This window comes from Sarcophilus harrisii, chromosome 1, assembly GCF_902635505.1.
Source record: "Sarcophilus harrisii chromosome 1, mSarHar1.11, whole genome shotgun sequence".
Classification (NCBI taxonomy): Eukaryota; Metazoa; Chordata; class Mammalia; order Dasyuromorphia; family Dasyuridae; genus Sarcophilus; species Sarcophilus harrisii.
Window position 1 is genome coordinate 67,078,415 of NC_045426.1, and position 72,089 is coordinate 67,150,503.

The window sequence follows — 72,089 nt, forward strand, 5'->3', positions numbered from 1 at the left end:
CTCATAGAACACAGCATTTTCTCTGATAAGGGCACATCATACTGGGTGGTCCTGTTCCAGGACCTGCCATGCCATGCAATAGATGCTCAAGTTCTTAAGAGAGACCTTGAAAATGTCCTTACATTGCTTTTGCTAACCACCTTGTGAGAACTTGCTTTGTGTGAGCTAATAAAATATTTTTTTAAATGTAAATGCACATTTGTCCTCAAACAATGTGGCCAACCCAGTGGAGTTGCACTCTGCAGTAGAGTTGGATTGCTTTGTAGTTTAGTTTGAGAAAGGATCTCAGCATCTGGTATCTCATCCTGCCAGATAATCTTCAGAATCTTCCTCAGATAATTCAAATGGAAATGATTCAGTTTCCTGCATAATGTTGGTATACTATCTAGATTTCACAGGCATACAATTAAAATAATTCTGAGATACCTTATTTTATCTTGCTTTATCTCTTCAGTTTGGCTAACATGCCAGAAAAGGAAAATGTTAAATGTTGGAGAGAATGCAGGAAAATTGTAACATTGACACTCTGTTGCAGTTGTGAACTGAGCCAACCATTGTAGAGGGCAATTTGGACTATTTCTAAAAGGCGAATTAAAGTTCAGAAATACCACTAATAGATCTAGATCCCACAAAGAACATAGAAAGGTAAAAGGATCTACATGTATAAAAATATTCCAAATTGAGGGTTGTCTATCATTTGGGAATGGCTGAACTAACTAACTGTAGTATATAAATAGAATGGAAGGCTATTGTGCAATCAGAAATGATAGACAAGCAGGTTTTCAGAGGAACCTGGAAAGACTCATACAGTACAAAGTAAAATGAGCAGATCCATGAAGACATTGTATTCATGTCATCAATACTGTATGATGTTAAACTATGAATGACTCAGCTCTTCTCAGCAGCACAATGATCCAAGACAAATATAAATGATTTCAAGGAAAATGTTAACCACACTCAGATAAAGAACTTTTGAACTTTGAATGAAGATTGAAGCATATTCTTTACATTTATTTTATTCTTTATTGCATTTTTTTCTTTTGATCTGCTTTTTCTTTCACAATTGTGATGTGCAAGTAACATGCAGAACCTACATAATGTAACTATTTTAGGAAGAGTGGAGGAGAGGGAGAGAGAGAGAAAAAATTTGCAACTTAAACTCTTGTAAAAATAAATGTAAAAATTTTCTTAAAATGTAATTAAAAATAAAATATTGTATAAAAACTAAAAAAAATAAAAACAAGTTCAATAAAAAGGAATAAAGTACATGAAGAAGAACATATTGGAATATCTGGAAATAAAAGTATCAGAGTGTCAATGATTTCAAATGCTAACTTGGGGCATCTTAGAGATAATTAGTCTAGATTGTTTTTGTGTGTGTGCAATTATGTGGAAGTTCAGGTTTTCTTTTTTAAGTTATTTTGTCACCTGTACGGAGGATAGATTGAAGACTGGAGAGAACCTATTCGAAGGTAGACCAATTGGAAAGTTATTACAATATGTGGATATGATATTGGAAGAGACAGAAACTGAATGACCATAGTAATTTGAGTGGAGAGTGAAAAATGTGTGAAAGGTGGAATCATTAGTATTTGGCAAATGACTGAATCTAAGAGGTAAGCTTAGTGAAAAGTCAGAAATGGTTTGAAGTTGTAAGATTGAGTTATTGAAAGGATAATGGTACCTTCAATAAAAATAGGGAAATTTGGAAATGATTGATAAAGTGCATCATGTGTCTTGCTGAGACTAAAGTGCTTATGGGGAAACCAGGTGAAAATGTTCAGTATACATTAATATGATGATTATAAATTTGAACTCTAGAGAAAAATAATAGCTAGACAAGAAATTTCATTTCCAGAAATACACTATATATGAATATGGTTGAAATCAGTATTTCTGGAAGGAAGAGTCAACTCCATATAATCATGCATCTTACAATAAGTATCTGAAATGGGACATTTCTATGCCAGCTATGTTATATCTTTTCTTCCTTGAAAATTAAACAAAGCAATTTCTTTCTTTATAAACAACCAAAATTATGAAAATAAAAAATAAACATGATATTTAAATAATCTAGCAAAGTCATTGATACTTAAAATATTACTAGTTTTGACAAGTTAATATTTGATTTTTCTTTATTTTTAGAAGTTTACTTCACTATATCTATATCTATAAATATAGATATACACATATAGATGATGAAGTACATAAATATATATACATTTTACAAACATATACACTGACACAATATATACATACTCGAAAACATACGCACATATATGTGTATATATATATATATATATATATATATATATACACATAGCACACATCTGTGTTGCTAATGAAATCATAACTAGAAATTCTTCTTGAAAATAAAAGATTAAAATAAATATTTTTAGAGAAGAATATTTAGAAAAGATAGAGATATCTCAGGTGTTTTATTGTTTTTGTTTTTGTTGTTGATGTTGTTGTTGGTATATTAGTGCTGATTGGGGTGGTGGTCATGGTTTATTTGTTTTTAATTTTGGAATCCATAGCCTCAAGTTTCTAGCTTTCTTTCAGTTTTATTTAATCCTTATTTACAACCAAACATTCTAGTACCCATTGTCTACTAACTGCTTGGATATCTCTTATCTTTTCTGGAAGAATTTAGCCTATCTGACTCCAATCTTTCTCTCTTCTTTCCTTCCTTCCTTTTTACTAGAGAACATCATGGTACACATTCATAATTCGTCAAAAAGGGACACTAAGCTTATTCTTCAATTTACTCATTTGGCAATACCTATTTTTTTTATCCCACTTCAGGCACACACAAAAATGGTTATACCTTTGATCTTATCATCACTCACAAATGGAGAACTTCCATATTCATAAATTCTGAAATTCCTTTATCTGCTTACATTCTATTGCCAATAATCCTTTTTTTCTGCCTTGCTACCTCCACACTGTTGCTTGTAGATACCAAGAGCCCTCAGTTATTGCCCTAGTAATTAACTCTTGAATTACCCCATTTTGATTTCCTTGGTGAGTGAATTTGTCTGTACAATATTCTCTTATTTTGAGACACTGTAGACGTCTTAAACTCAACATATCTAAAATTGAACTATCTTTCCTGCCAAAACTTCCACTCTTCCTAATATTTTGTTATTGTTAAGAGCACCATTTGCCCAATTCCCAGGCTTCCAACTTACTTTCACCCTGTTGCCAAAACTTGTCAATTTTACCTATATCAAATCTTTTCATACTCTCCTTCTCTCCCCTGACACTGTCCCCACTATTATTCAGGCTTTCATAAACTAATTTCTGCATTATTGCCATAGTTTGCTGTTTGATCTGCCTTGCACAAATCTCTCTCCACTTTAATCAAGCCTCCAGTCGTCTGGGGAAATGATATTCCCTAGATGCAGATCTGACCATATTGTTGCCTTATTCATTCAATTCTAGTGACTCCCTTTCATCCCAAGAACCAAATATAAAATCTTTTGTCATTAAAAGCACTTTTTAACAGTGGTCATCGATCTCTCTCTCTCTCTCTCTCTCTCTCTCTCTCTCTCTCTCTGTCTCTTTGTCTCTGTCTCTCTCTCTCTGTCTCTGTCTCTTTTTTCTTTCTCTGTTTCTCTGTCACACACTCACACAGACACCCACACCCACACATACACACAGAGCTTTCCAGTCTTCTTACATGTTATAACCATTTGTGTGTTCATCAATAAATTGACATTAACTTTCTTGATGTTTCTTGAACAAGACAATCCTAAGTACTGAATATGAGAATTTTCACCAGTTGTGTTCCACATCTGAAATGTGATCCTTATCTCTGCCTACTGGAATGCCTTACTTTCTTCAAATCCCAGGTAAAAATCCCATCTTCCACAGAAAACCTTTTCAATTAAAATTTCGATTATACCAAACTGAAAAGTTTTTGTACAAACAAAACTAATGCAGACAAGATTAGAAGGGAAGCAATAAACTGGGAAAATATTTTTACAGTCTAAGGTTCTGATAAAGGCCTCATTTCCAAAATATATAGAGAATTAACTCTAATTTATAAAAAATCAAGCCATTCTCCAATTGAAAAATGGTCAAAGGATATGAACAGACAATTCTCAGATGAAGAAATTGAAACTATTTCTAGTCATATGAAAAAATGCTCCAAGTCATTATTAATCAGAGAAATGCAAATTAAGACAACTCTAAGATACCACTACACACCTGTCAGATTGGCTAAGATGACAGGAAAAAATAATGATGATTGTTGGAGGGGATGTGGGAAAACTGGGACATTGATTCATTGTTAGTGGAGTTGTGAACGAATCCAACCATTTTGGAGAGTAGTTTGGAACTATGCTCAAAAAGTTATCAAACTGTGCATACCCTTTGATCCAGCAGTGTTACTACTGGGATTATATCCCAAAGAGATTAGAAAGAAGGGAAAGGGACCTGTATGTGCACGAATGTTTGTGGCAGCCCTTTTTGTAGTGGCTAGAAACTGGAAACTGAATGGATGTCCATCAGTTGGAGAATGGCTGAATAAATTGTGGTATATGAATATTATGGAATATTACTGTTCTGTAAGAAATGACCAACAGGATGATTTCAGAAAGGCCTGGAAAGACTTACACGAACTGATGCTGAGTGAAATGAGCAGGACCAGGAGATCATTATATACTTCAACAACAATACTAGATGATGACCAGTTCTGATGGATCAGGCCATCCTCAGCAACGAGATCAACCAAATCATTTCTAATGGAGCAGTAATGAACTGAACTAGCTATACCCAGAAAAAGAACTCTGGGAGATGACTAAAAACCATTACATTGAATTCCCAATCCCTATATTTATGCCCACCTGCATTTTTGATTTCCTTCACAAGCTAATTGTACAATAATTCAGAGTCTGATTCTTTTTGTACAGCAAAATAATGTTTTGGTCATGTATACTTATTGTGTATCTAAGTTATATTTTAATATATTTAACATCTACTGGTCATCCTGCCATTTAGGGGAGGGGATGGGGGGGTAAGAGGTGAAAAATTGGAACAAGAGGTTTGGCAATTGTTAATGCTGTAAAGTTACCCATGTATATATCCTGTAAATAAAAGGCTATTAAAAAAAAAAAAAAAGAAAACCTTTTCAATTGTCCTTTAATTCTAGTAATTTTTTCAAATGTATTCTGTATATTCCTTATTTGCAAATAGTTGCTTACATGTTGTCTTCTGTATTAGACTGTGAGTTCCTTGTGAGCAGAGATTGTTTTTTACCTTCTATCCCTCTTTTTTTTTTTTTTAACCCCAGCACTTAATAACATACCTGCTTTATAGTAGGAACTTAATAAATGTGCACTGAGTAACTTATTGTTGGTCTATATCCACTATTGTCTATAGCACTTGAAGTTGCCACTATACTTCTCAGAAGGAGGCATGCTTTCCTTTGAGGTCTTGGAAACATAACTCACAACCTTTTCTTCTTACAAGAAGCTTAGACATTTAGTAAAACCTGGTGAATTCCCTGTATGTTAGCCAAACTTTTCAGGGCTATCTTCAAAAGTATGTATTAGATTGCAGAACATTCTCCCACCATCCTTACTCCTTGATGATGTTAGCACTATGCTTCCTTCTTCCGGATATAATCTGATAAGGGGCAGAGCACAGTGTTACTGTTATTTCCTTGCTCTAGGAAGCTCTGCTCTTCCTAAGACAGCCTAATATCACATTATCTTTTCTATCTGTGATATCAAACTAGTGACTCATTTTGAGTTTATGACCCTTGAAAACTTCAACATTGTTCATCTCTCTACCACCACCACCAAAATTTGTACTAATTTACCATTGTTCCCTCATCTTGGACTTGGAAGACAATTTTTTGACTTTAATTAAAAGACAATATTATTCCAATTATATTTCATTTTAGTAAGTCATCACATCAAGAATTTATTAGTTATTTGCTGTCAAATATTATACTAAACATTTAGTAAATTCAACCCACTGATCTTGATTTAAAAATATCTTTAACCCATTTTCTGTTATCCATTACATTAGTTCTTCCTTCTACCTTTCTCTGGGATTTTTAAAAAAGCAAACTCTCCTATAGAATTCCCTGCCTTCTTCTTCAGTGATTTCATCAAGTTAATGTTCTTTTCTAAACATTTGCTTCACAGCCCATTAAAATTTTCAACTATAGTGATCATAGTGATTAGTGTCACTTAAGCTATTCCCCCCAAAAGTTATGTCTTTGACCCCAATGTCTTTCAAAATCGTTTCACCTCAAAAATCTTTAAATACAAAATTACACTTTCTGACCCAAAAAAGGTCTTATTTTTTCCAACTTTTCCTACTCCCATGTTGTAAATAAAGTTTCTCTCTGTTCTGATCCCAAATTGTAATCTTTGAAAGCTTCTTAATTATCTTTTTGATTTCACTTAAGTTTACCTCAATAAACTATATTTCACTGATGATTATGTAGTATCCAAAATCACTAGTTTTTTGATGTGCTACTTTGTTTTAAATCTAGATAACACCCATTCTCTAATTATTACTGAAGAAAGATAAGAGCCAGTGGTGTTATTCTCTTAAAAGTGGTAATCTTTTAATTTTCTGATCAAGAATTTGGCTGAAAAACTAATGGGATATTTGCTGTACTGGAAGAAATGTCTTATTTTACCTTCATTTTGGGCAGCTAGATGATGCAGTAGGTAAAGTTGCTAGACCTGAAATCAGGAAGACCTGAATTCAAATTTGACTTCAGATACTTTCTATCTATTTAACACTAGACAAGTCATTTAATCCTCCCACTGTATCTTGGGCCATCTCCAATAATCCAGATCTATACCTGGCCATTGGACCCAGATGCCTCTGGAGGGAAAAGTGAGGCAGATGAACTTGCACAGCCCTCCGTCCCTTAAATCCAATTCACTTGCATTTTGTGGCATCACCTCCTTGATGTCATGGTCCTTTTCAAGGATGAAAAACAAACAACAGTTTCTTCATCTATAAAATAAGCTGGAAAGAAAATGTCCAAACATTTCAGTATACTTGCTAAAAGAACTCCAAAATGAGGTTAACAAGAGTTAAACTTGACCAAAAAAAAAAAAAAAAAAAACCTTCCTGTTTTACAGTTTAGGAAAATGGGAACCAGTGAGCTAATTTAACTATATTCGGGATCAAAGAGCAAATAATTTGCAAGGTCAAATTTCCTACATAAGTCTGCAGATTTCAATTTTATTATTGTTTCCAGAATTTGCTATATATAACATAAATTTTTTTAAAAATGTAGGTAACTAATAATTGCATTTAGGAATATTGTATGAATTTTCATATCTAGGGCAAATATAATTCAGATTAAAATAGATGAAGCTCAGCAACTGTGTAAAGTCAATATATTTATAGGCAATTATCTGGCAAAATCTTGTCTATGAATCTGTTACAAAGTCTGTATTATATCTTATTTCTTCATTGGTAGGAAATATCAGTGGTATTGATTTGTTAATATCAAATGAAGAATTTATATGTTATCAAAAGAATAATAAAGTACTTATCCATAAACTATTTTATAGTTGATAGAAATGTAAGGATTCTTGAGATATCAGATAGATGCACAGGAGCAGGCAAATATTCATTAAAAAAAACCAACAACTCATTTCTGCTATGGAAAAGCAAAAAGTGCCAATAAAGTCAGTAATATAGACATGAAACATGTTATCTTAATTTATCTTTGCCTATTTAAATCCTTGTCATCTTTTTGTTGTTTTAGTTGCTACTTCTTCTGCATAGACAGTTTCAAATTGTTAAAGGAATAAATTATTTACATGTATTATCTCATCACTACATTATTAAATTCTCACTCTGGATTTAGAAATTATATTAGTTATTATCCCTGTTATTATAAGTCTTTTTAGCTCCATTAACTATCACTTGCTCCACAAATAATAACTATTTAACACACTTTTGGGTGATTGGGTTAAATGTATCTATGAATTCAATAAAATTTAAAAAGTATTTCCTTAGTGTCTTCCCTGTCAAAGGCATCCTGCTATGCATTCACAGGATTAAAAAAAAAGAAGAAGAAGAAGAAGAAAATTTTTGGCCTCAAGAAGCTTAAATTTTGCTGTGATAGGATACATACTATACACATATATAAAAAATTATACGAGGTAAACTATCAATGAGGTTTCAGAAAAGTGTAGAGTACAGGGTGCATGAACTAATTCTGGAAGGTAGCTTGGTATTCCAAAAATCCAAGGTTAGGAAATAGGACATTTCAGAAGTGAGTGCGAAATTATTTCAAGGGAGGGCATGAAATGCATTAAGAGAGAGTAGGGGTGAAAAGCAAAATGTTTCAAAAAAGAGGTTAGTGACTGAAATAATTTATGAAAAAATAAACTTTAAATATTTTATTTCCATTTCCTTTTTATTCATGATGGTAAGTCAAAAAATGATTAATACTGAGAGGAAAAATATTGACAAGTCCAATAATAGTGTTTAGTAAAATATTCTCCTATAGGATTTTGTGTTACTGTTCTGAATGAATTAATTTATAGGATGTTTATTTCAAAACAAACTTGTTTACCTATACAAATAGAAAAATCTATTTCAACATATTAATTTGGCTAATTAACCAGCAAAATTCTTATCATTATTAATCATCATGACTTTGTAATGCTCTTTTAGTCTCTTAAAAGTTAAATGAAACTTGATGGACAAGTTCTGTTAATCCTAGAAATTTAAAAGAGTGTCAAGTACTGCTCCATTGTGTGTGTGTCACTTCAAAACAATCTAATTAAATTTTGAGACAATAGTCTCCAGGATAGTGGGTGTCCAAAGATGTTTTTTTTTCTTCTGCACTTTTTTTCCCTCCCTTCTACCTTTCTTTCCTCTATATTATACAAAATTAATATATATGTATATGTATATGTATATATAGCTGCTTTTCTCTTGAGAGAGTAATAAAAACAAATGACTAAATGAGGCTAATAAAGACCATATTGGCAATTATTAACTTTTCAAATATGCTATATTTATTTTAATTCAGTTTATTAGTACATGGTCTCTGCATTTTTGATAAGTATAAATGAAAATGTGAATTTATTTTCGGAGGGAAATATAGCAATAACTATATGTGTTTGGTTAAATAATGAACTAATATTGACACCTGCTACAGTCTAATTTATATAGTAACATAAATATGCAATGAAGTCAGTTTGTTTATCAAATGAAAATTAATATTGTCATTATATATTAAAGTAATTATAATATATGCCTGTCATCTTAAATAATACTTTACTTTATTACCAGTTAAACATCTAATTTCTATTAGTTTTATAAAAAATAATTTTAGATTATGTGAATGTACAGTCTTTCTTCTATGACATTTTGTTAAATGCAATAAGTTTAGAATGCTAATTACTTTGATATTCCATAATGTACATTGTACATTGATTTTTTTTTTTCCTGTGTGGCATTACTTCTTCCCAAAACCATAGAACTTAGGGCTTGAAGACAAAAAGGAACTGTCTTTCTAAGGTTATGAGCTACTAAACTTCTAGCTAAGATATGACCCCAGATTTATATTATTTTCACTATATCATAATTTCTTCATGTCTATTTAGCTATGGCTTTTACTTGCTTATTTTTAAGTTAATCATCCTGTAACATCAAGAGCAGGATCAAGACAATAACATATTTATTAACAATATCCAATCAATGTAATTGGTATGTTTTTGCATCTCTCTCCATGTGAGGTAAGAAGATAGTAGAAGAGGAAATTAATAAATAGAGTTTGGGAACAAAAAAATTACCAAATCAATTCCAAGTGTAGGTAGTATGATATTTGCAATTTTGTTTTTGTTTTTTGCACACTGGGCAATGAGAATTTATAGAAATATACTTGAATCTAATAATGAGTGTTTTTAATTTGTAATAATGAAAGAAAGAAAATTATTTTTATTTGATTCTAAATACTTTTTTTTTAATTAGGAGAAAGAAAAAGCATTTCATTTTGAGGCAGCTGGAAGGGTACTGAATCAAATGCTAGGCCTGTAGTCCAGAAGGGGAGTTCAAATATGGCATTTGATATTTATTATTTATGTGTCCTTGAACAACTCACTTAATCTGTTTGTCTCAGTTTCTTCAAGTATAATATTGGAGTTTAATAATAACATCCACTTTACAGAATTGTAAAATTCTAATGAGCTATTATAAAAGAGAATAACATATCTGTCACGTAGCAGGCTCCACATAGATAGATATATTACCCTTTTCTACTCACTTAATTCTTTGAAAAAAATAATCAAAAAGAAAGTCTAAAGTTAAATTCTTGGGGAAATTTTTAATTTTAAAATGTAGAGAATGATATGACATTTCATATATAATAAAGGGCAAATTATATTTTGCTCTTTATTTTCATTGTTTTCCTTTTGCAAATCTACAATTGTTTATTTGTTTTTCTGTTTGAGTAAGACTATTTCATGGACATATTTTCCTTAAGGTGTTTATACTTTGCAAATAATTATATATAACATAAAAGCAATGTAACAAAAATGATTTAAATGTACAATAGCTATTGAACATAATTGGATCTTTCTCCTTTGCAAAGCACTTAAGGTTAAGTGACTTGTCCAGGAACACAGCTAAGAAGTTTCAAATATCTTAGGCCAAATATCAATTCAGGTCCTTCTGACTCCAGGGTTGGTACTCTATCCACTGGGCTATTTAGCTGACCAAAAGTTTTTTATTTTCTTCTAATCTCTGAAACTGTTAGTAGCATTTCAAAGAAAATTTATTGACTGCTCTGTATAAGGCACTGTGCTAGTGACTGGGAATATATAGGGGAAACAAACAAAAAAACAAACAAACAAACAAACAAAAAAACATTCCCTCCCATGTAGGATTTTACTCCTCGTGGTGGAAGTGCCACATAAAGCAAAAGCAAAAAACAAAATGAAACAAAACAAACAAAAACAATAATTAAATAAATACCAAAGCAGGACATTAGCACACCGTTGGGAATTCGTAAAGACCATGCAGAAGTTGGCATTTGTCGTAAACTTTGATGGAATCTGGGAATTCTGAGATGCAAACATGAAAAATAAGTGCTTTCTATAAAAGAAAAACATCATGTACATCAAATAAAATCCTTGGAGGCAAGAGATGTATTGTGATATTTGGGTAGTAGTGAATAGGAAAGAGTAGATGGAACACTAAGTATGTAAGAAAGGGTAAATTGTAAAATGCATAGAAAAATAGGCTCAGATTGTTTACCAAAGAACTTTAGATGCTATTCAGAAAAGTCTATATTAAATTTCAGTATAAATATTGATATACTTGAGATATTTAGTAAGAAAGGGAGTGGCGACAAGGTCATACATTTGTCTTAGGAATATCAGCCTTATCACTACTTAGAGAATGGATAAAAGGAAGACAGAAGGAAGTAAAATGAATTAGGACTCTGTTATGATAGTCTAGATGAGAGATTTTCAAGATAAGAAATAGAGAGATGTCCCTGTGGGCTGATAGAATGAGCTGAATCTAGATGTGATAGAGAAGTTCAGAAGATTTGGTAACTGATTAGATATGTGGAGTGAGAATGAGTACAATAAGAAGATGAGCATAAGAAGTGTCGAAAATCAAACTTCATGATTAACAGAATGATAACACCCTCAAAAGAAATAAGAACATATTTAAGAGGAATTTGGGGGAGAGAGGAAAACATAAGAAATTAAGTATAATTTTTCCAGACTCAAAGCTATTACAATCATCTGTCATTTCTTTGTTTTTTCAAGTTTTGAGCACAATTAAATATTAACTAAGGAAAACTTGAACTAATTATTCCTATGCCTTTTTGAACTTATTTTTATTTTATAATGAGGTATATTGAAAGCTCTATTAAATCATATTTTCAGTAATAAGATGATTCCCTGGGAATGCTAATTATGTTTTTTTCCCCTTTTCAGAACTGTTAAATTTATATTCAAAGAGTTATAATTTAAACATTGTAAAATGTTTTATTATCTTAAAAATATTTTTTTGTTTCAATATTTTCATAATTGTTCTATTTCTTCCAAAAAGTAACTAAAAACACACACACAAAAACCAGTCTTTGGGCTATTCCTTGGTTTAGAAATTAGTCATATTTTTGCTGGTTTTGCTTAGCAATTTAAATTTGCTTTCAAGTAGAGAAGTCTTATTTAATAAGGAAAAACAAAGTAGGGAATAAAAGAATCTAGTTTTTGGATTATCATAAGAAATGTTGAACTTAAGTGGGTATACTCTTTCTCAAAGAGATAGAAGTATTTTATTCTCTCAGTGCTATTACTGTAACAAGTTAAACCATGAAATAAAACAAATCATGTGGAAGATCTATCCTTAGTTCCATTTATCATTAAATGCCCTTACCAAATTAGGATGAAAATCTTTCAAAAATAAAAGAACTACCTACAAAACACTCTTTATTGTATCTTTCATATAAATTAAATTATTTAGTGATTCAATGGTCTTCAGAAAAGGGGAGGATTTATTAATCCATCTTTATTTGCATATAATACCAAGAAAAAAATCATATAATTTTCCCCCTTTTTGCTTTATCAATCAAAAAAAATATGAGAAAAGTCAGGCACACAAAATTGTAATTAAGCTCATCTAAATTTTAGGGATACTTCATTCTATTTTTACCCTTACTTTTTCATTATCCTACAGGTAATTCCTATATCAATGATTCATCATGTCATGAAAGGCAATCCAAGTTCTCAGGTCCTATGAAATTAGATCACAATCTCTGGTGAATCTTAGAAAACTGAAGGAAACAAAAAGACCAACCCCTTTATGTGTGTATCTGTTGATGGACTAAATGTTGGCCATCTGAAAACCAAGTTCACTGAATGGCAATAAGATCATTCTCAGGAGATTAGATACAAGGTAAATTACTTGGGTGGAAAAGGGATCATAGTACCTCTTAAGGACTGAATTGACTATGTGTCTGAGTTGGTAATCCAATACATTTATTCATGAAATGCTGAATGCTATTTTTCTAACATTAAATTAGAAGCTACTTGGAATCCTTTTGGAAGTAGGCAGGGAACAAATATCCAATGAAGAGCAAAAATAAAAAGTAATATAAATGGAGCCTAGGGGAGAATATCTTTTGAAGTTTTCATAATTCCCTTTTATTGAAGTAACACATAACCTTCAAAATCAATGTTGAGAAATTCAGATAGCAATGTTTTTCCAACCTTTATTTGTATTGCCATAATCATGGTTACATACAAAGTCATAGCCCCAGAAGGACACAATGTGAGGCATAAATATTTGAAGGCCTCCTTAACAAATTCTAGTTTCTATTACAATGTTTAACATACGTAATTGACTTTTAAAGTTTGGGGCCACTATATGATGTGCAAATGATCTGTCAGGAAAAGGGACCCTCAGTAAGTCAGTGGAAGAGCTGATTTCACTAGATTTGGGCAAGGACAGAGTTATTTCTATTACTAAGTCCTTCCTGACTAGATGGCATCCCTTCACGTTGAAAAAAAAAGTAACAGCAGTTAGGAAAATTATGACTATGGTCTATCTTAAGTCTTGATTAATTTCAGGACTTGAACTTCCAAATGACCTTCAGTTGTCAGGTGGGTGTAATTTCCACCTCTGTCCCTCATTCATTAATGTTGAGTGGCTAAATCCAATTCTACATTGCTGGGTTTATTCATTAATTTCAGAGGGAGGTTCAGGTGAGCATTCAGCAGAAGCTTTGGTCCTGTTTGTTTTGGTTAATAACACATTTACTTCTCACCTTTCCATGATTTTTGTAAACATAATTTTAAAGGAAAATATATTTCTGATAAAGAAAGCTTCCTAAAGATACCATTACTCTTTTCTGTACTAGTGTAAATAAAATGTTTCTTTAGCTTTTCTTTTTAGACTCTTTAAGATCAGAGAACCAAACAGATCAAGGAGTGAATAGAGAAGAAATGCATAGCACAAGACATAATTTCTCAGACAAACACATTGAAAGCATTGAACCATGTTGCATTGTTCAGTATCCAGTCACAGAAACAGTCAGTGCATTACCTGTAAACTGTGAAATACAGCAATTTAAAAACTTCAGTTCAGGCCCTCAGACAAAAGCAGGAAGTGGTCATTAATAGATGATTTTCCCTCTTCACAAGGAAAGCAAAATTGAGGGGCCAATGTGTAAGGAAATCTCCAATCTTTCATATCTCTCTTTTTTGGCACATTGTAGAGCTTACATATACACAATTACAGTCATACCTATTTTTCTTTTCCAGGAGAGAAACTAGATACTGAAGAAAAATCAAAACAAACAAACAAACAAAAAAAAATAGTAAATAGGATATTTAAACATTCTCAATTCACCAAAGAAAGATGGATCCTCTACCTTTCATCAGTTATTTTGATTAATATTGTGCATATAATTTCCATACAATAATCAAATTTTATTTTTTAATTTAGAGACAAATAAATTTAGTGTATGATTAGGTAATGGTGCTATTGTGATACAGAAAGGATGAAATAAGAACTAATGATTTCAGTCATAGAAGGTAAAGTTCTCAGTGAACTATAGAAATCAATGTGATCAATTCTCCTTTCCCATGTTCATATTACAAACAAATCTTTTTGAAGGAAACATTTCATTTCCTTCCTTCCTTTTCTATGTATAATTGTGTAACAAAAAAAAAAAAAAAAGCAAAAGGCAAAAACTATTTACATTCTTCTGGGAAAAAGTTCCTCAAACTCCCAAACCAACATAAATATAAAGGGCACATATTAAGTTCAAACACATTATACACACAACTGAAATAGTTAATTTTTCAGAGACCATTACAAATTTTAATGTGCATTTTACAGAAATTAACAGACATCTGAAAGTGTCAAATCAGTGGAAGTGAATTCATGTATTACAAAATTCACACAATATTGAATTACAAATTAAAATAGTATGCTTCATTAGAAAACAAAATAAAGATGTTTTTTGGTGGCACAACATATAGATATAGATATATATTATATTAAAAATTGCTTGCATGAGGATCATATTATTCCTACTTTGAAGTTATATCACATGTACTGTAAGCAATTTACAGAACTTATGTCAGCTTTGCATATACAAGTAATTGCAAAATTAGATAAAATACAATGAAACAGAGAACACTCAAAAAATGTATTTATAGAAACTTCCACAAAGTTAACTGGGGATGGGCCTTAGTCAATACTTGCCACCATTGAACAAGAAATTGGAACAAAAAAAGAAAAAGAAAAAAAAAAAGAAATGAAAAAGAGCCCCAACACAAGTAAAGGAAAAAAAAATTAAAAAGTAGAAAAAGTACCACTTCATTCTTGTCCGTGTGTTTTTTTTTTTTCCTTGCTTCAAGTTAATGTTCTATACATTGGCTTGCCATGTTAATATTTTTGTTCCTCCCCCAAAAGGCAGATTTTTTTTTTTTTTGTTTGAGGATATGCTGTAATATTTTATTCATTTATTTGTTTTTGGTCTCTGTTTGTCTCCAGTGGAGAAACGATGTGACCTAGTGGAAATCAAGGATATCCACAGCGAACACTTATATTCTGATGACTTACAGGCCAAACCCTGAGCAGTCAATCATACAGTGCTTCTACTTGTCGAAAGAAAAGGAAAACAAGTCTTGCTGTTACAAAATGTCCTATCACTTCAAGCCAGTTCTTTTGAACTAAAAGCTCAGTGGTCTGCCAAAGAAAATAGCATTAATAAAACGTGGGCAATCTTCTTCTTTTTTTTTTTTTAACTTTTTTCTTTTTTTTTTTTTTGTTTTTATTTTGTTTTATTTTTTTTTTAACTTCCTGAAGAAGGTGCTCCTTGTGTAGAGAATTAGAGTACATTGGGTGCAGAGTGATGATTGGAGTTTAGGGTCAACTTTGCTGTCCGCTCCGAAGATTTTACAGGCGATTTGCTCTTTGCTTTAAGAAGAGAAAGTGATATTGGAAAAAAGTCAGCACTTTAGATTAAAGCAAAGCACCCTTCACAAAGCCACAAACAAGAAGCAGGACAGAAAGTCCATGGCTTGTAGCTATCCTCGCACCTGCGGAAGAAGTTATAAGATATTCGCTCATCTTGCAGATTTCCAATGCTCCTTATTAGGCTGTTTTAAACACATACATATATATACTTAATTAGCTCGCCAGCTCTGGTGCTCATGAATGTCTTGGCATGCACTGCAAATAACAACACATACAAAGTATTTCAGTCCCATGAAGGCTGTCTTGTTTGTTTTCAAACAATGTAATCCCATGTTCAGCACAAAAGGAGGGCTAGATCCAAGAACCTTTCCCCTCACAGTGCTCCTTGAGAAATTAGCCCTGCAGTCACTTGGTGATTACAATAATGGCAACTCCAAAATACATCCCTCTTTTAACTGGTACAGGCATTAAAAGACATAAAGCAAGCTGAGAGCCATGGGCTCTGTATTGCTCTAGAAAGTGTATGCTGGGAACTTTGTAGCTTAATTTGTATGGATATTAGCATTTGCTTATCCTCAAAAAGTTTCTTTCTTTGAATCGAGGGTGGCCCTACTGAACCTATGAAATGACAATTTTATATGAGTCCCTGAGTTTTCCAGTGTTAGAAGGGGACTGTACTTTGTACATGTAGTCATGAATATGAGGATAATCCATTTCAGGCCCATGAATCATGCATTAAACTAGAACCATTAGTAGGATATCAAGAATTAAGGACGTATCAGATATGTCTTTTCTGAAAATCATTTGGATAGGGATTTTTGTTTTTTAAAATCTTATTTTTGATTTCTTTGAAAAAATTAGTTTCTTAGGGTATTTTGCAGATTCACACAGGCCATGTAGTAAAAAGTGCTAACCTAAATGTACACCTTGAGTAGATTATAACTTCAATGAGATCAGGGGCTACTTTTTATTTTTCCTTTGTAGCCAATATCTTCTGTAAGTGCCATTAATGAGCAATTAAGCAAATATCTATTGAAATGAATTGAATGGAAATTTTATTTTTTATCAAATTTTTATCTTGCACTTGATTATTTTCAGTTTCTTTTTGTGTGAAAAAATTAGAAATAGTACAATTAAATTGACCATTTTTATGCTTATGTGATACACATTTCTAATAATAGAAAGACCATCTTGAGTCAAAAAGAATAAATAATAGGATACTATGAAAGTGGTCATTAGAAAAGCTCAGCAAAGCATCTGATTTTGGTCCCATCTTCTTTGAAATGAATGAGAATAATAAAAGGTATAGTTATACTAGAACCATTTCTCTGGATTATTTAAAGAATGTATTTGAACCTGCACAAAAATCATGTCTCCCAAATATAAATACTATATCATTAATAAATGAATTTAATTATTACAAATTAAAGGCATTTTTTGAATAGACATGCTCCTTTTAGAGAAGCCTGACTGAATTGGTCATTGCATTAAGGGTATTGCTATTTTGTTTTGGCTTTTGAATTTAGGTTTAGGGTTTTTGTTTATTTTTTTTCTTTTTCTTTTACTCTTCCTGGTTTAGGAAGGTACTGATGTTAATAAACAAAGCAAGCAGGTCAGGCAATTCATCCTCAAAACGTATCATGGAAATTTTTAAAAGTAGCAGTTTTCCCTCTAATGTCACTATTTTCTTTCCTCTCAGCAATCACTGAGAATACAGATGCTCTGATTCACCATGCTGGATGCAAGGGCCTTTCCATACAACCATTTCCTCATATAAATTCTTCACTGGAAATGGTTCCACAGCAGCAGCTCTCCTCATGGGATACTAAAGTAGCATCATTTCTGACACAACATTTTCTACAATACCATATCCAGTATGTGCAAGTTAAAGCAGAGGCTGAATAAATGAGATCAGTTGTGAACAGATGAAACTATAAAATGCTAGGATGTCAGAATGAAAAAAAGCAAAGGATTATGAATCTATTTTTAAAAAATCTAAATTCCTCTTCAGGCATATAGTGCAGCATAGCTCTCCTAAATGATATATTTTCTTTAAATAATTCTTCCTTGCAAGATATATATATATATATATATATGTATATTACAAAATGTTTTTATCAAATAAATATTTGCAGGCTATGATAGTAAGGACAAGTGATGAAAATAAAGCAATGTATTCTTAATTTTTTTAATATAATAGAATTTAAACTTAATCAATCTGAGATAGGCTTTCTGTATTTTCATGTCAGATTCACTTTGTTGTATGTGCATGTATTTGTTTTGAGCAGATTGTGAATATATGCTTGTATATGTGTGTCTATATGTGTGTATATATATGTACACATATACATACATTTTAATAAGATAATGCAAATATTAAAGATCTGTTTTTATAATAATGATAATGATAGTAAGAGCTATCATTTATAGAGAGCTTATTATATGCCAGATACTGTGGTAAGTGCTTTACAGTTATTATCTCATTTGATCCTCAAAGCAACTCTGGGACATGTATTATCATTATCCCTATTTTAGAGATGTGGAAACTGAGGCAAGTAGGAGTTAAACCACTTGCCTAGGATCACATAGTTAATAAAGGTCTAAAGCTGAATTTGAACTCAAGTCTTCCTGACTCCAGGATCAGGACTCTATCTGCAACATCACTGAGCTGGCCATTGTAACATAGAGGGCTTAAATGTAATCTAGTTTTTTTCCCAAAGCATATATTATGAATACTAACTATTTATCTCTTAATATAGAGGTAACTAGCTGGTTCATTGGAGAGAATGCTGGGCTTAGAGTGAGGAAAGCTCATATTTCTAAGCTCAAATGCAGTCTCAGACATTAATTTAGCTGTGTGACCCTGGGAAAGTCACTTAATACTGTTTGCTTCAGTTTTCCCTTCTATAAAATGAGCTGGAGAAGGAAATGGCAAACTACTCCAGTATTGTAGTCAAGAAAACCCCAAATGGAATAATGAAGAGTTGGATATAACCGCAAAAACATCATAATATAAAGCTATTTTTAAAGAATATTTTATCACTAAACTTTTCCTAATTCATATTCTGTATAAATATTTTTTGTGAACACTATTCTATGCAGTTGCTTCTAGAAGCCACAATTACTGTCATTATCATTGAAGATGAAAATAATTTCCCAAGTGGCTCTGAAACTAGGCTTAACTATTGGTTGTTTATATCATATTTCTTTCTGTTTATAAGAAATTAAAGGAATGTTGTGAAACCTTGTAATTTTTTCTTTGTTTTTACTGGCTAGAGTAATAAGCATGTTAAAATGTATGATGATGAATGACAACAGTTAAGTCTTCAGAGAGAGTCTTCAGAGAACTTTCAGAGGTGAAAATTACCAAAAAACCCAAACATCATTAACAAATAAACAAAAAAATTACACTGTCATATATGGAAAACAAAACAAACAAACAAACAAAAAAAAAAAACATGGCAAGACTAAAAATAAGTTGCAATCATGTTTTGAAAATACTCTTTTTATAGAAAGACCTTAATTTGCCCAGGTTTGAGGAACCTGTGAGAATTCAAAGCAACTTGAATTTTATCTAATAAATATGGCAGTGATGGAAAAGCACAGTTTAGCAGTTTATTTATTGATGAAATAACTTTGGGTTCTTGAATATAAATTTTTCTGAATTAGATTTATCTATAGGGAAATCAGTTATGAGGAAAAAAAGTGTGCAAAATAAAAATAAAAATTATAAAGCTGGATTTCTCATTTTTCCCATTTTTTTTAGCTCCCTTACAGAAAATCTCTCTCTCTCTCTCTCTCTCTCTCTCTCTCTCTCTCTCTCTGTCTCTCTCTCTCTCCTTTTTCCCTCCCTCTCTTGCAGAGAAATATTAGCATGATTCTCTTCATCTCTTCATCTACCTTCTTCAATCTCCAATCTCATAATATGTTCCAGAATTTAAATAAATGTTAGGAAAACACGATGAAATTTCTGCATGTGTGTATTTCACAATACTTTTTTTTTCCAATTCCACTATACAAAATAATATAGTTAATAATCCAAACTCTAAGATAAACTTTTATATTATAAATAAATAGCTCCCAAAGACATGTTTAATTCTGAACATGTCCTCTTGAGGAGAGGACAGCATGGCATTCTTTATTTTACTTGATCTCTCATCAAAAACTCATTTTCTAATCCTACTTTTGCCTTTTGCTCCTGTAAGAACTTGAACAAGTTATTTTGTTTCTGCAGCCTCATTTTCCTTACCTATAAAAGGAAAGGATTACATGTTATTAATTATAAGGTCCATTAAATCTCCAACATTTCTTGAAGATTTTGGCCTTAGAATCAAAGCACATAATAAAGGTCTTAGGATATATGTAGAAGTATTTCATTTTCATCTGCTATTGGCATATATACATGTATCTGTTAAATATACACATAAATGTGTGTGTATGCATATGTATTTGTACATAAACATTACTTTTATATATCATATAAAGAGAGTTCAACAAATCTTTTAAAATATTTCACTATCTTAGCTGATATAGATTGGCATCTATCTTATAACTGGATTGTTTGTTTCCAAACAATTCATTTACATTTCCCTGAATACTTGTCTGGTCTAAACTGCAACTACCATCTGTTCTTCACTCTTCAAAATCCTTTAAAATTTCATTTTCTTGCCTTTCAAATTGAGGGCACAAGGCAGAAAGTTGTACCCCTTAGCATTCTGAAGAAGTGGTATTTATTATTCAGTTAGTTTTCATAAAATATATTATTGCTTTTTTTTTAAAGACTATACTTTTTGGGAAGATTTTCCTTGGTTGAATTCTGTGATTTACTTTTTTAATTTTGTTATTTATTTACTTATTTTTTTTTTTTTTGCCAACAATGGTTAGTGGAAAGAGTACTGGATTTCATGTCAAGAGAGATGTTCTTGCATACCACTATTAATAAATGTAAAGCTTTAGGAAAGTTTGTCATTTAAAATCTTATGGGGGGGGGGAATATAGTCTATGAGCACATCATTAAGAAGATAACTTCCACATTTTGGCAAGACATGATAGAACTTTTTTCGAGGTCTAACCTGGAACTCAAGTTGGACATAGACCTTGGCTGAACTATCAAATGGTAGCACTGACATTTAATAGAATTCAGTAGTCCTTTGGCAGAAGTGTGTATTTCTTATCCAAATAGTGACAAACAAAAGCTACCATTAAAAAATTTAGAAGAATGGACCACAAAGGTCATGTAATTTATTAATAACATCCACTACAAATGAAGAGAGTACCTTTGATTTTCAATCATGATGTTCATGGTTGACAATAATTATTTTAATAACTCTCACATTGATTTTATAATGCTAGTAATTTTCTCACATCCTGTCATTTCAGATTTACAATAATTTGATCAAATAATCAAGGAAATGCCATTAGTTCCATTTACAGATAAAAAAACAGCATGAGAAAGATTCAATGATTTGTCCAAGTCCACAGGTAAGAATCACCTCTAAGAATCTATCTATCTATCTGTATTTGTCTCTCTGTCTGTCTGCCTATATATACATCTATGTATTTATCATTTAGCTATCTATCCAGTTATCCGTCTATCTTTCTATGTCTGCTTACTTATATATCTACATATAAACGTATATGTAGATATATATATATTTATTTAAAATACGTGTGTATAGCTTCTTCTATTGTTGCTTTCATCACCAAGGGGGACTAAAAACTACCATAAAGGTTACTTTCTAAAATACAACAATAGCCACAGATTTGTTGGATTTTGAAAAGTTAGTACTTTCTTTTGTTTTAAATGTGTGCCATTTTATAACAATTGGTTAAATGTAGATAAAACCATATATTATTGTTTTTAGTATTAATATATGTTATGTATGTGAAATAAGAATGTAGAACATTATATTGAATATCATTTCTTGAGCCCTTTTTATTGTTTGTTTATTTTGTTTTGTCTTCTAGTCTATAAAAAGATATTAAATTGATTAAATCTCCTTTTTTATAGTGTTTGTTTATTTCCTTCTATATTCACCAGAATTATATGAAGAACTAATGTTTAAATGGAAAGAAAAATGGTTATTGAATCCAAGGATCTTCCTATAAGTCTGGCTCTGCCACTTATTACTCAAGGGACTGGCTAAATCCCTAACTCTTTGGGGTCTCATTTTCCATTGCAATTAAATATAAAGGTCTGAACTTGAACTTTAGTTTTAAACTCAAATAGTAACATTATCCTATTGCCCAAGAATTCCTGTGACTTCCTTATTGAATTAAGAAATTTTATGTTAATGTTATATTATTGTATTTTTATTTATTTGATTAAATATTTCCTAATCATACTTTAATCTGTTCTGGATTGTACTCAGAGTATTGCAGGCCTCATCACCATTCACACATCTACCATGCTAATTTACAGTCTCATCGCTTCTCACATCTATATAAGTGTCTTATTTTTCTAATTGGTCTCCTTCCAGATGCTCCCTTTTCCAAGCCATATTCCACAGAGCTGCAAAAAAAAAAATAATTTTCTTAAGGTACAGCTCTCACCATGTAACTCCTTTCCTCAAAAAAACAAAGAAAAACATACAAAAACCCTTTGACTTCCCACTAACTAAAGATTAAAATACAAATCTGTCAGCCAGAAACTTTCAGCGCATCTACATCTTCTCACCACCTATTATTCATCCTCACTTCACAAATCTTTGAGCATATCACTATATATTTCAACCAAACTGAAATACTTTTCTTCTGAACTTGACAGACCTTTTCTTATCTGCTGATATTAGCATAAAATATTTTAAAATATTCTCCTTTCTTAGCTCAGAATCTAATTTCTCTTATTTTCTTTATAGTTCTTTATATGTTATCTCTTTTGTGAATCCTTCCCTGTGACCCCTCTCAGTACTTGGCGTCTCCCTCCCTTTGAATTTCCATAGTATTAGAGTTTTTATTATAACAACTTTTTTAGAGTATAGGGTTACTCTTCAAGGATATTGTCCATATTGTTTGTCTTCTTATATCCATTGACTAGGATGGTGCTAGAGACTTGGTGGGTGCTTAATAAATGCCCCTTGTTGAACTGAATTCACTTTGTTCTCTACTGAAAACAAAACCCATAAAGTGACAGTCTTTGATAGGATTTTTTAATGAGATTACATTAAATGATAAACAAGACTATAATTGTTATAGTATTTTCAAGTTGTATATTTTTAAAAAGTCTAGTTCAAAGCTAGAACAAATTTGGGATACTTGATTTAAAACAAGAGTAGATGATCATATTAATGGAAAACTTCTTTAAGTACAAGATCTATGAGAGCTTTGTACATTGTTTTTACTGCTAGAATGGAAAATAGAGATTATTGGCTTTAAAACCCTTCTTTCACAGAGGAAGAATCTGAAGTGAAAAGACTTATCCAAGGTCATATACTAGTATGGAATTTAATTGAAATGAAAAAAAAACTCACTTTCTAACTTTAAATGTATTATTCTCAATTAGTTTAAATCTTGTATGAAATGATTATTACTTATACCATATTTTAAAAATGCATTAAAATATGAATTTTAATTTTCTTTATTTAAAATGCTCAGATATATTTGTTTAATTTTATGTCTAAGATACTAAATATATTGCTATTAAGGTATTAATATAATACCTAAGATTTATATAATTATTTTGATTTTGCAAATCACTTTTCATATAGTGTCCCAGTTGATCCTTCAAACAACACTGTGAAGGAGGTTTCCTTTATTATGAATGCTCTTTGAATAAATGAAGAAACTGAGACCCAAAGAGAGTGAATTGATTTGAATGAAGTCAAACAAGTGTTAAGTATCTAAAATGACACTTACACCCTGTCTTCAGAAAGAAGACAATATTAGAATGTTATCAATTATGTCATATTTCTAGATAGATTAGTAAATACAATAAGTTAGCTTATTGATTCATAGAAAAAATAACTTTAAAGTTTGAAGTGACTTTAGATACTATTTAATGAATGTCTTTCATGATTCTCTTGGAAGCTAAAGACCCAAAAGGTAAGTTAATTTGCCAAAGGTCACTATGTTAAGAATAGAATCAGAGTTGCAATGATTCCCTTGATTATTACTAATACAGTACAGGTAGATATTCCATATAAGTAACAATTCACAGACAGAAGAATGTGAGTAATTATCTGGATAATTGAGAAAAAAGTTGTGTTTCCAGAATTCAGAATATCCAGATCTTCATTCTGCAATGATTATGTAGTCTAGATTATATTTTGTTGTTGGTTGTAGTGGTGGTTTTGTTTTGGTTTTATTTGTTTTATTCATTTGTGGGTTTATTTATTTTTTGTTTGTTTTGTTTTTGTTCTTTTTGTTTTGGTGGAATTCTCTCTTAGCTTGAATTAGATATTTTTTTAAATAATAATAAAGACAACAAATCTTTAACATTTGCAAATTTAAAAAAATATATTATCCCATTCAAAATTTACAAAAATACTATGTTGAAGATGCCATTTCTGTTTTACTGATGAGAAAACTAAGATTCAGGTTAAATGAGTTTCCCAGAGTCATAGCTAATAAATGGTACAAGTAGAATATGAATCCTAATTCAGGTCTCTAAGTCTGAAACTTTTCTCATAAGACCAGTATATTGGAGACCAATCTCTTTTCCTTCTCTCTACATAGGTTTTTACAAGAAGCAGAGTAGAAGATCCACAATTCAATCCATTAATCTCTCTGTTTTTATCTTAATTTTAACTAACACTTTTCAGTTTGTAAAAGAGCCCTGGACACGTGGTAGGCAGCAACAAACATGACACCCAAAAGCAAATTACTATAATTCTCCAAACCTGAAGTTGAATTTCAATGACATAAACTAACAGGTTTCCACACACAGAGTACAAGCTACAGGCTTTTGTATACACATACATTGATGTTAAAGAGAATAAAGAGTTAGCATGAAGAACCTGTGATAGATGAAAAGTTTATATTCATGAACTAGCCCTTTAAATGAAATGCTAATTTTAAGAAATGAAAGTAACTGGGAAGGAATAGATCATCATCCTTTTATACAATTTAATTAGATTTTTATATATTCTAATTGATTAATAAGAGGAAAGGAGATGACAGAATGTTTTTCTCTAATTATTATCAAAACAATATAAATGCATATATAGGAATATGCTTTCAATCAGTGTATGTATATATATATATATATATGTTACATATTACAATATAGTTCTTATTTCAATAATCAATTTTAATTTTTCAAAACAATCTATTTTACTGGAATCACCTTCTTCTGAAAATTTTTTAAAATAAGAGTTTTTGCTGTGATTTGTCTACAGTAGCAATTAAATTTTTTTTTTTTACATTTTCTCTTTGATCAGTAGGCCTATACCTTTATTCCATCTAGAAGGTTTCTGAAGACAAGAACAAGGCAAAGTTCAACAGAACTATACAAATACATAAATCCTCAAATGTATGGAAGATTTTTTTCTGGACTGAGAATAATACAAACACTCTACTTTTTGTTCACTAGCAGAATCATCAAAACATTTTACTTTTGATATGGTTTCTTTTCTTTTTTATATGTCAATAACAGTGCAGCATATTAGCAGACTGGTAGGGGAAAAGATACAAAAATTATCTCTCTCGCAAATATTTCACAAGATATTTCATTTTAAATCAACCCATTTAGTTTTATAACTCTAGTGACACCAGCAAGATTTGATCTCTGCAAATATGACACATCCATTTAGTCATCTCTGGCTATAATTTCTAAGTAAAATTACTTCCATCTACTGAAAATGTGAATGAAAATTACACTGATTTATGCACTTGGATAGCAGGAAGAGAGGAAAGACTGTCTAAATTAGTGAAAACTCTGAATTAAAGTTTGTTTTAAAATAAATGCAATTTTATTACTTCCAATACATGAAGTAATGAGTCTAATGAATAAGCAAAATGATTTATAATTAGCACACCAATTGCTTATATGTAAATAAATGGTGCCAAAAAGCTTTGAAAGTTTGTTTTCTTAAATAGTTTAAATATGCTTTCTGATATCTTGCTTACATGATAAATTTTCTTAGCAAAACTTTTCCCCATTTCTATTAATAAATACTTTCAGTAGAGTTTGGAAAATAGGTCATAGCTACCTTACTAAGGCATTTGTACCAGAGGAAGGTATATCTCCATGTAGAGATGCCTAGGTTTTAAGTAGAATTTAAATTCTCCCTCCACAAAATTTCTTCTGTCTGTTCCATTGTTTTTACTGACATGGTCATCTCTAAGTATAGTATGCATTCAAATATTTGATAATATTTGGTTACTCTTGGATTTAGGCAGATCTGCATTTGAAATATGCTTCTTTTAAATATTGGTTAAATGAAAGTGGGCAAGCAGTAACTCTATCAGTCTCCTCAATTAAAGGATGAAAATCATGATAGAAGCTATCATTTCAGTCATAATGAGCATACAATAGAATGATGTATGAATGATATGTTGCAAAATTTAAGGTGCTTTATTATTATTTAGTGTATTGATAATTAGTTGACACCATTTCTTCCTCTAATGTCACAAGAATCTTATGAATTTACCTTTCTTTCATAAGAGTATAAATATGAAAAATATCCAATAAATTATGGTGAGAAGAAAATAAGTAGTTAAAATGGAAAAAGTTCAGTGTGTCTTCACTGTAGTGGCAATTTGCAGGAAAAACAGCATGATAGAAATTCAGAGGAATTGTATGTTGAGATAGCTCCTCCTGGTAGTTCATATAGTGTTACTTTAGACTTCAGTACTTTTAGGAAGTTAGCATAGTTTATTAAAAAGAAAATTAAATATATAATCAAATGACATGGGTTTGAATTTTAGCAAGCCACTACAGAAGTTCATATGATTCAGCTGAACAGGACAATAAAAGTTGATTGTTGTATATCCAGTATAAGCATTTATATGTTCAATATTTGATAAGATAAAAATAGGGACTTGATTGTTTCATTGATTGTCAAGACTCAAGAAAGTGTTGGAGAAGGTTGATGCAGATTGAACTGAAAAAAGTGTCCTCTGTGTGTGTGTGTGTGTGTGTGTTTGTAGCTAGTTTACTAAACATTTACCCTAAAAAAAACCACCTGTGCAACTTGACAAATCAATGAATTAATTATCTGGATCTCAGTTTACTCATCTGTAAAATGAATATTTTTAAACATCAATTAATAGTTATTAAAATATTAAACTATAAATCAATATAACAATCCTAAATAAATAATAACAATTTATCATTCCTTACAGTTGGAGGTAAGGAAGTTTTTTTTCAAAGAAGCCCCACCTCTCTTCTATCTCAGAGTGTTCACTACAATTTAGACACTTTACTAAGTACTTCTTAAAACTTTTATCATCATCACAGAATCTCTGATTTCTGACAAGGCTGCAGTAAGTAAAGTTAGGAAAGAGCTTTCCATTCCAGCCAATGCTCTGTAGAAATTTAAAGTAATATTTAGATAACACTGAGTAATTTTTTAAAATAATAATCTCTTTTGATAAAAGAAAATAATTTCTCCTAAATTTTATCAGTTACTGACATCTTTTCAAGCTACTGAAACTGTGTTTCCTAAGCACTTCATTAAGATTTTAAGTTAAAAGGGAGTTGTAAATTTATGTCTAGGGAGGGAGTTTCCATACCAAGAGTTCTCCAATAAGATAAAATCATTAATTCAGATGCTCCTCTTCTTCACTCACCACCAGTAAAGTAGTGCAATTAGTATAACACTTACCTAAGAAAGGCAATACTTTTGAAATTTTAAATTTTGTGACAGCAATGGTTATATATCATGCAAAACTGATTCAGAACATTAGTAACTGGTCAATCATCAGGTCAAATAGACTGGGATATTTTTCCCACATTTAATTATACTACCTGACAATTTGATTCCAGGATTTCAAACTATATAAATGAATTTGGTTGCATTCTCTTCTATTTTTAATATTGTTGTTTCAAAAATAAATTTTAATCTGAAGAACTCAGGGTTTTAAAAAATGTGAATGTTAGAGATGCTGTCATTGCTATTTGCTTGAGAAAGTTGTGTTTTGAGTCTTATTCAAGGCAAAAGTATAAGAGAATGTTTCTCTTAGGGCCCAATGAACTATTCAGTCAAAATAAAAATAAAATTAGTGTCAAAAAGAGGTAGATAGTGCTACAAAACAACTTCGTAAATCCTTATAAAGAAGTTTTTAAAAGGGCCTTGTAGTTGGGGGAAAATAGTTCTTTTACACTGGGCATTACTCGGGGGATCAATGGAACCCAAGTGTAAAGAGTTCATGAAACCAGATGGGAAAAATATTTTATTGTCATTCATTTCTATCAAAAGTCAGCATTTTTTTGTGATCTTTTAAAAGGAAATGTTATAAAGTTGTGCATGAACTTAAACAAATGTGTCTATGACATAAAAAGATTAAAAATCCTTTCCCCAAGAAATCCCAAAATGGAAAAGATAATTTAAAAAATGACTTTTTAAAAGTGGCTAACCTTTGCCATAGTGAAAAATATTTTTCATGAGCATTAAAGAAAAAAGAATGGAGTACAGAAGTTTAGTTGCAGGCAATTTTTACTCATTTTGCATTCAAACATTGCTGTCAAAAGAAGTTCAGGTTAACATGTAAGATCTGAGAATTATACTTAGAATTTAAAATTTATGTCCCAAATATATTTTGAAGATTTGCTTTCAACAAGCTTGGAAGTCTTGTGGAATATTAAATTATGATAAATATATTGATATATAGGAGAGATAATTGTTCTAGAATGAGGAAATTTCTGAAGATGAGATGAAAAATTGCTATGTGAACTTCTATCATATCATATATTGGGGGTAGTTAAAGTGGATTAAAATTGTACATAAATGCAACAAATGTTTAGGGGAAAATAACTTCCAAAAATACACTTAACATGTGAAGAGTTAGGTAGTTTTATGATAAATATAGAATGTTTTAGAATCCAATGCACTCAATTCCAAATCATATAAAATGTTGAAGTTAAAATAAGGATATATTTCATATTAAAAGATTTTTAAAGCTGTAAAAATTGAAAATGTTGATATATATATATCTATATATATATATATATAGATATATATATATCAACATTTTCATTTCCTCTAAGAAATTTACAGATTGTTATTAATTAGAATTGCCAATGATATGGCAATGTGATAAAACAAAATGACTTACAGAAGTGATTTTTGTTTGTTTTTTAAAGCATCATTAGACAGAAAGTATATTTTGAGTATGCACATTTTAGTATAGACATAAAATAAAAACACAGTTTTCAATATTGTAGAGTATTTTGAAATTCTGGTGATATTTTCTTTCTAGCTACAAAATGTTCCAGTAAGGTTTTCACTGTCTTCTTTTGAAGCATAAAATAATTATATCTTCTACTATTGCCCTTCAGATGCAGTGCCTTTTAATTTGCTATTTATAATGCTGGGATAGGGCAGATGAGAGCCTACTTTTATATAGTATAGCTCAGCTTCTAATGTAAATTACAAAGCAGGCAACAGAAATGCAGTGTCTACCAATATCTCCATTATTTGAAACATTCAGCTAAAATCAAAACAAATCAGTCATTCACACCTGCACACACAATTGTGGAATTTCAGTTCAATTGGAATTTGTCAGCACATGGCATTTTTCAGTCTTAGTGAAAATGTCTGTCATTGTTAACAAAGTCACATGATGAGAAACCTGATTACTAAATATTACCTAAATTTATATAAAAAAAAATCTTTAACATTCAAGGCACACATGATTTCATTGTATGAAAACTTTGAATATGGCTAAAGTTCCAAAATATTTATTTGATAATTGTGCCAAAATTGCATATTTGAAACAACATAAAAGATATCATTATAGTTAATTTTAGAAAAGGAGACAAGAATAAATAAGCAGAGTGTATGTTACCTTGGTATTCATGAATTTTTAAAATACCTAGAGCAAGACCCTTAAATATTGCACAGAGCCCCTTTGAGACATTTATGGTAATACATAGGTAAGAGTCTCATAGGATGAGAAAGCATGTATTACTTTTGTTTTCAGACTTGAAGAAAATGCTTCATCAATGAGATCAAGTATTGAAACTTTATGCTCTGATACTTTAAATCAGCAATAGTTTATATATGATAATAGGTTAGCTGGGAAAAAAAAAAACTAACAAATATATTATTTATGTTTTTAATGCATGAAAGAGTCTGAATTCTGAAAAATTTTCTCTAATAATAGAAATGATAGGTAGCATATATATACGTCTATCTACATATATATTATTTTAAGATTTGTAAAGTTTTTATATTTGTTATAACTCAAGGGATCCTTGTATGAGGCAGGGTCTATTAGTATCCCCATTTCCAGGAGAGGAACCTGAGGCTTTGGTTAGTTAAATGATTTTTCTCAGGTTCATATAGATCTGAGAGATGACATATTCAGGTTTTACTGATTAATATTTTAGCATAAGACTTCCTGTTCCACTTAATCATTATCTAAGATATTTCTTTGATATATGTCTTAACTCAAACATATTTCTTGTTTATAATATTTTCAAGCACATTCATTTTGTTGATCTCTAAATCTTCAGAGAGCCATTTCAGCTGTTTTTCTTCTTCCTGTGAATAGGATACCACCATACTCCTCAAACTTGTACTAAACTGTATAGTAATTGCTTTGTAATTGTCTCAATTTGTTGATGAGTTATCTTTTAGGCATCATTTGTTCATGGAGAAGTATATAAATTGACATTTCCTAATTATTATATGTTTACATTTTTCTTTCTGATGAACTCATAAAACTACATATTATCTGCAAGTCCAGTTTTTTTTTTCCTTTTTCTGTTCTTAAAAGGATAATAAAAATTAATAGTTTCTAGGATGAGATCTTTTGAGCTGGAGATAACTTAGGAGCCAACAAGTTCAATATTATTTTATGGAGAGGAAATTGAAATCCAAATTGGAAAAGAGAAATTGTCCAACATCAAATGATAATAAGTGACCATAAGAGTTTCTGAACATTTGTACTATGACTCTAAATTTAACTCTAATTCCTTTGTACCATTTTCAATAAAACAACAAACTTATAGTGGTAATGAATACTATGCATCAGAACTAAATAAGCAAATACAATCAAGCATACATATGCATACATATATACATGTGTGTGTATCTGAATTGCACTAAATCTATTCATCATGATGAGCTTGAGGGGCCAGTTTACTATATTTTAAGAAAAAAAATAGTCAGTAGATGTTTTACTAGTCTGATAAAAATGCCAAATAGGAAAGAATGCATCCCTGGTTATTTAGTTGTATATTGGAGAAAATTAAGAGCATTCATTTAAGTACCCAAACCAAAATGATTTTATTTTTTTCATGTTTTCTTTTGTTTTTATATATTATTCTAGAAAATAAATTTAGTTTCTAATTATTTTAAATACTAAAATATATTTGGCAAATATAAATAAAGATATGAAGTGCTCTTTTGGTGTTTTCAATTAAATTTTCCTGGAAAATGATTAGTCATGATTTGGGGGGTAGGTCATAGATCATGTTAGATATATTTGTTTAATGTATTATAAAATATTAACTATTTCAAACTATTTGTTATTAGTGATTTTGCATTAATGCTATTTTCTAATAATGCTTATAGGATATTAAAATATATTTTTCTGTTGTTTGTTTTCTTTTTATACAGCAAAATATAGGTGATTGTTGAAAGCATAAATTGAATAAAAGTAGCTCCATTGAATAATCTTAATCTCTTAACTGTTTTGTACATTCAAAGTGCATTTTTCCTTCCTTTCTCTTTTTTTCTTTTTTTTTTCTGCCTCTTTCATGGTTTTTCTTAATATCTCTCTCTCCCTCTTTCTCTCTCTTTGTCTCTCCTCTGTTTCTTCCTTTTTATCTCTTTTTGTCTCTCACTTTCCTCTCAAAAAAATGACAGCAATGACAAAATCCTTATGATTTAATCTCATCTTCCTAATATGATCTAGTGATTACTCTTGGTAGTGAATTGAACATTAGTGTAATATCATCAAGCATAAAATATTTGCTCAACAAATTAAAGAAGAGAAAGTGCTAAAAAAAAATTTAAAAAGAAAAAAAAAAAACAAAAGAAAGGAGTCTCCCCTCATTCTTTAGCTAGTATATTCTTCAAAAAAAAAAAAAAAAAAAAAAAAAAAAAGATTGTGTTAAATTTGAATCTCTTTTGAAAGTTTTTTTTTTCCTCATTCTTTTCCCCTCCCCCCTTTTTGGCTCAATAGAATCAGGCTCAGTAGTGATATATGTTTAATAATTACCTCTTTTAATTCTTTTAGTGTTAACTACTCTTATTATTAGTACACCATATGAAATCTCATTGATGGGGCTGGTGCTAATTGTAGTTGATGTAATTGGAGCCTCTCATTTTCATTTTAAACTTGTTCTAGATAACCTAAGTAGTTGACCTAAGATTACATAAGAATTCTATCTAACAATGTCTCAGTTATTTTCTTTTTTTGTCACTCATTTGCACTTTAGGTTCCACAGCAGTAATATGAAAAAAATTTAATTAAATGGTCTTTATCCTACTTTTTTTTTTTTTTTTTTTTTTTTGGTGAGGCAATTGGGATTAAGCGACTTGCCCAGGGTCACACAGCTAGAAAGTATTAAGTTGTCTGAGAGCAGATTTGAACTCAGGTCCTCATGATTTCACAGCTGGTGCTCTATCTACTGTGCCACCTAGCTATCCCAGTATCCTACTCTTAAATCTATGATCCTGGTATTTTAACTTCCTCTAGCAGTAGAATAGTTTACTGAAAAATGACTGGACAACAGCAGGCTTGTACATTTATTCTTTTTCTTTCTAATTTGGCAAGAAAATATGAGAAAATCATTTCTCTTTATTTCTGTCCTTATTAAAAAATGCCAGATTAGTCATCAATATCTATAAATCTGACCAGGTTGCTATCTGCTCAAAACTATTCAGTAGCTCCATATCCTACAAAATAATTTCTTTATCTCTTGTAGACAGATTGTACAATACAATGCTGTGCTTGGAGTTTGGAAGACCTTAGTTCACATTCTACTCACGTGATTACCTACATGTGAAAACTGATGGACAAATCATCTAAATTCTCTTGACTTTAGTTGACAAAAGAAGTTAGTCTTCTAACTTCTCTAAGTTACTTTCCAGCTCCAAATCTGTGATACTAAGGTCATAAAATTCTTACTTACCTTTCTAATTTTCCCTAATACCATTCTCACTTATAAACTCTTCATTTCAGTCAAACTGGATTTATTATTGTCACAAAATAATCAGCTTCTAGATTTAAAGGAATTTCAATAGTCAATAGTCCCTTTTCCATAACTCAATAAGAGTGTCCACCCCAATATAAATGACAAAATATTATCCCAGTTTTATTCAAACATTTCTAAGAAGGAAGAATAAGTTACTTATTGAGGCAGACCATTCCATATTTGCAAGGTTCTCATTTTTAGAATATTTTGCCTGACATCAAGGCAAAAGTTGTACTAAATTGTACTTTTTAGCTGACTCCAAACATATTTTTTTCATACCACTGTGCCTTTAGATATGTAGGCCTTTCTACCTAGAATTATCACTGAAGATAACAATTTCTGACCCCTGGAATGATTAACCTTGGCTATGAAGCCAAGTTTAGATACAACTTTTTTTTCAATGAAATTTTCCCTGTACATTGCAAAATAGACTTCCTTCATCAGAATTCACACTTCTTGAAAATTTCTCTTTTGTACTTATAATACTTCATTTATTATTATTCTAGATTCAACTTATTTGCATTAACACAGTTCCATGCAAATGATGTTTAATAAATATGAAAAAATTAGTTCAAACCTTTTTCTGCCTCTCTGTCTCTGTCTGTCAGTCTCTCTCTCTCTCTCTCTCTCTCTCTCTCTCTCTCTCTCTCTCTCATTCTGCTATAAAATCATTCCTGGTTACGACAGACTCTGTAAAACTGCCAAAGCCCTTGGTAGAAAAGATAGAACGGTGAGATCCTGGCTTCTGGCCACAGTATCAGCAGCTGTCACCCATCCCCAGAGCCATATTGTTTGTGGTCACAAACACTACAGCCTGAAAAATAACTGTAGCCTTCACCCCAGCCAGCTGTCTCCCAGATGTTTATCATTCTTCACAAAGGTTAACAGGTCAGAGGGATGAGTGGATCAGCATAAATCACTCCTCATGATTAGTGAAAACATCTACAGAATGACAGAACTACAGAACCTCAGAGCTAGAAAAACAATCTAATACAGTCTGCCTAAGAATCTCTTCTATAATTTCCTAGTGAAGTCATCCAATTTTTGCTTGCAGATCTTCGAAGAGGAACAATCACCTATTTTCCCTTCCCTTCAACTTTTGCAACTTTCTTATCAAGCTATTCCCCCTTCCCTCCCTATGTGTACTCATGCACACACACGTGCACGCACACACACGTGCACGCACACACACACACACACACACACACAGAAGTAGGCAGATTGATTTGATTTCCTGAAACTTCTGTTTCTGTTAGTTCTGCTACTTAATGCTAAGAACAAATATAATTTTGTTTACAAAGTCTTTTTACCTTTACAGTATAAATTATCATATCCCCTTAAACTTTTCATTTTCAGTTTATGAAACTACTCAATCTACATGTGATATGTTTTTCTCCTTTAATCATCCTCTCCTTTCCAACTTTTAATTATCCTTCTAAAATATGACACCCATAACTTAGTATGAAATTCAAATATAATTAAAAGGTCATAGACGTCAATAAGACATTAGCAAATCAGTGTTCTAGACTTTATATATCTCTCAATGTTGTTTATCCTTTGTTCTTTAAGAGGATCACAACATCAGGGAGGTGATGCCATGACATGCAAATGAATTGGATTTAAGTGAGGGAGAACTGTGCAAATACAATGGGATGTTTACATTCTTTTTTTTTTCTTTTTGAATCATAATTGCTGTCACATTCTGGATTCACTCATATTAAAATCCATTAAAATTCCCAGAAAATCTTTTTTGTTTTTTTTGTTTTTTTTCCCCCATATAGCCTATTTTCTGGTCATGTTATATCCTTGAATATTTTAAAATTATTTTTGACTCACTTGCATGAATTTTCATTAAATTCTACTTTAATTAGATTTGGACAATGATTTTATCCAGTTGAACTGTTTTTGCATTCAGATTCTATCATTCAACATGTTACTTAGTTTAGCAAAGTTAATGAGCATATGATGTTGATTCAGAGAACATGAGTACAAATTACGTCTCTAACACTTACAACCAAAATATATTTGAGAAAATCATCTAACTTTCCTGGCCTCATGTTTATCTCACGAATGAGGGGAATGGACTGCATGAATTCTGAGGTCATTCACAATACATAAATTATTTTATTATTCTAAAATCCATCTACTTTTTTGTCCAATTAATGGATAAACTAACTTAACTGGCACAAGGATTAAGATAGATCTCCAATTTACTGGAGATTTCCCTCCATCCTAGAATTAGAGTATTTTGGGAGGTAGTGGAGTCCTAGTCACTAATGGTTATAAAGCAATGATATTGATCATCTCTTCTAACTGTCATTTTTTTTTTGAGATTGACCTATTGATAATAAATCAATATTTATTGATAATTCAATAAAAATAATTTTAAAATATAGCCATCATCTTTCATTTTTCCACATAGATATTGCACAATAATTTCAAGGGTTTTGCTGACATCTTTGTAAAATTCATCTTCACCCTTTCATTAATTGCCCATTCTAATAATATTTTCTCCTCACCCAACAAAAAAAAAATGAGGTAAGTTTTTATTTATTCTTTCTCTTTGAACTTTTGGTACCTTGGGTAATAACTTTGTTTTATAGTGGCTTCCTGATTATTTCTTCTGAACATTTCAGAATTTGCCATGAATCTGTCAAATTCACTGGTGTATAATTTGCAGATTCATCACTGTTCTCTCTTTTTGGAAACTCAGAACAAAATGTGTTCTTCATTGGTCATATGGAACTACTCCCATTTTGCACAGACTCTCAAAAATAACTAAAAGTAGCTTAAAAATCACACCTGCCAAGCCTTTTACTATCTTTGGAAACTATTTGTCTTATCTTGGTGACTTGAGGGTTTCTAAGTGCATTTTTACTATTCATGCATTTATTTGTTGGTTTATGATTTTGCTTCCTCATTCATCATTCCTTTTCTGTCTTTTCCAATCAAAAATAATGCTCTCCTTGTTAAACAAAATAAAATGAAAATAACTTTTGAATTTTTTGGACTGTCTCTCTTCTGCGAATTTTGTTGATATCCACCCTTTATAACTCCAAAATGAGACTTTTCTTTCCCCCAAAAATTATATTTTAAAACATACTTGATTTTACAAGTGCAAGCCCTATTGATCAATTATGGTCAAATGTTATTTCTTTTGCTTGTCATGTGATTTTTGAGCAAGTCACATATGAATGCTAAGCCTCAAGTTATTCATTTGTAAAATGAGCACAATAATAATGTCCTAGCCTATTTCATAGGGCCTACTGCAGATATTGAGTAAAATAATGAATTTAAGAAGTCATATTTAAAAAAAGCATTGCCATTGGAACCAGCAAATTAACTACCTTTTGCCAAGAGCTTGAGATAAAATTTTTTTGATACTGATGTGCTTGAAATTGAACAAATAATAAAATCTTATAGGGGCCTATTCATGTATTTAGTCTATTAGTTTTTCTTAAGATTATTTAAAATCTCTAAGAGAATTTTAGCAAGCTATGTCACTCCAGATTAATTCTTAAAAGAAATATTTCAAATATTATTTAATTCTTTTCAGATCTATAAAGGAACAACTTTTTTTGTTTGTTTGTTTTGTTTTGTTAAAGAAGGCAGATCTTTTCACTCTTACAAACATATAAACCTGGGTACTTTGACTAGTCACCTCTATATAAAAATAACATTGATGTGCATATTATCCACACACTATATACTGAAAGTGAAAGATATAAATAAGATTTTATTATATGCTCAATGTTAACAAATCTGAGTTCTTAATTCTGTAGCTATCTGAAGTGGAGATAAACACAACTTTTTATGGCAGTTAAATAATGTTTTAGTGAACTAATATTAAATCAAATACAATACTAGCCTTTCTATCTCTATTCCTTCCATTCAGAAATTTCACATCTTGAAGTGGAAGGTTACAATATTGTTTTTTACAGGAATTCTGGAAAAGAAATTAATGTGTGTATTTTAAAATAAAATAATATTTATTATGATGGTCATTTTTTAAACCATGAATGATCTTTTTAAATGAAATAAAATCATGTTTTACTTTATCTCTCAAATTTGATAATATTAAAACATTGTTTTTACACAATTGTCATAACAGAACTTCTATTATACATTCAAAAAAGAATTTTCAAAAACTGTTGAAAAATACTTCATTTGTCCTTTTGTCTTAAGGAATTTCTTCACTGAATGTATGCATACATAAATTCTATTTGCTTTTTTTTCAAATTTTGTAATATAGTTTTGTTTTTTTTTAGGATTTATCTTTTATCATCCATTCTGATTATTTAATTTTAGATTCAACGTACATAGGAATTTCTTATTTTATTGCAAAGAAAAAGAATAGTGCTGTATAAATATGCATACTTTCACAATTATATTTTGAAATACTTTTTGTCAAGACTGGTTGCTCTGACCTGATTTTCTTTCATAAATTGATTTATAAAAAGTTACTTTAGTATGTATGTACATACATTTATATATATATATATATATATATATATATATATGAATACAAATGTATATGTGTACTGTGAATAGATTTGTGTGTAGATAAACTAATATTCCTTTTATGATTGATACTGCCTAATTATATATCAATTTACCACCACAGAAAACTCTCTCCCTACAGAAAGCAAAACAAAACATGTTTTATCTTTAAATGAAGATTAGAGGACATTATAATACCTCCTTTGATGACACAAGGGAAGATCGATTATTTCAAAAAATTGTGTGAGTTACACACAAATGTGTGTGAACAAACAGCAGATAGATATTTTGGCAATTATATTTATATTATTTATCATGTAGCAAAATAAAAGATGCATAGGCAAAGTTAGCCACATTAATATTCAGTGAGTGAACTGAGTCACAAAATACCTGGTAGGTTCATTCCAACTATCTTCTTGGCTAATAATGTTTGTCATGATCAAAACAATGATATATAATCTTCATTTAAGATGCCTTCATTTAAGTTTGCTCCTAATAAAATAATCCATATTTTTATTTAAGATTTATTATGATTACAGCAATGACAAGATGAGGTAATTGTGTCTTGGAGGTAACAGATAATAACTAGTAAAAATGGGGTATTAAAGAGCAGGTTCTGTGTCATCATGGCATGGAGATCTTCCTGTCTTACTGAAGGCTATGTCAAGAATTGCTTGGTGTTAATAAACTGAAGTTTTTGCATATGGGCATAGTGATAGTATATTTAAATTTTATCTTCTAGACTGTTTAAAGATGCTCATCATCAGAAGACTGGGGATTGTTTGGTTATTTTTTTTCTCAGCCAAAGCTAATCACAAAAGCTGTCAATAAAAGTATAGCAAGGTTGTCAACCCCATCAACAGAGCAGTACCACATTGATGAGATCAAGGATTCTTAACTTATTATTTTTTTTAAATTTCAAATGAAATTTACAGAGAATGTTCAATCTTAAAGTGTTATAGCTGCAAGGATCTTATAATTTTTTCAATGTATATCTATATATCATTGCTGATAGTAGCTATGGCAAGATAATTTTGCCTATCAAAATGTATGAAGAAAAAGAGCAGTAACAAAGAATTCTATCATTTTGTGTTCTCTAAAGAAGTTCTAAAGTTATGATATTTTATTAGTGAAGGAATTGTGCGAAGTGTTGTTCACTTGAGGGAGAAATTCATCACTGCCATTGTGCCAAAGCTAATACCACAATGAGTTTTCATTGATTGAAGTGATGGAACAAAAGTATGTAATTCAAATAAACTTTAACTTGCACAGTGGACTTTAGAAAATATTACAGTATAATTCTGAATCAATATTCAATATTCATTCTTAAAAACTTATTTTTTTCATTCTTTTTCTCTCTTTTTTTAATACTTTCTTTCCTTTCATATACCTTTGTTTCCTTCCATTACTATATCCATGTCCTGCTCATGCAGAGAAATATCCATTTAACAATCAAAAGCTCTGAGAGGAAGAGCATTGCTTAGATGTAAATGGCATTGAAAACATACATAATATATAAATACATATGTATTTTTAATTGATATCAATTTTTAAGTAAGATACTTTTTAAAATAGGGTAATTTTTTTATAAAAATAATGAACATGCATTTACAGTATCACCCAAACTCCATCATTTATTATTTTGAGAACATGTGGAAATACAGAAAAAAAAAAATAGTCCATTTTTTATTGACCCTTAAAATGAAAAAATATCAGTGACTACTGTGGCTAATTTGTATCCCTTGTAAAGCCCCTCCTGTTGCCTAGGGCATAGATCTCATTATTTGCTCAAATTAAACTATTTTTCCCTAAAACATTGGACATCAATCTGTCCATATTTTTCTCGGCTGAATAATTATGTCTGGTTTATCCTCAGGTTGAGAGTTTTTCATTGGTAAAATGAAAGGCTCAAAATGCTTTTTATCATACCTGATTGTGGACTTTGTTTGGGGATTTTGGCTGCAGCTTGAGGGCTGGAGGTGGAGTGCATTCGCTGATTAGCAGAATTATGGATGCTACTGGGAACGGCTGAAGAGATATTCTTTCTGGGTTTCATGTCTTGTAACCACATGGGAGATGCTTCAAATGCCTGCATTCTCCGAGAGTGGCTGTTTGCATTGACTTTAAGGTAGGCTTGGGCCTTGTATTCTTGAAGATCTCCATAGTTGGCATCTGTCACCCGGCACTCATATAAGCCTTCATCCTTTTTCCTTACTTTAGAAATCTGAAGCTTGTGAGAGATGTCATTCCCTTGTACTTTTACTGTCTGTAAAATTTTTAGAGGAAGAAATATTTTGTTATATAAAACTGTTAAAAGTGCTTGTTAAAACTATATATGCTTATATGATAATTGGAAAAAAATAATAGAATTGGGAATGGAGTGAGAGAACTTTAATTTTTAAGTGAAATTCAAAAACAATTTAAAACATATTATCTTTTTCACCTCTTCAGTTAATTTAAAAAATATTTCTCTAATGTCTTTCTTTTGTGATACATTTTGATAACTACAAATGATACACTAATATTAGATGTGTATAAGGGTTATACATTTCGGATTCAAGCTACCCTTCTCCAGATTGCTAGCCATTACTCTCCATTTCCATAATTAAAGTATTTGGTCCTATTATATCTAATTGTATGAGCAACTCTATAATGGTTAGTTCTAAGAACTACATTAGGAGGCCAAAGAAGTATCAGTCAGTATTGAGTTCATAGATTGTTCCAGTATTCCCTGTAATCTCAAAAATATATATTTTGCTGGTCCAAAGTAGCAATTGGTTGAAAGATTCTGAAAGAATGTAAACTACTATTACTATGATAAAGTAGAAGAAAAAAAAAAAACAGTACTAGCACTACCAAAGTTCTTAGAATATATATTTAATGGAATAGCTATTATTAAATAGTATTTAAATGTTTGCAAAGCATTTTAAGTGATGTTTCTTTCTATCCCTACAACAATTCTGTGAAGCAAATATTGATAGTATTATACTTTTACATATATGGAAACTAAGGCAGGCAGAGCTTGAAAGTGACTTGTCCAGGATCACAAAGCTAGTGTTTGGAGTAGTATTCAAACTCAGGTCTTCCTATCTCTACATTCATCATGCTTTATATGCTATGTCATATACCTCATGTACATAAATTGTATACTATTTTGGTATACTCTTCTATTGGGAAAGGCATTTTAACTTGTCAGATATGATACACATATTATATAATGGCAATCTTAAGTGGATAGAGAGTCAATTGAGTGATTCTAAGATTGGCTGCCACATATTTTCAAGCCCTACTTTGGATACAAATTGGCTATGTAACACTGGGCAAGACATCTTATCTTTCACTGTACCCCTCCCCCCAACATTTCTCAAACTATAATGTAAAGAGAAAAGACTGATTTGTGTCAATAGAGAATATTTTCTGAAAAGGAGTTTCTTTTCATACCAATGAAATCATAAGTATAGGCCATCCATATGTATGTATGTTTTTATGAATGCATGTGTATGTGATTATATACATATCTCTATCACAGGATGTGAGTGGAAACTAAAACTTATTATGCTTAAATCTGTATCACATATTTATATGTATGTGAAAATACCTGCATTATTTATTTGCATATACATGTATGTATATATATATAGATATATATATATACAGATATACATATACACATGTGTGTATACATGTACCCACGTATGTGTGTGTGTGTGTGTGTGTGTGTGTGTGCATGTGTGTATGTGTGTTTGGTAGATTGAGGTCCACATTCATATTCAGGAAATCTGGATTCAAACTATGCTTCTCATGTATACTAGTTATTTCGTGAGGGCACAAAAAACTATAAATTTGAATTTATAGTGGAAATTTCTGCATGAGGTAATTCTCCAAAAATTTGAAATTTGAGATTACAAGTGAAGAACTTTATAAAATGTGTATCTCTGTACCCTTATGTATACAAAATAACCATAATTCCTAATGGTTGTTCAGGGTTTAGGAGCCTTGAAATTGATTTAAGATATTCCCCATTTGATTGCTACAACTAACCAATAATATAGCCAAGGAACTATTATTCTAATAGTTTTGCAGTGAAAGAAATTAAAGTTCAAAATATTTATTTGACTTTTATGAAATCAGTGGCAGAATTGGTCTTAGGAACCAAGTCTCCTGATGTTAAATCTAGTGATTTCTATTAAACTATGTGAATCTTTGTCCATAAATTATTATCTATGGATATAGGATGGTAATATCTAGACAGTTTTTTTAAAAACTACAAGAATCCTTCAAAAGAAGACTACTGGTCTTATACATCCCAGATATATAAAGCTTATGAAAAGGAAATCACTTGACCATTGTCATAAATTAGTATCAGAGATGGCTTTGAACTCATTTTCCAAAACTTTGCCCATTATACTAAAAATATCTATGTTTAGAAGAGTGATAATGTATATATTTTATGAGTCATTCAGTTTTGAAATACAGCTATAGAAGCAAAGTCAAGCTGGTTGGACACACTTGTTGCATATATAATTTGTATTATTATTCATATGTCAACACTGATGGATTTGGAAAGATATATTGAAGCTTTTAGGTTTGCAGCCTTATTTTTACATGGTTTAGATTATTTATTCTGATCACAAAATTTTACTGACTTTTTTTTTTTTATCTCCATACCACATCTATATCCAACCACCTGTCAAATCTTTTCACTTCTTCTTAAATGGTATCTTTGACATTTGACTATTTCTTTTCACTAATATGGCCATTAACCTAAATGAAACCAGCAGTAGTTACCTTGTGGAGTATTCTGTTCTTCTGACTGCTTCCCATGCTTTCTCTCTATTTTCTCCAATCTATCCTCTGCATAGCTTTCAAATTAAACTTCTTAAGATACCATCTTACCATAATATTTCCATTAAAAAATACATTTGCTCACTATTTTCACTAGTATGTGTGTGTATGTGTGTGTGTGTACATACATACATATATGGCTTGGGGGCCTTGAAATTTGTTTAACATATACCCCATTTAATTGCGACAACTAACCAATAATATAGCCTAGGAACTATTATTCTAATTGTTTTGCAGTGAAATAAATTAAAGTTCAAAATATTTAATTGATTTTTATGAAATCATACATTTATTTAAAGATATTATACCTATACCAATCATACCAATTTAAAGCCTGGAAATATATATATATATATATATATATATATATATATATATATATTTCCAGGATTTAAAGGCTTTCGTAGTCTGGTTCCATTCCACTTATTCAGAGTTATAAGATAATCCAGCTTCATATTCTCTGCCTTACACTCTCATCAAACTGACCTATTTTCTAAGCTAAGAATTCTTTTATGTGTCGTCCTCACTTTTTTTTCCCTCCTAAAACCCTTCACTTATTCTAAGGCTTCATTTAGGTGTCATATCTTACTAAAAGATTTTCCAGATTTTTCTTAATTTCTGTTGTCTTCCTCTTCCTCCCCCCTCCCCATTTTCATGGATTTCTTCATCTCAGAAAAATGTAAGTTGCTTGATGATAAGGACTTAGTGTGTGTAGGAATGGCTAAGCTGCCTTAGTATCATCAGGATTTACACATAGTGTTCTTGCCATAGTATTTAATAACACATGTACTGTTTTTTTTTTTTTTTGATTCAAAAAATTCAATGGGTTTATTTTACTTTTTATAATATAGATGTCTTGAATATGACATATTCACATTATTATTATATTATTCTTTTAATGGAAAACTAAGAAAAGTACTTTTCTTATATATAGGCTCCATTTTTGAATACCCTATTAATAAAGAATTTGTCATGTGTTTACTATGTCCTACATATTGAAAATATTAAATTCTTATTCATGGAGAACAGGTTAACTATGTCTGGATTATTTGATGACTTCACTTAGATTCTGACAGGGCCATCAACATTTTGTATAAAATACTCTATCTAAAAAAGAAAATAATACTTAGAAAGATCTTGACCTTTTTCAGTATAAAAAGTTATATGGAATTTTAAACAATAGTAACAGAAGTTTGAATTAGTTAAATTTTAAATTGAATTATTGCTATCAATCCCATATCGTTATATGGTCATGTTATCAGAATACATGTATATCCCTGTTATTTTTCCAAAAGAAATATATTAACCAAAATTCAGGAAATAAAAAATATAAATGGCCCATATAGCTTTAAAAAAACAACCTTCATAAACATTAAAAACCTCAAAGAAAGAGGTTAATATTTCAACATAAATATATGAAGCTTAAAATTGATGCTACTTAGTAAAATATATTTTTCCTAAGGCACTGTTGGACATCTGTTTTTCTGTTCCCAACTCAGAGTACACTGCTTTTCATAGACTAAATATTTAATACATATTCTACAATTCTACAATTTGGAATCAAATTTATCATAATTTTATTATATGTCACTTAAACTTAATTATTGCCATCAACACATTAAAATCTTGTTGAGATATTTTCTACTCTAATATATATATTTTTAATTTTTAACTTGCTGGGAAAGGCAGTTACTTATCTTCATTCATAGGTTAAAGTTAAAATTACCAAAATAAGTTATTACATGGACTGTTATCACAAATACTAAAAATCAAAGTTGCTGTCCTAACTTTCTTTATTTTTAATTTTTTTAATAGAAGTACTTTATAAGCTTTAAATAGAAAGTTATTATTTTATTATTACATATTAATTAGTACCTGAATTATTTCAGGAAAGGCTCGATGTGTGTTCTGTAGTGAAAGATGAAAAGAAAAACAAAATTTCTTACGGATTTTTCTTGTGCCTAATTCCTTGTTTAATTCCTATTCCATCCCCCGCTTTCATTTAAGATCTTTTTGAAATTAAAAATAAAATGGCTTAAAGAACTTAAAAATTGAATATTAATAAATAGGCCACAGCCTATTAGTAACTACATGCTAATAAATGACAAGGCTAAAGTAATACATGTACATGGAGTGGGAACTGCAGTTTTGTCTTTCATTTCTAAAGTTCTTGAATATACTTACGCTGATTTTTGTTCCATCGTTGTCTAAGTCTCTTTCTGGTAAGAGCTCCACCTGTTGGAGAAAGATTGCATTGCTTCAAAAAGGCGTGACTGATCCTTGTGCTTTAGTATATCTCTGGAAAAGCTGATGAAAGGCATCTCACTCGTATGCTAAGCGTGCCACCTATAGGCAGAACACCATTTTTCCCCTTTTGGAAAACGAGGATTTCTGCTTTGTCAATAGTTATTTATTCACTGATTTTTCAACATTGTTTTCCCTCTTTTTTTCCCTTATAGTAAAACCAATCGAGCCCACATACAGAATGTCAGATATTAAAATACCAGTTACTTCTGCTGGAGAAATGATGACGTGCATAGATTCATGGTTGCATCGGGGAAGGAGATCCACTAGACTGTTATTTATTTATATTAGCTCCAGGCTAAAGCTTTAGCACTGGAAAAGACAGGGAACAACTGAGCTTTATGCAGTTCTCCTATTTAATTCTCCCTCTTCCCCCCCCCCCAGTATTGGTCCATTTAAATTCAGTTTATAAATCCCTAGGTATGAAAACATTAAAAAAAAAAAAAAAAAAAAAAAAAAAAAAAACTGACTGAGAGGGAGTGGAGGTGTCTGCATGTGAATACTGGTTTTGTGAATCCTGGATCTTTGACAGAGCTGATATTAGAGTAATTTTTGCCAGTAGACAAGGAGACAATGAATTATAAATTCTCTCTCTCTCTCTCTCTCTCTCTCTCTTTCTCTCTCTCCTGTCTCTCTCTGTGTCTCTGGCTTTGTGTGTATCTCTGTGTCTCTGTCTCTCTCTGCCTCTCTCTGCCTCTCTCTCTCTCTTTCTGTCAGTCAGTCTGTCTGTCTTTCTCTCTCCTCTCTCCTCCCTTCTTATTTACTTCATCACATTTAAGTAAATCAATGGCAAAGGAAAATTTTCTCCATCCACTCTCTCTAAAAAGGATGTCATGGTATATGTATAAGAGCAATGTAACATTTAAATTAGTGAATTAAGCTGTAAGATTCAATACTGTTATTAGAACTAAGTGAACTGTCATTAAATCCCCTTTAATAGAATATATATCCTTAATTCAAATACGACCTAGGGAGGAATCCTAGTAGTCTTGCAATATCAGTGTTCCACAATAGGCATATTGCTTGTGGTTTATGCTACAACCAATCTCTGAAAAAGAAAAGGACACAATTGCTTCAAGACACCCCTAGAACTTCCAACCTTGCTTTCTGTGAGAGGTTTATGGTAAGAGATGGGGAAGTGGGGTGATGAGAAAAAGCCTGTGACTGGATTGGAGTATACCTGAGTGCCTGTCACCTCTCCTCCAGTCTCCTGGTCCTCAGCTGCCCGCAAAAACCACCACTGGATCTCCAGGTAAACTGAGGCAGAACCACTTTGAAAAGCACATGACATTTCCACATTCTGACCCTCAGTTGCTGTAACATTTCGGGGAAACTCAGTAAATTTTGCTGGAAAAAAAAGATATATGATTTGAATTTGTATTTCTTTTATTTTTTCTTTTTTCCCTTCACATTTCTTCCCCCTAGCTTCCAAAAATGACCTTTATCAGAATTGTCTTTCTTTTACTTTTTCTCCCAGTTCATTTCTGACTTCTATTCCATTTTCTATAATGCATTTATATCACTTCCTTCTTATTACTAAATAATGGGAAAGCTAACTAGCTTACCAATCACTCCCCAGGGCTAGCCAAGTTGCTTATAATTAAATTCAAAGATCCTTTCAGTGGAATGCAGTGTTTCACAAAACTCATGAGGCATTCAGGGCATGGTAATTTAGAAAATCAGTCCAATTGATGCATTATTACATTTTGAGGTGAAAATGAATCATTCAATCCCTTTTTGAAACTGAAATATATATGATGCAGCTTTACTGTTTTACAGAGGGGATATCATTATGTGTCAAGATGTACATTCCAGTCACATAAAAAAAAGGCTTGATATCCCCCCCTCCCTAATATTGTATTGCATGCATCTGCTGTTCCTTTTAGTGAAGCAAGTTGCACTGGTTCTGACAAGCCTAGTATATACTTTTCTCTAAAAATTAACCTTCATCTTTGGTTCCAGCCCTTTATTTGCCAAAATTCCAGAATTGAATACCTAGTTCAGAACATAATTACTGGCCTTTTTGAGTGTAGTCATTTTATTTCCATTAAAAAAAAAAAAAAAACTAGTTACCAAGATGATTTCATGCCTTCTTGGTTATATATTTGCCATTACTCTCATAATCTGAATACTTGACATTTGGTAAACTCACAAAGAATGTTTCCTTTAACCTAAAGACATTTACCAGTGATTAGTAGTGGGGACTGAGTTTCAAATAGAATGCACCAGATAGTTGTTTATCCCAAATTCATGGAATAATTTTGAAAGGTAGTTACTTCCTAGCAGTTATTTTCAATCCTAATCCCTAAAGGTCATTTTCATAAGATTTGTGTGTGTGTGAGGCAGGGAGCAGAGGTGCAAGAGATTCTACTGTTATAAAAGAAGGTTGCATGATCCTCCCTGAGCTCACTTTTTTAAATGATAGCACTAATACAGGTTATTTTAATCAATTTGCCATCCTCCTCTATTCCTGCCCCTCTGTAAAAAAGACTTCTACTGATTTATATTTACATTTAAAACACGAAGTAATACATCCAAATATTTTCACATTAATGAATGAAAGACTTCTCACTCAGTGAGGCAGTCTTAGTGTAGTACTTGAATTTGCAGAGGTGATGCAGTAATCAACCCAGTAGTAGCTTGTGATCTGTCCACAGTGCTGAAATGATCACTGCAGCCCTCAAAGTTACAAATAGCTAGCTTTTCCCCTCCTTTTTCTGCAAAGGCTGCTTGTAATGCAAGTAGCACCTTTTAATGGATCTTCTAAAGAATTGGTCTTTTGTCAAAAACATGATCTAATAGGAGAAAAAAGAATTACGAATAATAATGGCAAAATCAGGGAAAGAAACCAAAGGGCATCAAAATACATTCTGGCTTACCAGTTCTTTTACAACATAGGGTTTTAGTGCTCCTATTACCGTGCTGGTGCATGTTTGCAATTATTTTATACGCATGAGTGATACTCAATGCATGCACACAGATAGCATATCAACACAGTTTTCTTTTGCTTTCTGAGGAACACAAAAACATCTTGGTCAGAAAACCTGGTTTTCTTTAGAATCCAGTAGGTTTTCAATTCAACGTAAAATAATAAAGCCTAGAAACAACAAAACCCTATCCACACTTCCCAAACCCCTGGGATGCTTGTTTGGGAACTCTGACTACATTTGATCATTCAGTGATTTTCAGTCTCACTTTCTATACAGGGAGTACTCGCGCGCACATAGCCAACATCGACTTACCTTGAGAAGAAAGTCCTTGTTGTATATATAAAACAGAAAAGAAAATGAATCCAACATAAGCCAAAAAGATCCCCATTATTCCAAAGCCGAAAAGAAAAGTCACATCAGGGTAACTGACACCAAAATGCCCTGGAAGAAATCCGTGCAAATCTATAAAACTGCTCTGCGATGTCTCCCTGGATGCGACACTGAAAGCATTCTCTCCTACTCAGCGGGTGGATTGTCTTTAGGGAAGGGGGACTGAGATGCACGGAAGATAAAATGAGCTGGCTGGAGGTTTGAAGCTCTAAGTCTAGATCCAGAGGAGAAATGGTGAAAAGTGGATCTCTGCTCTCTTCATTGCCTGTTTTCAGATACCTGGCACCTCGTCCAATGTTAGCCTGCTGTTCAGGACTGCGTGATCACTGCTCTCCCTAAACACTGAACCAGCCTGAGAAGTGGGGAGTGGGCAAAAGGGGAGGGCTGGAGGACTCCGCTGTGCTTGCATTGCTTCAACTTTTCCCTCTAATGGCTACGATGATGTCTTTAACTCTGTATCTGCCGGACAGATCCTCCTCCTGCTGTGAACTTGCACTGGAAAATTGACTAGGACGGAGATTTTGGCGCATTGAAATGCAATCTTTCTAAAGGACAGGAGGTTTTCTTTCCTTCTACCATTCCTTCTCTCACCCCCCCTTTTTTTTCTTTTTCTTTTTTTACATTGATATTCTCTTCTGGCTTCGAATCTGTTTATTCAGTGACTGAGAGGGTAATGCAGATTTTCCCTTAGGGATATATTGAAGCTGAGGGTCTTATAAGGTGGAATACTGAAAGGATTTGAGAAGGGAAGTTAGCAGAATTATTGAAAATGAGGGATATATATGGAAGAATTGTGTTATATATGTAAGGTGATGATTTAGAGTGATGTAAATAGTTAATATAGGAGACTCAAGTTGTTTAGCTAGTTGTTAAATGTTTTGGCTAGGAGCATTCGTAGGTTATGACTCTATGAATTTATTGCTGGTCACTGTCCAACCAAATAGAAGCTGAATCCATAAATATGATATAATTGATAAATGAATACCAGGAAGAAATAAAAGCAAGGGGAAAAAAGCGAGACATTGTGCCACAATATCTCATTATTACTAAAGTTAAAACAAAACCCTTTCATTCGAATATTCTGATTGTCCTAACACTAGGTTCGACAAATAAGGGAGTGGTGGTGGAGGGAGGGGGAACCATAATATTGAAGAAGGTGGAGGATCCTTCAAAACATTATTTAACTATTCATAATACAGTACTTATATAATATTCCTTGGAATCACAAAAAAAATTATATCATTGTCGAAAACACACTAACCTTGAAGCTTATGTGTTGGAGGAAAGGGGGGAAAAAATCATCTCTACTAGAGAAGACAGGTGATTAACTCTTTAAAACATGCTGTTTCTTAATAAGGTTTTTAAAAATATATGTTTCTTAAGAAAAGATACTGTATTTTCAGAAGAAAGCCAGATGTTAAAATCAATTAATTTATATATTGTTCCCTAAAGATGATTTTACATTCAAATTGCTTTATAAATATTTTATATTCATTACTATGCCCACAAAGTGATGTAACAAATTTGAACTGATATTTCCAACCTTGAATTAATCCCCACAGTACTCTTTCAAGATGTCAATGCAACATATGCATTCTCATTCCACAGATAAATAAATAGAAACAGAGAAACTAGGTTCATTCCCACACCAACTGGACAAAATAATCATTATATATTTATGTATACTGTGCTTCTCAAAGCTATTTATTTGACTGCTATTTTTTCTTTCCACTGTCAGCTAAAAATAGCTTAGAAAACTTGGGTGGAATAGATTCCACAAAAATATTGGGCTCACTTTTTTTTCTCTGTGAACTTAGATTCTGACTTGCAGAAAATCATGGTGGAAAATCATGTTAGAATGAGAATTCAGGAGCTGCTCAGCATTCATAACACTAGATATTTCCTTTTTCTTTGATTCAGTCATCTCAGTTAAACCTTATGAAATTCAGATCATTCAATGGAAAAGAGCTGTATTCTTGCCAAAATCTACTTTGATGGAGAAAGTCCCCTTAGAAGGATAACATACTCATACTGGCACAGGGAATTCAACCAATCCCATCAGCTTCTAATGTCAAACTTAAAGTTTTGTCTAATGCAGTGAGTACTAAGATAGTTTGAAGTTGTGCTTTGATGGAAATATCATTATTATTGGTTCAAATTTGTATTGCTTAAGATTTCACTTTTATGTCTCAAACTTTAAAAGTGAGGAAAGAATTAACATATTGATTCTTATGTAACTTAAACCCATTTCAAAATTTGAAAAAATCCTTGTGAATTTCATGTGAGAATTTGGGGGAGGGGGAGGGAGAAAGAAATTTCACAAAAGTTTGAATGTGTCAGATAAATCATAATACTATTTTAAAATAACATTTGTAAGATCTGACTAGGGATGATGAAACAAAAACATGATTTTTTTTCCCTCACAAAAATAACCAGCTGTTTATGCTGGCACATTTTTAATTCTTGTTGTTGGCATAGTTGAAACTGGTGGACCTCTTGAGCTAAAGAGTTTTATGTTACTATGGGGTTAAACCCATTAGGTGTCTCCTCCCTGAAGTCTATCACCAATATTGTGGACAGGAGACCCCTACATTGCCAAATTAGGTACAAACCAATACAGTTAATAAACAGAAAAAAGTTAGAGCTCCTGTGATAATCATTTGTGGAATTGGGTCATTGAATAAATAATGCATTTCCCAGTCAGGGTGACTGAGAGGAGCACAGTCTCAAAAAATTACCAAATATAATTTAAATCTTGGTATTTTGCAAGCTATGTAGATATATATTTATTTTTTTCTTATAGTTATTTTACCTTCAGTAAAGCATGACAGTCAACTTAAATTATATTATCTTAAAGTTAAAGTGATATTTTGTGTTCAGAAATTGAAATAAGAAAATCCAGTAAAGAGCATATTCTGTATTATTCTTGAATTGAAAAAAATAATTAATATTATTATATAATTGACTAGTTAGAGTGACATTATGAGTGCTATGGTTGTAATTTGTGATGTTTTAAATTCATTGAAGGAAGAGGCTTTGTACATAGCCTTTGGAAATGGAAAAAAGAGCATATTCTATTTTACTTTTGAATTTAAAAAATAATTAACATTATTATATAATTGACTAGTTAGAGTGACATTATGAGTCCTATGATTGTCTTTGTAATGTTTTAAATTCATTGAAGGCAGAGACTTTGTATATAGCCTTTGGAAATGGAAAATATATCTTGAAAATATAAGGTATTCAATTTTTCTTGGTTCAATTGGATTGCATCCTTATTTTATTGTATTTTCCCATCTAAGGTCAATTATAATTAGAGACAATGTAGTCTAGTATACAAAGCAGAGGACTGACAGGAGAAAACTGAGTTTGAATACTAATATGGTCACTAGCTGCTCAACACTGCAAAAAAGCATTTCACTATTCCATATCTGTTTTTTTTTTTAATTTTGCAAAGTGGGAGTGATGAGGTTTGCAATTCTGAACTCATGATTTTGTGGTAGGTGAAAATACTTTATAAACATTACACTGCTACATAACTGGTTATTTTAATTTCTTTTTAGCTATTTCTTAATTTTCAGATTATATTTTTATCTTTTCTTCATATTAGCCATTTTAATGAAAATACCATATCACTTTTCTCCTAGAATCTGAATTAGGCAATTATAAAGGGGAAATAGTATGACCATTTAAATAGAAGGGATGAAGAGAAAAATGAAATGAGTACAGGTAGAAAGACCCAAAAGGAGAGACTATTAAAAGAAACTCAACTTTTTGTCTTAAGCCCATCTTTCTTACTATGTATGTCCAAATATTTTCTAGCAATAACTCCTTTAGAAACTGGTTAATTTAGATATTTGATTATTTAGACTTGTTCAACCTTCACTTCTAAGTATATAGTCTTGATTTAATATCTGTCATTCTTTTTTGTAGGTAAGAAAATCAACTAGAAATGGATCATAATCATTCTATGGATAGAGTTTAAACATTTTTCCAAACTTCTGGTTTTTTGTTATTGTGAAACCCAAAAATCATGATGACTACTTATTTTTCATTTTTTATTTAATTGATTTATCATTACATAATTTGAAGGCTATAATTCTCTGATAATATAAATCCTAATAATCATCAATATTTTTCATATTACACCATGCCAATCTAACTTGTTAAAATATAAATGTTGGCATAATCCATAATTCTTCAGGTTCTTTCACCTTCACATTGCTGTCTACATATTCAAAATCTATGCTATTTTTGTTTTTATTTTATTTTCTTATCTTTGACACAATGACCTACTTAGTCATTATGCTGAAAACCATTAGTCTGAAATCCAATTCTTCCATGCTTATTTCATTCTGTGCCCATCTGATTGATCACTTTCTATTGATCTATAGTTTATGGATCTAAGTCAATATAAATTAATCTATATCTCCCATCCTATATCTCCTACTTCTAAAGATAGACATTTATCTATCTCTTAAGGCTAATTGATGGTTAATTAACTGTTAATTCAAACATTCATTTTACTGATCAGGACAATGGGGCTCAAAAAAGTTAATCTATCAATATACAGGTTTTACCAACAGAGCTGGGATTTGAATTTATCTTCTCTAACTATTTTTGCATTGTAATACACATTACTTCCACTCTTTTATTAGGACCTGTAATACCCAAAAGTATAAGATTCATGGAGGTAGTAATTATTTTCTGCCTTTTTAAACTGTATAACATTTCTTTCCCACAGGAAGTGTTTAAAAATATTTGTTGAATCTAATTCAATTTGAAGTAAATGTTGAAGACACAAATTGTCTAACGTCTTCATCTTTGACCCAGAGTTTGCAAAGATTGTGGCAGCAAATTATACACATTTGTAGATCTTGGCAACTCAAAGGTATTCTATCACAGGCCAAGCCATCAGCTGCAATATGACATTTAAAAAACAGTTTCAATATATTTAGAAATGTTCATGTATGGTCTATAAAATGGTGAATAAAGCATGTGGGGTTTAATTTTTTTTAAAAGTAAAGTATACACATTCAAAAACTCATGGGTTTTTAAAGAATCATAATAAGAATTCAATTCTAAGTATTTTTTTGGTGTGTGTAGGAAGGACTAAGCTATTTCTTTTCCCCTTACCTTCAAATAATTTTTATTGGGTAAAAATGTAAGACCATGTTATCTTCAAGAGCACATTCTAAACATAAATATGAATATAATGTATAGTCTTGTGATTGTGTAATTATGTGTTATTTTTTGTATTTCCCTAGCAACCAATTAAATTAGTTTATCCTCAAGTGAGCTATGTGGAACTATGAATTGACTTCTATGATACTAAGATTCCCCATTTATTGTTGGTTTAAAGAAATAGTCATTGGAAACACATGTGTTGAAGAAGATCATGGTTAGGTGTGTGTGTGTGTGTGTGTGTGTGTGTGTGTGATGTTATCTGTCTTCAAGTACATGCAGATTTATCATATGGAGGAGAAAATTAGACATATTCTTTTTGGTTCAGAGCATAGAAGTATGAGTAATGAATGGAAGCTGCAAAGAGGCCAAATTTAGCTTCATGTCAAGAACTATAAAACAACAATGACAAGAATACACACAAAGAACAACAATGATAATCTTACAAAAGTGATCTGGATTGCCTTGAAATATGGTTCACGTTTACTTGGTATTGTTTCAATTATAAAATGAAAAATTGAATTATTGTAGGTTAAATGAAAAAAAAAGACTTCAAATGAAATTGATTTTGTTTAAAATACAGAAATTTATTAGCATAATACTTGATACATAGTAGGCTCTCTTTAAATGCCTATTTCTTTTCCTTCTCTGTATAGGTTTGCCTACATGATCACAAAGATCCATGAAATTCTCAAATTCAGTGATTCTGTGGTTATTCTAATTCATGATAAAGGCCTTGTAGCTACACAATTTATCCTGATATTTTAGACACTCCATAAATATATGGATATAGGAAACTATGTGGTACAATGGACTAAATGCTTGATCTGTAGTCAGAAAGATGCATCATCTTAAGTTCAAATCTGGCTGAAGATACTTACTAGTTGTATGACCCTGAACAGGTCGCTAAGTTGTTTTTACCAAAATTTCTTATCTGTAAAATGAGCTAGAGAAGAAAATTGCAAACTACTCTGGTATCTTTATCAGAATAAATCCCAGAAAGGGAACAAGGAGAGTCAGGATGAATGATACAATTCAACAATAAGATCAATCAATCAATCCAAGACTAGAATAAAAGCTACTGTCCTGATTTCTGCCCCCACAACCATCCCAACTATAGAATCTTCTGTGGCATACCTCCTGAAATAAATCAAGGAAAAGTATATGTTATTTACATTTAAGTTATAATCTATGAAACTTTGCTTCTAAAATTGATTATAAATATATAAGTATATTTCAATAAATCTTTTCTGGTGCCTTTACAGGACACATATTTTACCAGATCTTCCTCACAAATATGACATCATAATGATTTTATTCATATATTCTTTCATTCATTTATATGATCATTAATAATAGAAACAAAAATATAATGATGTCTCTGTATAAAATTAAGATTTAGAATTCTACTTGATGGCCAGAGAGTAGGTTACAAAAATATTATATGTACAGAAATTCTGTGAGTCCCAAAATTGAAAGTGGGAGAGGAATGATAGGAAAGATTGTAGTGTTTTAGATCTGCCTCAAGGTTTATGACATTATTTACTAATTTCAAGGTATGTTTTAGTTTTTTGGAAAAATATAGGTTTGATTAAACTTGAATAAGTATCTTCTCTATTTTTATGCAATAGATAATTATTTTGTGAAAGAAAATAAAAATAGAAAATAAGCTGATAGTCTTTGTCTGTAATTTTCAAGCATACCAATAATTCCATGCCTACATTTACAATGTGAATAAAAGTAAACAGAAAATAAGTAATAATACTTTACTTTAATCCTATCTAAAGCTTTTCCAAAGAATACAAAGCAATTTATAAACAAATGATTAATCCTGCCTATCTCCGAACATTTGAGTATTTAATTACAAAATTGGAAAACATTTCTGAACCAGGCAATGTGTGGAAAAAACTAAGGATTTAGAATTAGACAGGCTTGATTCAAATATTTTCTCTTTTTTGCCTTTGTGACAAAAAAAAAAGTTGCTTAATTTCCTTTACTCTCAGCTTCCTCAGTTATAAAATGAGGTTATTGGACTAAATATTCTTACATGTATTTCCACTTTTGATATTCCATAGATATGTGCTAAAATTGTTCCATATTTTTCTTAAATATGATATAATTCATGTTAAATATACATCAAACTGAGATAAAGTAATTAATATTTTTTTTCTTTTTGTGATTGTTTTAATTGAAGTTTTGACACAAAGTATGGATGTGGGAAATCTTGAGAATTTTTAAAGACAAGATGAAATAGTGATGAGTTTGGGGATGAAATTCATTAATATTATACCTACCTTCTTCAAACAAACAAACAAACAAACAAACAAACAAAAAACGAGAAGGGTCTATCTTAAGGTACAGATTACCTAACTTTGTGGCTATCTGAGGAATGTGTGATAATTTCCAAAACTCTAAAACCCACAAGACACATATAATTTTCACTCACACTTTGTTTTATTTCTGTTTCTCCTTCACACTCTTCATCACACACTTCATCACTTATTCCATTCCTCTTACTACTGAGAATTCCAAAGACTTTACTACAATAAGTTGATGGGGCATGGAGTTGGAATAAATAGGAGGGGGTCCAAGAAATGATTGTAGAGGCCAATCATTAGAAGTAGTACAAAGTACAATGCATAAGATAAACATTGGCAACCATTTACAAAATCAGAAGCCATATTAGATCCAAGTTTTCCTAACACTGATGATAATATTAAAAATAGTCAAATACTATTTATTCTCTTTTAATGTATATACTATATATGGAAGAAATACAATATCATAATTAATCAAACATCTCAATCCTATTGTCATGCACTTTTTGTTTTTCCTACCTCATTTCATTCTTCTTGTCATCCACTACACTCTTCCATCATAACTAATATCTAGGATTGTCAATATATCTAAGAGGATTCTAAGCACATATCAGAGTTCAGTTCAGATTTTTAGCAACAATTGGGATATTAGAAGAAAATAGAGAAACCAACAAACACTAAACCAAAATATTGACTATGCCCACCCAAAGTAGGACCATGGAAAAAGAAAAGTTAAGTCAAATCTGTAGCCCTTATTCTAAACTGAAAGTTTATTAATCAAAACATAATTGGCAACTTATATATCATAAGATTTTTTCTTATAATTAGACTGTGAATTAACCCAAATAATTATTACAAAAATTATAAAAATTTTACTAATGAGGAAAACAAGCATTCCTGGACTCAGTGACTTACCTAAAATAAAAATATTAGTAAAACTCAAGGACTGGAATTTAAGTATCCTGCCTCAAAGTTCAAAGTAAATATTGAACCTTTATCTTCTCTGCTGTTACAATATTCAATGGCATGTATCCAAATTAATCATAACCTAGAATAGAACTAGAATAGAATAGCAATTGAATGTTATCACATGTATCATTAGATTAATATACCCAGTACAATAGAAAACACTTGCAATATAGTTGAACAAATGTATCTGCTTTAAAAAATCTACTGTAGAAAACAAAACCAAGAGAAGGAATAGAAATAATATTTTTGGTGATATGATCTTAAAAGTTGATAAAATGTGATAGAGACTGATAATGACTTTGAGCCTGAATTATCTGTTAGAATAAAAAAGAGCCTTACCCCCCAGCAAATACTAAATATATTGCAAAAGAGGAAGATGATGAAAAAGAACAAAGAAGAGATAATAATGATATCAGAAGAATGAGTAAGAGAAGACATAATAACAATAATGCATAAACTAAAGGAGGAAGAAAAAATAATTTTCACAATAATGAATAAAGGAAGAAGAATTGTCATTATAGGAGATGGACCAAAGGAGAGAAAACACATTTTAATTAAATGAAATTGCAAAGTTTTGCCTGATTTCAATGCATAAGATAAACATTAAAGTCTGAAAAAATACTGCAAATTCATATATAAATTCCTGATATTCAAGATGTATAAAGCACTAATACAAATATTCAGAAACAAAATCCATACCCTAATATATAAATGGACAAATTTTATTAAGAAGCCTTTTTTAAAATATGAAATGGAAGCTATTGAAAGCCATACAAAAAATTTCCAAACCACTCATTATAAAATGAATGCAAATTAAAATACTAGTGGTATTCCATTTCAAACATGTATTAAATGTGTTAGATAACAAAAAAGGGGAAAAAAAGTAGTAACTGTTCAAAAGACCATGGGACAAGAAAAAGTATTTGAATATGCATGTGTAGCCACATATTATACATTTATAAATATAAACAAACGTAGCATTTCTCTACTGAAAGACAAAACTGTGTTTTTAAATTATGAAATTGCTAAAGAAATCATATTTTATAAATATAGAATATTACTATGCTAAAAGAAATAGGAAGGATATATTCATGATAATCAAGCATGACATTTAATTTAATTTATACCCATAAATAGATTCTAACAAAAAGTGAAAGAATAATTGATTCAAACACTACATAAGCTATTTTGGAAAAAAAAAAAAACTAGGCAAATAAAGAATCCTACCAAATTACTTTTACAATTCAAATATGGTGCTGATGCCTAAACCAAAAAGAGTAAAAACAGAAAAGGAAACTATTTACCAATTTCCCTAATGAATATTGATGTAAAAATGTTAAATAAAATAATGAAAGAATATTACAATATATCACAACAATCATATGCTGTAAATTGGTAGGATTTATGCCAAGAATGCATGATTGGCTCAATGTTAGGAAAACTATTAGCCTAATTGACCATAGCAATAACAATAAAAATATAATAATCTCAATAGCTGTAGAAAAAAGCTTTGGACTAAATATAGCAATCATTCCTATTAAAAACACTGCAAAACATAGGAATTAATGGAGTTTTCTCATTCTCTGGCCATGATATATATATATATATATATATATATATATATACACACACACACATATATATATATACACATATACATATATGTAATGGGAATGAGCTAGAAGTCTTTCAAATAAGATCAGGAGTGAAATAACAATGCCCATTGTAATGAATATTAATTAATATTACACTAGAAATGCAATCTGTAGAAACAAAAGAAGAAAAGCAATGAAAGGAGCTAGAATAGGCAATTAGTAAAGAAAACTATCTCTCTTTGTAGATAATATAATGGTATATTTAAAGAATATATAGATTCAATTAAAAAAGCTAGTTGAAACAAATAAAAACTTATCAAAATAAGTATTAGAGCTCAGTCATTGCCAAGGTATTTATGTTTCTACTATTGCATGAAAAATCTAGAGTGTAACACTTATTCAATATAAATTTATGTCAAGGAGGGAAAGGGACTCACATGTGCAAAAATGTTTGTGGAAGTCCTTTTTCTAGTGGCAAGAAACTGGAAACTGAGTGGTGCCCATCAGTTGGAGAACGGCTGAATAAGTTAAGATATATGAATGTTATGAACTATTACTATTGTATAAGAAAAGATCAGCGCTCAAAAAGTTATCAAACTGTGCATACCCTTTGATCCAGCAGTGTTTCTACTGGGCTTATACCCCAAAGAGATACTAAAGAAGGGAAAGGGACCTGTAGGTGCCAAAATGTTTGTGGCAGCCCTGTTTGTAGTGGCTAGAAGCTGGAAAATGAATGGATGCCCATCAATTGGAGAATGGTTGAGTAAATTGTGGTATACGAATATTATGGAATATTATTGTTCTGTAAGAAATGACCAGCAGGATGAATATAGAGAGGATTAGAGAGATTTACATGAACTGATGCTAAGTGAAATGAGCAGAACCAGGAGATCATTATATACCTCAGCAATGATACTGTATGAGGATGTATTCTGATGGAAGTGGATTTCTTCGACAAAGAGATCTAATTTAGTTTCAATTGATCAAGGATAGACAGAAGCAGCTACACCCAAAGAAAGAACACTGGGAAATGAATGTAAATTGCTTGCATTTTTGTTTTTCTTCCCAGGTTATTTATACCTTCTTAATCCAATTCTCCCTGTGCAAGAAGAGAACTGTTCAGTTCTGCACCCATATATTGTATCTGGGATGTACTGTAATCTATTTAACATGTATAGGACTGCTTGCCATCTGGGGGAGGGGGTGGAGGGAGGGAGGGCAAAAATCGGAACAGAAGTGAGTGCAAGGCATAATGTTGTAAAAAAATTAACCTGGCGTGGGTTCTGTCAATAAAAATTTATTTTAAAAAATTGAAAACAAAAATAAAAAACAAAAACAAAAGCAGAAAACTTAAAATTAACAATCTTAACATATTTGAGAATAAGAAAGATATTCTATAGCTTATTTATTACAGTCATCTCCCTCAGTCATTCTGATGGATTTGTGTTGTGATTGTTCCTTTATACCTGCTTATACTATAAATCATAATATGTTAAAAAAAGAAAAAAAAAAGAATAAAAAAGAAAAGATCAGCAGAATGATTACAGAGAGGCCTGGAAAGACTTACATGAATTGATGCTAAATGAGCAGAAGCAAGAGATCATTGTAAATGGCGACAAGATTATATGATGATCACTTCTGATGGATCTGGCTCTTTTCAGCAATCAAATGATTCGGGCCAGTTCCAATGCTCTTGTGCCCAAGAGAACCATCTGCAACCAGAGAAAGGACTGTGGAAACTGAGTGTGGATCTTTTCACTTATTTTGTTGTTTGCTTGAATTTTATTTTCTTTTTCATTTTTTTTCCTTTTTGGTCTGAATTTTTTGTGCAGCAAGATAATTGTAAATATGTATACCTATATTTGATTTATTTACTTATTCTGATGAATGAGACTCTTTTTAACAATGAGATGATTGATGCCATTTCCAACGGTCTTGTGTTAAAGAGAGGTATCTACACTCAGAAGTAGGACTGTGGGAACTGTGTGTGGATCACAATATAATATTTTCACTCTTTATATTGTTGCTTGTTTACATTTTGTTTTATTTTTCATTTATTTCCCTTTTTATCTGTTTTTTCTTGTGCAGCATGAAAACTGGAAATATGCACAGGAGAATTGCACTTGTTTAACATATATTGGATTATTTGCCATCTAGGGGAGGGAGTGGGAGGAACAGAGGGAAAAAAAATTTGGAACACAAGGTTTTGCAAGGGTGAATGTTGAAAATTATCAGTGCATGTATTTTGAAAATAAAAAAGCTTTAATTATATATATGTATATAAAACATATATACATATATATAATTTTATGACAATTATTTTATGTCATTCTAGATTAGGGGGTTTCTTTTTAATCATATCTTTCTATATTAGAAGATTGGGAAATTGCTTCTTTAACTATTTTAACTATGTTTCAATAGGATTGGTTTACTTAATAATCCTATATATTTTATTTTGTTCACTTAAAATATTTTTCAGAGATGAGACCCATGTGCTTGCTTCACTAGATTTCCCAAATACTTCATGACACACACTAAAAGATTAAAAGTTTTTTTTTTTAAGAGAAACACTTTATTCCTTTCCAGTGCTAAATCTGTGAACTTATGGTGATATAACAGTCACTGAAATCCATTTTTCCTTATGTCAGTGAAGGAATAGAATTACATGATTTCTAAGGCCCCTTCCAGTTATAACATTCCAACTAGTCTATTTCACAATCTTGCCTATAAATCATTTTGAGAAAGAAATTCAAAAAAAGAGGTGCAAGCTCATTTCAAATTAAAAAAAACTTAGGTGAACATCTCAACTTTATTATCTGCTACCTCTGAAATCTTTCTGAACCTCAGTTTCCCTGAAGAGATCAGACTATCTTAGATTTTTTTAAGGTCTCTTAGAGCTAAAGCAATGATCCTGTGATACTACCATTTCTCAGCTAGGTGGCACAGTAAATAGATCACCTGATCTGGAATAAGGAAAAAATAATTTTCATGAGTTCAAATTGGTGAAGCCACTTAACCTTGTTTGCCTCAATTTGCTCATCTGTAAAATAAGTTGGAAAAAGAAATGGTATACCCCTCTATTATCTTTGCTAGGGAAACCTTGCTATAGGGCCAAGAAGTATCAGAGTTGGTTCAGCAACAACCATAATTAGCCTGAAAAACAAAGGAGAAAACTGCCCAATGTGCTAATTCATCCCTGTCTATTTCTCTGTCATCTGCAATGTCAAAAAATAAACAACAATAACAACAGAACCCTTTCATATCCTATTTTTTTGTATCTACAGTGGATAGAGAGAGAACTAGACATGAAGTCAGAAAGTTCAAATACTTTTTCAAGACACTTCAGATAGAATGACTATGTGAAATTAATCAAATCACTCACTCTGCTTGATTCATTTTCCTCAACTATAAAATGGGGATAATAATAGCATCTAACTTACAGGGTAGTTGTGAGGATCAAATGAGGTAATATTTATAAAGTATTTAGTATGATGTCTGATACATAATGGGATGCTACTTTTTCTCTCTCTTGTCTCCTTCTCTATGTGTCACTCTTTTTGCTGAAATCTGATCCTGAGTTGGAGCAAAGCACTAAATGAATAAAGATTTCAGGGTGTAGGAAATAATGCTTTGAGAAATGATGGGGAGAGGAACTAGGGATTCTTTTAATTTAGGTACAATGCTAAATGAAGCCCTTTTTGGATGTGGATAAAGATTGAGCGCCTTAAGGAATGGTAACATTTTCAAAATCATAGAGAACACCAAAAATAAAGTTAAGAAACTTATTCTCATGAATCCTTCATTTACATCTGAATTGAAAGATACATTTTCCTCCTTAAAAAAATCAACTTAAAACTATCACATTATCCTGATTACTAAAGATTTGAGCAATTATTCAGGTACTATAAAACATTTCTATGAACTTAATGAACACAAGAAAGACCACTGAATTTGCAGTCAGAGGACCTGAATCTGAATTGGCTCTGATACATAGGCCATATATTATCTTCAAAAAATTGCAAAATCTATCTAGCCCACAGTTTATTCATACATAAAATATGGGAATTGGACTTCATGACCTCTATTATCATTATCAATTCTAGACAGTAATGGTCTAACTAGATTTCTTCTGGATGGAACATCTAGATGGTACAGTGGAAAGGACACCAGGCCTGAATTTGGGAAAATTTCTCATCTTGATATCAAATCTGATATCAGACATTTACTAGCTTTATGACCCTGGACAAATCACTTCATTGTATTTACCTCAGTTTCCTCATCTGTAAAATGAGCTAGAGAAGAAAATTATCTCATGGCTGATTTTTCTATGATGCTTAATTTGCTTATTTTTCTGATACTGCTTTTCTTTCTTTATATTCATTCCTATATATAATTAACAAAATTTCCTAGGACATCATTGCGCTTGTTTTGTCACTCTTCTGTTTAAGAATCTTAAAAGCTTTGTAATTATATGATTCATTCTCAGATTTACACATTTTTAAGCATTAGAATTGGCTTCTGGGATGACCCTAAGGTTTCTTCTGTAAGGACATAAACTGCAAACTCTCTCCCAAGAGCTGTTAATTTATGTAACCATATGCTAATCATTTCTGTTCTTTTGTTTGTTTGTTTGTTTTTGCTGAGGCCATCTGGGTTAAGTGACTTGCCCAAGATCACACAGTTAGAAAGTGTTAAGTGTCTGAGACCAGACTTGAACTCAGGCCCTTCTGACTTCAGGTCTCATGCACTATTCACTGTGTCACGTAGCTGCCCCTATTTCTGTTTTTTTTTTTTTTTTAATTCAGTTTCATTATATATAAACTAAAATATGTGGACAAGATAACTTCTCTTGTTATGACCCTTTCTTTAGGGTCACATATTTAAAAGTGGAAAGTATCTTAAAGGTTTTCTAGACTAGCCCTTTAATTTTATAGATAATGAAACCGAGATACAGATAAATCAAATTATTTGCTGACACACAATTATTAGACAGTTGGGGGCCAGATTCAAATCCAGGTCTTTTATTACTCATATAATATGTTTTCTATAATAACCCACACTGTCTCTGAAAGTTGTGAGATCTAAACATAGGCACAATGAAATCCAATGTCAATGTGCCTATATTCAAATCCATCAGTGCCTCATTATCAAAAAAGGAATGGAGAGGAGGAGAATGAAAAGAAACAAATATTTGTTGAGCACTTATTTAGTGTCACTCACTGTGTTAAGCATTTTACAAATATCTTATTCTATCCTTAGCACACTCCTGGGAATATTATTAATAACACTCAGTTTATAGTTGAAGAAAATCAGGCAGGCAAAAGTTAAATAATTTGCTGACAGTTACATAGAAGTAAGAATTTGAGGCTGAACTTTAACTCAGATCTTTGTGACCATACACTCAGTATTCTATCCATTGCACTTCCAAACCACTTCACCATGCTAGAGAGGATTGGTCTTGGTGTACATCTATACATGTGTGTATAAGTGTTCAAATATGGTAAAACCTTTATTTAATCCAGTTGTCTCTCTAGACTTACCTGTTTGACAAAAATGAGAGCATTCAGTATGTAGTGAAGATCACAAATATGAACATTTCACAAAGCAATGCTAAAGTGCTAAAGAAAACATTCAACTATTGAGCTCCTATTTTTTTTTAAAAGACTGCTTTAAATGTTCAAACAACCTGCTTTATTTTAATGCACACTTTTCCCTTGCTTTTGATCAGATCTGTTGTCAAAATTCAGATAAGATGGAATATTTTATCATGGTAAGAAAAGAGGGGCACAAGATCTGTTAATATTTGATACTTGGGAGTATCTGTAATGTATCTTTTATAAGCAGCAACTGCAGGGTCTCTATTTGAGAGGATATCTTCAGACTATTGAAATAACTGCCATTGTATTGGTTTCTTTAAAAAATCAGAAGTCACAAACTGGAGACCATACTTATGATTGAAGTTGAACAAATAAACCAAGAATCACGATACATTACTCTTCCTTGGACTACAACTAAATGCATAGACATGGAATCAAAGAAATGGTGGGAGAAGGAAAACAAAAAGATTTTCTTACATCATTTTCAATAATTAAATGGTGTGCATTGAAATAGTATTGAAATAGTAATTGCAATAGTAATAAACCAGAGCAATGGAAAAAAAGGCCAAAGAGTATTTCTTTACATACTGATGATTCAATATAGTCATTTAAGGATTGTTGTTATATTTGTTTTAATTCCAAACTACTCCTTTCATAAATATATTTTCAAATTGTTTCAGCTATTCATGGCTCCCATAACTCACTGTTAAATTCATATTTTTTGACATTTCTCCTTTGTAATTCCCAGACAGATCTTTCCCCATCCTCTTACATGCATACAAACAGCACACACACACACAACAAACACACACATGTTTTTGTAAGATAAAATCCTGTAGATATTAACTTTCTTTGATATATCCTCATTTTCCATAAATTTAAATTTTCATCTGTCAAATCTAAAATAGGTTTAGTATTCATTATTTGCCAGAGATGTAGGTAAAGGATTAATAAGGTACTTAGACATCATAAAGCATTTTCAGGATTTGAAATTATTCTAAGCTTATTTTGGAGAAATCTGAGACCTGTTATCAGGTAACCACTGTTGAATGTAATCCAAAGAACTGAATTTTTGAATGTCATCTAAAGTTGTAGTGACTAACTTTTCTTCTGAGAAAATTATAGCTCATCACTGTAAAATCAAAGCTTCCAAACAGATTAGTTCATTTTACTTTTAAATTTGTATATTACAACAATAACAACAACAATAATAATGATATGAAGAATAACTTGTGTTTATATAGAGTTGTAAAACTGACAAAGAGATATCCATCAAATGTAATAATATCTGTGATGTACTTAGCCCAATGCCTGACACATGGTAAACATTAATAAATGTTTATTTACTTGTCTTCTCATATGATTATTGCAACCAACCTCTTAGAGAAATGGTATTATTATTCCCATTTTGCATCTCAAAAAACTAATGCTATAGGAGGTTAATTGACTTTCTCAGGGTCACATACATATAAAGTATCCAAGAAGCAATTGGAGCTCATGTTTTCCTGATTCCAGGATTAAGAATATCCACTGGTTCAACTGGCTTTCTTAAAGTGAGATCTTCCATATCTGGGCTCCTCTCCAAATTATTTTCTTCTTCCAGGAATCCTTTCTAGGACAGAGTTTAGAAAAGCATATGGTTTCTCTCAAAATCAGAAGTCAAAATAAGAAGAAAACAACAACACCTTAAATCAGCCTGGTTACACCAGGAATTTCAGTGATTTGTTCATAGCCAGAAATAGTTGTAAGTGGAAAACAAATCCCCAAATCTAAAAAGTTTTAGGAAAAAATGTTATTTCTTCAGAAAAAGAGTCAGAAAATGATATGGCTTATTCATGCCAAGTACTTTTCTTAATAACAAAAATAAAAAAAGGGAAAAAGAAACAATTTGTCTTTATATAAAGACAAATTAAATAATGAATGTTTGTTAAACTGTATTCAATATTGCTTATTTGTAGACTTTCTTCATAATACTAGTAGAGTTATCTGGATGTCTCTCTTGGACCAAAGCTTGTTATTAAATAATACACAGTTTTATTTTATTGTTCTTTTCAGTTACATCATTTTACATTTACATTTTTATTATGATGTATAAAACATATATGCAGATATACATATGCATTCCTTTTAAAAATTAATAATATATATTTGTCCAATTACATGTAAAGATGATTTTCAACATTCATTTTTGTAAGATTTTGAGTTCCAGATTTCCTACTTCTCTTTATTGAACTCTGTATTATTTCTAAAAACCACGAAGTCAGATTAAAAACTCATTCTTTGGCATCTAAATCGCTGTTAATTGCATTGTGCCATACTTGCTAAGAATTCTCTTCATACTATAGTTGTGAAATATATTTTACTCCATTTTCCATTTAAAAAATCATAAGACCCTTAAAAATTTGAGAAATATCATATTGAAACTTAATGAGCTCTTTGGTATGAAATCCTGGTCTAAACTTATTTTTCTGCAAACTGTTTTCTATTCTATCATTATTCATCAGTGACCAACAGGATGATTTCAGAAAGGCCTGGAGAGACTTATAAGAACTGATGCTGAGTGAAACGAGCAGGACCAGGAGATCATTATACACTTCAACAACAATACTATACAATGATCAATTCTGATAGACCTGGGCATCCTCAGCAATGAGATGAACCAAATCAGTTCCAATGGAGCAGTAATGAATTGTACCAGCTATGCCCAGTGAAAGAACTCTGGGAGATGACTAAGAACCATTATATTGAATTCCCAATACCTATATTTTTGTCCACCTGCATTTTTGATTTCCTTCACGGGCTAATTGTACAATATTTCAGAGTCCAATTCTTTTTGTACAGCAAAATAACGGGTTGGTCATGTATACTTATTGTGTATCTAATTTATATTTTAATATATTTAATATCTGCTGGTCATCCTGCCATCTAGGGGAGGGGATGGGAGGAAGGAGGGAAAAAATTGGAACAAGAGGTTTGGCAACTGTCAATGCTGTAAAGTTATCCATACATATAACCTGTAAATAAAAAGCTATTAAAATAAAAATAAAATAAAATAAATTATTCATCATGTTTTTTTTTTTTTAATATTATTTAATGTCTGGAAGTGTTACCCTCTTCTATTCTTAGTTTTGCCCCTCCCTGTTTCTCCTTAGTTTTTATTAGAAACTTTAATTTTATTAATTACTTCTATTTTGCATAGCTTTGGAAAATAACCTTGAACAGTAAATATTTGTAAACTAATTGAAATAGTAGCATAATTTTATTATATTTCTATTACTCAATGTAAACAGTGAAAAATATACCTACAAATCTTTGTAAATTGTTTTGTAATTATATTGATATGTCTTAAGTTTGTCTTAATTTGATAATCTTTTATTTTATACATTTTTAAGGTATTTAGAATGAAATGTTTCTTTTTTATGTGTCCTATATCTTTTTTAGAACTACTCATGTTTTTTTTTTCTAATTTTCTAATTTTAATTTGTATTGTGCCACTTTAACCAAGCTATTAATTGACTGAATTAATTTGTTGATTCTCCAAGATTTTTTTTAGTTTATGAGTACACCATTTTCAAATAATGATATTCATTTCCCATATGAAATTTTTTTGCTTTAACGTCTATATCTTGTATTATTGTCAGTGATCACTTATGCACCTGTATCAGATAATAGTGATTGAAAGGAGTATCCTCACTTTACCTCTGTATTTAATGCCAATGTTTCTAATGTCTTCTTCACTGTAAGTAATGCTACCTTTTCATTTTATGTATGTTATGTTGGAAATTTTTATGTAACTCCAACAATTTCAGTTACAAAAGATCTAAAATTCCTCCTCAAACCCAAAGTAAATTAAACAAAATTAATTCAAAGGAAAATTAGATATGTTTAATCCTAAATAAATTTTAAATTATCATGAGATACTTGGATAATAATGGAAGCAGATGACCCATGAAGAGAATATCTTGTTACTGTCATAAAAAATAGATATGATCTCCCTCCTGTGTAGAACAGAGAAAACTGTTTTAATTTGATATTTCCAGCATGATTATTTGAATTATGTTTAAGTGTAATAGTGAAAGATCAAAGGGGGGAATTTTTCTCTTGAGGGGAGAAGAATGAACAAAAATGGATCCTAGAAATCATTTTGTTTAACCCAATCATTTTGTAGATAAGGAATCTAGAGCACACATGATAACAAAACTCAACGAGGGTCACAAATGTAAAAAGTGGCAAAGCCAGTATTTCAATTCAGGTTTCCTGATTTCCAAATTAAGTGCTCTTTCCATTGTATAGTTCAATCCTTTCTAACTGAAAAAGAGCTCCCAAGATTTTTAATCACTTTGTGTTCCTTGTTCCCAATTATTTTATCACTTAATCCCATTCTTTTTTTATATACAATGAAATGCAAACAATTATTTTTTTGCAATAAAAAGGAAAATATGAAGAAATTAGTATTCAGTTTTAATAAAGTAAAACACATTAGCAAAGCCCAAACCTAAACTAAATTTTTGATATTAAAGGATGAATAAAATAATTGTAGAAACATTATACTTAAAATTCTTTACTTAATATATGAACTTATATATTTATCTACTCTTTGTTGGAAATATGGGTATTCTGCTTAATGCACATCATTAATTTTTTATTAATTCTCCTAATGAGATAATTCATAAAATGTTTAATTTTTATTTAAGGTATTTTTTGGTTATCAGGCCCCAAATTATAACATATAATATTTTAATGTGTATCTTAATTTTCTTTTATTTTTGTATTTTCTTTGTTCTCTTCATTCTAGTGGGACAAGAACTTCTATGATTTCTTTTTCAAATTGAGGGTTCTTTTTTGTTGAATGACACTTGTTCATATGTTTGTTTTTTTTACCATGAAAATTCTCAATTTTTTCCTTTGTATGTTTTAAATCCTCAGGTAAGTGGAAGATATTATTTGTATTCTTTTTTAAAGTCTTGGTTTCTCTTTTGCGTATTAAAAATTATTTTAAAATTTGTACCTGTATCACAAGAATGAGTATGTAAAATAGCAAAATATTAATATAATTAATTGGAATTATATATACAGTATATCTACATCTATATAGCTATAGATACAATATATTATTGGGATTTATCTGAAACACCTCATTGTTGAAAAGAGCCACATCCATCAGAATTGATCAGTGTACAATCTTGGTTCTGTGTACAATGTTCTCTTGGTTCTACCTCGCTTAGCATAAATTCATTTAAGTTTCTTCAGGCCTTTCTGAAATCATCCTGCCAATTGTTTCTTATAAAAATATTCCATAACATTCATATTATATAACTTATTCAGCTATTCTTCAACTGGTGGGCATGCACTCATTTTCCAGTTTCTTGATACTACACAAAGATGTAACATTTTTGCTGCTGCAAACATTTTTGCACATGTAGGTCCTAAATGTACTCTTCTTTTATTCCAATTTCATTCATCTTCATTCTACTGCTCCTGATCTCACATTCCCAACTCTTTTCCCTTCGTGCCAATCATCCCTTTATTCTTACTTACAATGAAATATGTATAGAAAGTCAGTATGATTCAGGAATATATCTAATAACAGTAGTCTGTTGGAGCATAACCATTTAAATAATGGAATTATTTGTCTAGTCAAGAGCTTATTAAGTACCTACTAAGTACTACAATAAGCAATGAAAGTATGAGTTAAAAAAATTTCCTTTAAAGAACAAAGGTACTTACATTATAATTTGTTCACATATCAAAATAATTGAAGCAGGTGTAATAGAAAGTTGATATCTTAAAACGATGCTGAAAGATAAGATTGCATAGTCAATAAAATACTTGACAATTAGTTGTGTGAATCCTGAATACACATGCATAAATGTATATATGTGTGTATACATATATATGTAAATATATATGTGTGTGTTTGTTTGTGTATGTATGTGAATGGATGAGAAGAAAGTATTTATTAAGTACTTTGTGTGTGCCAGTCACTGTATTAAGCACTTTGCACATTAATTGAAGCTTACAACAAAGTAGATATTATCATGTCCATTTTATATATGGGGAAAATAAAGGAGATTCCGTGACTTGCTTAAGTTACCAGCTAACAATTATTATGAGTTTATAGGACAGATTGAACTCATATTGTACTAGTTCTAAGTTAAGCATACACACATATGCAGAGTATTTATGTATATTTACATATCTTATAGAAATACATGTTAATATATAAATGAGATCAATAGTAATATATATAAATGACTATGATGTGTGTATATACATGTGCTTATATTGCACATATGCTACATACATACATGCAAACATGCAATTATAAATTGAATAACTAACTTTTTGAATAACATATATGTATATATACATATATGAGGATATATATCATTACATACCCCCCTACTTGTATACACACATAAATAGATACATAGCTTATACAGAAAGAGATGAAAGATAGATAAGTATGTTTCAACATTTTTTTAATCCTATGTATTTATCTTCTATATTTATAAGTTGATAACTTTTGAGATAACTAACTTTTTGAATAACATATATGTATATATACATATATGAGGATATATATCATTACATACCCCCCTACTTGTATACACACATAAATAGATACATAGCTATGCAAAAAGAGATGAAAGATGAATAACTAACTTTTTGAATAACATATATGTATATATACATGTATGAGGATATATATCATTACATACCCCCCTACTTGTATACACACATAAATAGATACATAGCTATACAGAAAGAGATGAAAGATAGATAAGTATGTTTCAACATTTTTTTAATCCTATGTATTTATCTTCTATATTTAATAACATTATTTTCAAAAGGTTTTGATTGTTTTAACTAGATTGCCAAAAAGGGTGTATTATATGAAAAAAAGTTAAGAACTTTTGCATTAGAAAGCCTAGCAATAGCAATAAGAGAAAGATAAAAAGTAGAATACGTGAGAGCAGGGAATGAAGAATAGGGATTAAATATCTATTTTTATACATGATATGATGATTTAATCAGAAAATTCCAAGGACTCACCTAAAAATTCATTGAAAAAATTATTAATTTTTGCAAAAATAACAGTATGCCTAGTAAATTCATATAAATCATTAGCTTTAGTATATGTCACAAATGCCTAAAGCAGGAAGAGTAAAAACAGAGAAAGGAAACTATATACCAGTTTCCCTAATGAATATTGATGTAAAAATGTTAAATAAAATAATGAAAGAATATTACAATATATCACAGCAATCATATAATACAAATTGGTAGGATTTATACCAAGAATGCAGGATTGGATCAAAGTTAGGAAAACTATTAGCATAATGACCATAACAATAACAATAAAAATATAATAATCTCAATAGCGGTAGAAAAAAGAAAAGATACTAAAATCTGAGAGGTGTGTAGTGAGTGGAACCTCAGAGTTGTCTTAATTTTCATTTCTCTTATCAACAGTGATTGAGAATACCTTTTCATATGACTAGAAATGGTTTTAATTTCTTTATCTCAAAATTATCTGTTCATATATTTTGGCCATTTATCCATTGGAAAATGACTTGAATTCTTATAAATTTGAGCCAAGTATATATATATTTAGAAAGGAGGCCTTTATTAGAACCCTTCAATGTCAAAATCTTTTCCTAGTTTATTGCTTCCCTTCTAATATTGTCTGTATTGGCTTTCTTTGAACAAAAACTTTTTAACTTAATATAATCTAAATTATTATTTTGTTTTCAATAATGTACTCAAGTTCTTCTTTGGCCACAAATTCCTTTCTTCTCCACAGATCTGAGAAGTAAATTATCCTATGCTCTTCTAATTTGCTCGTAACATCACTATGTTTAAATCATGAACCCATTTCAACTTTATCTTGGTATACAGTGTTTAGGTGTGGGTCAATGCATAGTTTCTGCCACACTAGTTTCCAATTTTCCTACCAGATTTTGTCAAATAGTGAGTTCTTATCTCAAAAACTGGTGCCTTTGAATTTGTCAAACACTAGATTACAATAATCATTGAGTATTTTATTCTATGAACTTAACCTATTCCACTGGTTGACTACTCTATTTCTTAGCCAGTACCAAATGGTTTTGATGTTTTGATCATTGCTGCTTTATAATATACTTTTAAGTCAGGCACAGCTAGGCCACCTTCATTAGCATTTTTTTCATTAATTCCCTAAAAAA

General features: G+C 30.8%; 1 protein-coding gene across 6 annotated transcripts; it reads right to left on the reverse strand.

The window, feature by feature from the left end:
* Positions 1-15,743: 15,743 nt before the first annotated feature.
* On the reverse strand, positions 15,744-48,804 carry VSTM2A (V-set and transmembrane domain containing 2A). Of its 6 annotated transcripts, none has more exons than XM_031957128.1 (6): positions 48,142-48,803; positions 46,080-46,246; positions 44,780-44,830; positions 44,471-44,503; positions 39,680-40,016; positions 15,744-15,942 (listed from the first exon to the last, which is right to left on the reverse strand). In XM_031957128.1, exons 1-6 carry the CDS (start codon positions 48,215-48,217, stop codon positions 15,854-15,856), a joined length of 753 nt encoding a protein of 250 aa, XP_031812988.1. In that variant the 5' UTR covers positions 48,218-48,803; the 3' UTR covers positions 15,744-15,853. The 6 variants fall into 6 exon arrangements, with proteins under 6 accessions (XP_031812988.1, XP_031813011.1, XP_031812996.1 ...); XM_031957136.1 differs by having other exon boundaries at positions 15,803-16,064; positions 48,142-48,804; XM_031957144.1 differs by lacking the exon at positions 15,744-15,942 and adding an exon at positions 15,986-16,197 and having other exon boundaries at positions 48,142-48,804.
* Between the last annotated feature and the right edge of the window lie 23,285 nt (positions 48,805-72,089).

Coding starts and splice junctions, on each gene's coding strand:
- VSTM2A (XM_031957128.1), bottom strand. CDS start 48,217: ATGGGGATCTTTTTGGCTTATGTTGGATTCATTTTCTTTTCTGTTTTA. Junction 46,247..48,141: donor ACAAGGACTTTCTTCTCAAG/GTAAGTCGATGT, acceptor TTTTTTTTCCAG/CAAAATTTACTGAGTTTCCC. Junction 15,943..39,679: donor CAAACAAAGTCCACAATCAG/GTATGATAAAAA, acceptor CTCTTCTTAAAG/CAAAGAGCAAATCGCCTGTA.